Genomic DNA, 72,089 nt, shown 5'->3' with positions numbered 1-72,089 from the left:
TTTGAAAGGCACCTCATTTATATCTTTAGTCTATAAAGCTATTAGATCTAATTTTAGTTTTATGAATGCCTCTTTTTGGGAATACTCTACTAAAATAAATAAAGAAGAATTTATTACTAACAATAAAAAGCTCCCCCTAAAATCAATAGAAAAAACAACAATCTCACCCAACTGGAAGATATATACTTGGAAATTCCTCCACAGATGTTACTTCACACCACAAAAAATTGCAAACAGGTATAAAAAAAGATACAAAATGCTGGAGATGTAAAATAATAGATGCTGATTGGTATATGATTGTTACATGCACAATGTTATCTCAATTTTGGAATGAGTTTGAAAATTTCTGTAAAACCTTGTGGAATGATAATTGTATAATTTCTAACTCTCTCATTCTATTTAATGTACCAATACTGGAGGTTATAACCAAAACTCAAGTACATATATTATGGTCAAATCTTACAGTTGTAAGGAAAGTTGTAACAAAAAAATTGGAAAACCAATTCACCTCTCTCTCTCTTTTAAAAATGAATTTATTCATTTAGCCACAGCTCTATGTGAAAAAGAAATTTCTAGCATAAAGATTCAAATAAAAAACCTAACTCATAATTTAATTGCTTGGGAAACCTTATACTTATTATTATGGATATTTTAAATGATTTCCTGATGTATTTAAGTTTAATTTTGTTATGGACTTTGTATATAGTTATTTTCTGTTATGACTGTAAATATGTTAATACTGTTACTATTATAAAAAAATAAAAATTTGAAACAAAAAATACAGCTTAACTATTTTAAAAAAAACATTCTAAATCTATCTAAAATGTTTTTTAAGTTAAAACATCTGCTTTCTCTTTTAATACTGGTGCAATGGAAACTTGGTCACTGAGACCTGGCAAGAATGTGGCATTAAACCTTAGCTGCTACATTAATTCCATCTTCATAAGCAACCTTTGCCAGTCACCACCCCAGGAGTTAATTTTCACCTTTTCTAAGATCCAAAAAGAAAAATGTTTAAAGTTTTCACATATACAGGAATGTCTGTAAAGGGTATTTTTTTTTCTTTTTACTTATACAGATGTTCATATATTCTTACTTTTAATGCCATTTCAGTCTTCCCTATGTAGAAGGCTGTACAGGTTTCACATTTAGCTAAGTAAAACGTTTTACTCATAACACAATTTCCATAAGCAAAATCTACTTTATTTTGCAACATGTTGGACAATACTATACTTTTCTCTTTAAAAAATATAAGTACATTGTTTGCAACAGCAACAGGGAACCATACAAATAATTTACTCCTCCCTCAAACAATTGTTTAAAATTCTTCCCCATTTTATAAGCAAAAGCAGGTTTTTGTCCCACTAATTCATAAAGATGTTCCAATTTCTTTTTACAATTCCCTTAATATGGTTAGAATACTGATTATGTTCTAAAACTAGGGCTTTTTCATAATGAACATTCTGAGGCAATTCACTTGTCCTTACCATTTCATTACCTAACAAAGGATGATATTTTGTCTCCCATCCTTCGTAAACTTCTTTAATTTGAACATCAAGTATTTTTTCTGGGTACCATCTATCTACTAACATATCCGTTAACTTTAAAAGCTCATCTCAAAGATCCTCATATGCAGATGTCATTGTAGCTAGTTGAATAGCTTGTCCTTTGACCAAACTTCTTTTATGGCACTGTGGGTGGTTACTGCAGTAATGGAGATACACATTAAAAAAATGTGTCCTTCTTAAAGATGTTAGACTTAAAACTGCTAGCAGTTTGAGATACCCAGGTGTCCAAATAACTAATCCCTTCATAACTCCAAGTATAGATAAACAAAGTAATTGGAACAACCATTCAGGTAGTCCACAAACTTAGGTATCTCTTCACCTAAACCCATTCCACAAAATAAATATATCATCCAAAAATCTGATGTAAAGATATATATATCTGGCAAAAGGACTAGGAAACACAAATTCCTTTTCCCATCCTAGCATAACAATATTGGCAAAAGCTAGGGCACAAGATGCACCCATGGCTACTCTTGTAATTTGTTGGTAATATTCGCCTTCAAAATGGACAAAGTTGTTATCTAACACAATCTTTAACAATTCTCCTACAATAGAAATCTGTTCTTTTGGTACAGAGGAGCATTGCCATAAAATCTTTTGGAAATATTGCGCACCCTCATTTTTGGGTATTGTGGAAAAAAGATCAACCACATCAATTGTTAAAAATGAGCTCTTTTTCCCATAAGTTCTGCTTAAGTTTGCTTCAAAAATCCCACAAATCCTTCACCAAGAGGGGGTGGTGTTATTCACAACTTCTTTAACACAATTATCAATAATACAGCAATGGGATAGGTGTTAGAGCCTCCAGCTGATATGATTAGCCTAAATAGAGGGTTTGAAACACATTTATGGACCTGAGAAATCTCAAAAATGTTTGGGATTATAGGTTTGGGTTGTTGCAAGTATTGATAAATATCCATATCAATACACTTGTCCAAAAGATATTCCTCAAGGTAGGAATCTATCCTATGATGTACAATGTTAATTTCATTTATATAAATGTAACATTGCTATGTAATAGATTAGTCATCACATTTTTATAATCTTCCACTTTAACTATAACCACCCCACCCCTTTTGTCTGGTTTCTTCACCCTTAAATCATTATTCCTTCTCAAAGCACTTAGAATTTTTTTTCCTTTTTAGAAAGGCTCCAATACATTTTCTTTTCCTGAGAAACAATTTATATATATCCTCCATCATGGCCTTTTCAGATTTCTGTATCAAGGTATGCAAAGGTGGGTTAAAAGTACTATTTCTTTTTAAGTGGGGAGGGTTATCTATTATTTGTTCATTAGTTTGATTCTGGTCCTTAAAATATACTTCAAAGTTCAATTTCCTATTGAACATTTTCAATTCTGTCAATGAATTTGCTATATCTACTGATCATGTGGGAACAAATTTAAACCCTTTAGAAAATAACGAGAAATTATCCTTAGTCAGAGGAAGATTGGTATAATTATGTATTTTAAATCCTTTATAAGACCCTGTAATACCATCATTGCTCTAGCCAATAATTTCCTCCTCACTGCCCTATATCTGTGGCTGTCTTTCTTTGGAGAAAACTGTTGATTCTGCCTTGAGTCCATAGTCTGTCTTGATCTGCTGGCCAGTCTTTCTGACCGGCATACTGGTTGAAAAACCTGTGGTCTATTAGAAAAAGAGTCAAGCTCATCTAATTGTTTACTATGCCCCCTTTGAAAATTTCCTGGTGATGACCTGTCACCTTTCCTAATCACTATACCCTTTATACCAGCTGTAAAATCATGTAAATGTGGTGTAGAATATTCCTTCTTCTTTTTTAATACAAACTTCATTACACTTTTTCTCTACCTTATTCAATACTTTCTCATATAAAGACGTAGTACTCAAACAATAAATTTCTTACAATAGACAATAATATACACACGCCCGACAGGCCTATGTCTGTGCATTGGTCAATCATTTTATGGCCTTGTGACTAGTTTTCTCCACAACAGGGGCCTCCCTGTCAACAGCTGCTGATGTCATCCACCCAGAGAGCAGTGGCAGACACTCTCCAAACACATAAGCTCCATGGTGCATGCAATATGTACATAGCACTATACTCTATGCAACTAGATAGATAGGGGTTCTAATCTCAACAATTTTGTGTGTGTGTGTGTGTGTGTGTGTGTGTGTGTGTGTGTGTGTGTGTGCGTGTGTGCATGTATATCCCTTGCAGAAGTGTAACTGTGTTAGGGTTACCACCTGTCCCATTGTGCAAGTTGTAGTCTATGTTTGGCCAGGTGTGTCCTGTGGAAACAACTAAAACAATACAAATATCCCAAGAATGTAGGAAAACAAACATTTCCTACATTTTTCTAATAGTTGCAAAAAACAGTCATTTTACATCTGAAAGACCTAAATGTTATGAGAAATAGCTTAATCTAGACAAATGCTGCAAAAATAAGTTGTTATATTGGCAAAAACGTGAAGTTCTGTCCATTGCACTTGCAGTGGGTATGGTTTGTCCTGCCAACTCTCACATTACTACAAAACGTGTCCCACAATGGGCATTTGATAAGATGGCAACCCTAGTCTGTCTTGCCTATGTGTGTGCAATATGTATACATTTTGAGGCCCTGTGAGTAGCTGCTTCCCCTAAATAACCCACATGTATCTAGGCATGCTACCCACCACGACCTACATTTGTAGATTTGTGGACGACTGTAAGTTGGGTGCTGTTTGTCTGTGATTCACCAAATGATGTTAACATACTGCTAGAGGGTCTTACATCAACTACAGACTGGTCCCAAGGTCATGGCCTCAACCTAAATGCAAAAAATTGTATCATCATACCATTCGGCAAAGACTCAGCCCCACTGTTTACCACAGCAGCAGCAACCCCCTAAACACAAAACCTGTGTTGAGAGACCTGGGTACTCAGGTTTATAACAATTTCCCATTCAACCATCATGTAGCAGCAGTGGTCAGAAAAGCCATGTACATGGTTCATCTCATAGGTAAAGGGATTGCATTCAGAAAAAAGTGGTCATTACCTCTCTATAGTCCTCAATCCATAGACCAATATTTTACTACAACACCTCATTTGGTATGTACCTATCCAGACATCTGCACCAACTGGAAGGCCTACGGAAATACCTCACAAAGGTAATCTATGACCTCAAACACCTGGCCCATGCAGACTGGCTCAAATCACTATTGCTCCACTCAGAATTGGACAGGTTGCTCAGAGTTGGGCTGTGTCATACCTACAAGGCAATGTTGGACCCTGCCCTACTACAGATGTCCCATATCTGTAAGTCTAACTCCTCACTCATTACTTGCTTGACAGGCCTGAATCTGATATGTGACATCAACACAACCTGCTGGAGAGACAAGTTTGTCTCCCAGAGGCTACCCTGTCTCAGGAATACACTTCCCAAACATGCCAGAGTACCACACTGACCCTCTTCAAGCACAACCATGATGTGTGTATGGGAAACCATAAATCTGTCACAGGAGTCCCACCTGTGTCCTTCATTGACAGGGGCAACAGGTGCTGACTGATGTTTGTTTCTGGGGATTAACCAATGGCTAGGCTTGTAAGGGATCCAGGGCCATTACTGTAGTAACCTCCTAGGATCCTATGAACCTATGATCCTACTGAACTCCAAGGTGTTATGTACCAAGACTACAATGCTGTGTCACGGGGTATGCATGCAAGATTATGCTGTCTGCCCCCATTGTCCCTGACACACTGTTCTATATGTATGCACCTAGGTAACCATGCACACATACAGCCATACATTGGTGAAGTCATATTTCTGGGTTGCTACCATACCATCTTGCGATGCTGTATTGGTAACAGCTCTCCATGTTGTAGACACACCGACCCCTGCAACAGAAACAGAAAAAGGTGTGGGAGACAGTCAGTCAGCAATACTACCACCAATGCAGCATCATGGAACAAAGGTACATACACTTTGATGTGTACTCATGACACATGCCAGCAGACAGCATCTTACAGGTCATAACATTACTGCATAACAAACTCTCATTAAATGTACTATAGTCACCCTGTGCATCAGACAAATATTTGCATGTCCCTGCATCGATGGTATGGATGACAGGGATGTGGCACAGGTATCATCATATGCAAAGGGTGTGGTGTGGGGTTGCCAAAGGCCTAGTCTGTGCCACACATTTGACATTGTATGTGTGTGGAGCGGTGCTGGTCAGCTTGACCATGGAGAGGAGCTGTGTGTGTCTGTTGGAGACCTGCATGTGACAGTGATGTATGAGTGTGTGCACGTACATAGTCAAGCCATATTCTAGCCCTACACATGGGTATGTTGGACAGCTGTAGAACGTACATGGCAGAATGTACAATTCACCATCTCTGGCCATTAACATGGGAACTGGCTCTGCCAGGAGTAGCACTGGCACCACTATGCCCAGGGTCAGATGTGGTACTACTTGCTGATGGTGATTGATGTCTGCTGGATCAGTGTCCCTCATGGGACTGCCCAGGGCCACATGTTCATGGCCTGCCATGTTGTGGTATGGACAGCACCCTCCCTTCTGAAGCGCTGGTGGTACTGCCACTACAAGGGTGTGACTGTGCATGGCCATGTGGACCCCTAGCTGATGTTGGTGCTGACCTACGTCCATGTGTCCAACGCCCTACTCCCACCACATGTTCCAGCATAGACAATGCATGGTCAAAGACTGACAATATCTCACCCCACAGTCTGTCCACTACATTGATGAAATGATGCATGGTGTCACCAATGTTGTGGATGGAGTCATGGATGCCAGACAGTGATGCAGCCATGATTCTGAGCATCCATCTGGTGTTGTGTTCAGAATGTGCCTGTGCCTCCATGACAGACTGAAACATGTGTCGATTGACTCATGATGTGAGACCTGTGACAGGTGGTGGATGGACAATAGTCCTCCTTTGGGCACCCCTGTCAGTCTGCCTGTGTGAGACCTCAACACCACTCTGGATATGGCTAGTGTCTACAGTCACAGATGCCATAGTCACCGCACTCTCCTGTTCGCTGCCACCACCAACAGACTGTCCACTATCTGTGGCTGCAGTGGACTGGGTATGTGTGGGCATACTGACTGTGTGTGGAGACATTGGGGGAGGAAGTGGGATGTCAACCTATGGGACATATTCAGGCCCCAACAACCCCACCTGTGCCTCAATATGGTCACCATCATCATTAGAGTTTGATGAGACACTGACATTAGGTTGTGGGGGGACAGCCTCCAATCTCCATGGTCACCTGTGAGGAGGAAGACAACATGGCTACATTAATACATGCACTATTATGTCTGCTGATCCACACACACATGCACATACAGGTGAGGTGCCACAACCGCATTATACATACCACATTTTATTACTGACCCCATGCACAACACACAAGCAGACCATAACAGACACAGACAAGACAAGCCCTTAACAACATGCAGTGCAGCTACATCTGGTTAATGTTGCCAGTACTATACACCTGTGAGATAAGCGACATGTCACTGCATGTGATGGACCTTCACCTAAAACACAGCACACCCATCTCCACCATACTATTGCCCCCTGTATAGTAGACTACATACACCTTCACAAAAATATGTGCAAATATGCTACAGCTCCTGCAAATATGCTACTGTAATTACCAATTCAATGCACTGTAGTGAACCCCTCCACAACTGAACATGCAAGTATTGTACTATGGCTAAGCTTAACAGTTGTGTCCATGGCAAACTGGCAGCCCTTAACATTCCTAGGGTATAGATGAGCCATAATAAAACAGTTTCACACTCATTAGCTACAGGATATTGGACTCCGGCTACACCAGATGCACCTATGGAATTGTGGGGGAGAGGTATTGTTAAGCAAACACAAATGTGGCACTGGTGCAGGATAATATGTGCATATACCAACATGTACAGTACAAAATGTGATACTGCCCACATTGATGACATTCTGAGTATGTGTGACACTTGTGCATTATAAATCCCCCAATGCAGATTTCCTGACATCTGTGTATAGGTATGCAGAGGCTGCCACTATGACTGTTACAGTATTAAAGTGATGACCACAGGAGGCTTACCTGGATGCTCCTCTGCTGTGGAAGCTGTGACACCGATTTCCATGACATATGTGTTGATGGATGCTTGCGAGCTGGTGGCTAAACCCAGGTTTGCCAGGAACTTCTCTGTGGCTAAGAGTGGTTGTTGTGTTGCAGGCCCTCCACTGGTGCCAGCACATGCCTGGCTACAGCTGTTTCCCTTTGCCATGCAGCATTTATCATGTCTGTGGCCCAGTGTCCGACCTTCTCATAGCTTCATTCCTGTAGCCCAACATGATTTACTGATGCAACAAGGTCTGCCCACAGTGCAGCATGCTGTTCCTGATTCTGGTGACTCCTTGACAGCAGGCTGTTGTGATGCAGTCTGAGGCTGTTAACTATAACTTCATTCTCGGCTGCAGAAAAGGTGGGTTCGTTGGTCTGTACATCACTCCTGAAAGACAAGAATAGGGGAACACATCACAGGACCACATATATTCCTCTCCATTATTTACACACCCTACACATCCACATTTGCCAGCACTATCCTCCGCTAACTCCCACATCATACCCCGCCATATATCACCACATTATTAATGCAGCTATCAGCAACAAAGTGGCAATACATCAGGCATTTCTCTCCTCATCCTGCTGTTTCCTGCTACTCGCTGCATGTTATCTAAGGTGTTTAACTGCATTTTCTCTGTTACACCTATTACTGCTTTATAGCCTGTCTACATTGTATGCAGTAGTGTAAGCCTCCTACTTTTGTTTTAAGCACCTGGGCTGCAGGATCACCCCTTCAGTCTACCTGGCTTTCCTCCCTCAGATTCTGACAAATATGGCTGGACAATGTCCTACAGTTTCCCCTGCCAGTCTGGTTGATATGGGCATCCTGACACAGTACAGCAACTGCCTCATGTGCATGGAAAACCATCTGTAAACACCACCAAGGAACACAATTTGTGAGAGATGCAATAACATTAGGAACCTACAGTCCATGCTCCCTCCCTCTCAAGCCCACATATCTGGTACTGAACAGGTTGTCAACACAATCAGTACACCTCACACACCACACACACCTACACAACACACACCCACATATGTAGTGGTCCTCAACATAAACATCCCCAAACAAAGGAGACCTCTGAGGCAAAAACACATGAAAACTCCACAGCCCTCCACACCACATACCATGCATAGCCACACACCTGTGTCCCACAGCCACTAAGGCATCACCATAAATAAAACATATTAGTCATAAGAGATTCCATTGTGAGACACACAGTTGTGCCTCTCACCAGGCTGTGTATGGGGAAGGTCTCAGTTACTTGTCTATCAGGTGCCAGAATCTGCCATATCACATACGCACTGCTGTCTCTCAACAACAGGTACTGTTATGAGTCTGTCATAGTCCATGTTGGCATGCCTGATCTGAGACATACCTCCCTGGAGTATATGAAGTGAGACATGATTGAGGCTGCTGATTATGTGTCCCAGGCAGTTATGTCCCTAGCCTTAAGCAGCATTCTGCCGTCATCCAGAATGATGTTGCAAAACAATCATGAAATGATTGACCTTAACAATTGGCTTGGTTTCTGGTTCCATTCTAGGGGATCCAGTACTTGGCAGCCTAGGATGATATAATCAACAGACCACGGTGCTTTGCCAGAGATGGCCTCCATCTGTCTCACCTGGCCTTCAGGCTTCTGGCCCCATTTCGTGCCACCCTCATAGTGTCTTTATTAGGAAAAGTGGTGATGTTAACACTACAAACATAAAACTGTCAAAAAATCACAAATTGAAGGCCATGCTGCTAAATGTGCGGAGTATAAACATGCTAGGAGTATAAACATGAATCTGTACTCATTGCAAGCAGTCTTAATCCTGGAAAATGCTAACATCTGTGCAGTCACAGACACATGGTTCAAAGCTGCAGAGAGCACCCCAGCCTTACATGGTCACCCATCCTATCATACAGTCTGACCTGAAGGTGTGGGCAGTAAAGGCAAGGGACGTGGGGTTTCACTATATATGAAAGACATACACACCTCCAGGCTGGTCAAACAGTGAGATGCACAGGAGACACTTCAGGTGCAGTTAACCATTGCCAAGACCCCTATTCAAATCATAGCTAGCTACTGGCCCCCACATGTGACCAGGAAGCCCATTCTGCCTATATCGACCTGTTCAACTCTATTATGATTCAACTCTGTACTCTGATCCTGGGTGACTTTAACTACCCAAACATAAATTGGAAGAACTACTCATGCCAACACACAAATGCCCAGAAATTCATGGGATTTGTCAATGCAAACACCTTGGTACAGCTAGTTCCTAGTCCCACATGAGGAGAAGATCTCTTGGAGTTGATATTAAACAACATGGGTAACCACTGCAGCATCCTACTGTATCATCCTCCATGGTAACACCAACTATAAAGAGGTCACATTTACAGTCACCATCTCCCATAATACCCATCTAGCTAAGGTCAGGCATACAAACATCTCCAAAGTTGATTACAGCCTCCTGAGGGATGGTATAAACAGCTTCACATCCCCCTCTCCCTCTGTAGGAACTGACACCAATATTCACAAATACACCAAAGCACTATGCATGCATTTGTATAGATGCATGGAGTCAGGAATACCAGACAGGACTACATCATCCACTGCAAGGATAAGTAAACCTGTGTGGTGGACATCTGCAATAAATACACTCTATAAAAGGAGTGAAATATTGCTGTCCAAGACCAAGAAGGAGCAGGTGCCCAATTTGAAGCAATGTCTCCTTAGCCTGAACATGCAAATAAGCACTACAGAAATCCTGCAAAGCAAACTCTGAGCCCACATTGGTGATATCCACTACAGAAACTCATATCTCCTTCTTCACATATGTCTGCAACCTCAAAGGAAACCCCCAGATCTGCTCAGAAGTGGTGGTCAAGGTCAGCAGATATACAAGTTCTGTAAATATAGCAAACTTCCTGCCTGGCAGAGTCAGTGAAAGCTTCACCCCCTGTCCTCCCCTTCAGTACATCAGGACATCCCCAGTATCTGCTCCCATTCCCTTATATCTAGGGAACAGGTCATCACTGCCATCTCAAAGTCATGGAATACAGCCTCCATGGGACCCAAAAACATTACAGGATGACCACAAGCATGAAGCTGCAGCACCATTAGGCACTGTATTCAACCAAAGCCTGAATATCGCCTTTGTCCCAGCTGACTGAAGGGCACTCACTATCATCCCTTTACAGTAAGGTGGAGCGTCCACCAATCTGGAACATTATAAACCCATCAGCCTAACTAGACTAATCTGCAAGGCCATGGAACAGATTATCATGAACCTCATTAACAAGGACATTTGGCGACCTCCACACACTCGATCACACACAGTTTGGCTTTGTCAAGGGGAGATCATATCTGTTACATTTGGTTGACTTCTTTGACACAGTCACCAAAGCCATGGATGAGGGGGAGACAGTGCACACTGCCTACTTTGACCTGGCGAAAGACTTTGACAGTATTCCTCACTTGGCCATTATAGATATATGCTCTCAGCTAGGCATCAATCCATATGTTACCAGCTGGGTAGCACACTGTCAATACAGGGGAAGCCACCTCAAGTGGTAGACCCATAACTAGAGGCATAACCCAGTGTTATGTCTTGGGGCTCTGTTATGTGTGATTTACTCATCTGAAGTGAAGGGCATAACCAGTGGGCTATGGCTGACCACGTTTGCAGAATACTGGATGCTGAGTGCTGCCACCAAATCCCCTAGTGATGTGGACACCCACCAAGAGGGTCTCATGCAGAAACATGAGTGGTGCCAGACACATGGCCTCAGGCTGCATACCACAAAATGCAGCAACATGCCCACAAATTATCATATTACTAACAATGTTCTAAGCATACAATCAGTCATGAGGGATTTGGGCACACAAGTTGGTGGCACCATGACATCTGACCACCATGTTGCTTCTGTTGTAAAGAAACCCTTCTACATGGCCCACCTCATACATAAGGGTATCTCATCCAGAGACATCGAGGTCATAACACCCTGTGTTCCTACCTAATAAGGCCCATTATTGGTAGTATAATTCCCCTTTTATCATGTACCTCGCAAAGCACATGCAGCAGCTGAGGAGACCACAGAGGCTCCTCACCAGAGAATACCAGGGCCTCAAACATCTGCCATACACAGATAGGCTAAAAGTCCTATCCCTCTACCCAGTTTCATACAGGCTCCTCAGAAGTGACCTATATCTAGCATACAAGGTGATCACAGACTCCACCTTGATGGGACTGCTGCACATCTGCAAGTCAAGCTCCACTCGAGTAACCCACATACGCACCCTCAACCTGGTCTGTGACATCAACAGGACTTTTTGGTGGGTCAGATGTGTGTCCCAGACACTCACCTAGCTGTGGAATGGACACCCTGTACACATCAGGCAGAGTACCTCTTACCCCTATTTAAGCGAAACCTGGATAACTGGATGGTAAACAGGACATACACCCTTGGGATGCCACATGTGTCCCTGTTGGACTGGGGCATTGGATGTTGTCTTGCATAAACATGGGCTAAACTCTAGGCTACATTTATGAGGGCCTCAGGGCCAATAGCCTATAAACCTCCCATGATCCTAGGTATACCAGTTATGGCCCTGTGTGCAGTGACGGACTGTCATACAGCCACCATCTGACAAATAGATAAGTGGTACTATAAGTGTATGGGGACATTCCAGCAACATCTGTGTGACCCAATGTCAGACAGCACTGCAAACATGCTGTAGGGTATCCTCCCTGTAGGTGTCCAACATCCGCAGTACACAGATGTTTGCAGAATGTGTACATGTGCCTGATATATGTGGCACCTCTGCGAGACAAATATGGATGTCTGTCAAACAGTTGTACAATACATAATGGTTGTTCACAGACTGTGGGGAATCTGGCTGTCACATGCCAAACCCCTCAGAAAACAGTTACAGTACATTAATATCTGGTACTGTATTCATTCCCTTACATTGTATGCTCGATATGTACACTCTCTTGGTGAGAATGGGCCTGTCCCCCCCACTACTATTGGCTATAATCTACTATCCTGCTGTAGGGGGTCAACAGGTATGCTAGCCATAGCTCTCAAGCAATGACATACAGGTGTGGAGTACACAATGACCTAGCCAGAGTACATCAGAAACAGTCAGGGACACCTGGTCATTGTTTGAACTATGCCTGTGTGACATTCACAGAATGGGAGGAGCTGACTGACAGTACATCATGTGATATGCCAGCTGTATCCACCAGTACTTAATGTCACTATTGTCTAAAACACAATCCAGTAGCATTCATACATGAGCTGACCATTGTTGGAGGGACTCAGAGGGCCAGAGCTGTGATGTATGTCACAGCAGACAGAGCCAAAAGGGAAGCCCATAGGTGCTGGACAGCTGATTAACAGCAACATTTCATTCCAAGATATTTACTACAGATGTACTGTTGTAATCTCCATTCCCATAACTGCACCCTCCCATTTGCATTACATTGCATGTGGAGTTCTATTGCATACCTGTTGTAGTGCTGTACTCCTTTATGTTCAGAAATCCTGTAGTATAATGCTTATAATATCACAGTCTGTCTTCGTAAAAAAGTCACAGACTTGTTTACTATAGGCAGCAGCTTACCTTTTGTAGGTAATGCTCATGAACAGGTGATTGCATGTGCACCAATCTGTGGCTCACACTTGCTAATTGCATCCAGAACAGCTGGGTTGCATTTTCATTAGCCAATGGCATAGCACAACAGTGCTATATTTAAGGTCTTCATGTAGGCCTTGGCTCTTTTCCTGGCCTCTGAGATGGACATTATTGAGGTGTGGGGACTACAGCATCACAGAGGGAAGGTAAAATTACTGTCCACTGTCCAGATTTATGTGGTATGCCCACAGTTTGCATGTTATGTTTAGTCATTGTGAATAGCCTTTCTGATTATGTGGAAGTTTACTGTTTAACAATGTGGGTTGATGTCAGTAAGGGGACAGACAGATGTGAGTGTCATACTTCATTTGCATCAGAATATGCATCCATACTGCTGCAGTAGCTGCTGGTCTATCAGCTGTGTATGTTTGCAAGGGAAGACTGCGACACATGTCCCTGTCACTTAACCATTCCACCCCCATCACTTTATGTATGGGTGTTGTGTGAATCCCCTGTTCTAGCTGGTTGGGAGTTATGGTAGATCTGTAGCAGGTAGCTGAACATACTGCCACATATGTTACAGGCTGCAGCTGCTACATTCTGCCCCGGAGTCATACTGGGGATTGTTAACACACTGGGGGACAGCAAGCTGTATATGTCAGTGAGGAAGCAGTGTTGGCTCTGTTGTCACAGCATAGCCAGGGTGAGGGTACACCGAACATTCCAGGTGAGGCATGAGGTATGCCTCAGGTACATATGTTATGTAATAGTACCATTCAGAGAGTGGTAGGTGACATTTAGGATGCCTATACATATTTGTGAAGTGTATTCTAACCTACAGGCCTTTGATGTGCTAATATGAGTGACAGTGACTGCAGTAGCAGCAACCAGTTATGCTTAACATTGCATGGCTCAGTCATTTATTTGTTGTTTTTACAAGCATGTACTTGACATGGAAAAAACTGGAATGGAAGCCAGGACTGTGGGTGGCAAAATGTAAACCATGTTAGGAATGAAACAGATTGATCTACTGACTTGCCAGTACTTCAGCACACAAAATAGGTTTTGTGACAGCCATGCCAAAAGTAGGTGGCACAACTGTGGGCATTCTGCAACAGTCTCTGCATTTGTCAGCTCCTCCTGATACCCTGGGCCTCACGTATATCCATCAACATTTATTTGGCTGTGTACTGGTTTGGTGTCTGCATCAGAGTCCCAAGCACACTGTAATTTTTCCTGTTATATGTTCAAGCAGTGTGTCACTGGCAATCAGGATATATCTATGGAAGCACCTGTTATACTTCAGTGGGCTAATGCACTATGTTGTAGTTGACAGGGTAAGAAAAAAACACAAAATTAAACAACCAAATAAAACCAAAGCTGTCCAAGTTACAAGAACAAAACTGCAACAAAATATGCTAAGCTGTTTTTATTCCCACAAACACTTTTCGTTTGATACTATGATCAAACTTCTTCAGACAACAGAAAAGAGTAAGAAAGCATTCCATTTAAAATATCCTTTGAAAATCATATGTTATTCACTTCCCTATCACAGTCTGTGTATTTGAACCCTGCACCTACTGCACATGAGGCTGTCATTCTAACCATTTGGCTACATATCTGTCTGAAATACTCATACTTTTACATATATCTCTCCACAAAGTTTAAGCACCACTGAGCAACACAGCATGCCATGTAAACACACTCAGATATGCTTAAGCTTGACCTTTGCTTTCATAATTAAATGTACCCAGTTTCTATTTTTAGATGTCTGGCATGTGTCCACATGCACCTCGCAAAAAAAACATTCACTTTTTTATTACATTGCCATACACTGAATATCCGGTGGTTTCACAGTGCAGTGGGTGTGTTATTCATCTCCAGACACTGTAACACACCCTCTACACTGATTCTGTAACCGTGTTACACATCTCCCCCTCAGTAGCGCACCTTTATTAATACGCAAGGCGCTCTGGAAAGGGGGAGCTGCAGATACGGCCATGCTACCTTCCGTGTAGGACTTCCACTATTCCTACATGGATTTTATTAAGTCCTCAGGAAAGCCTTCCCACAAAAATGTAGGGCAATAAAGGAAAGAAAGGGAATAAATCAAATGCCATCATGGAAGTATCGAATAGGGAAAACTACAAAGCAATTAAGATGAGAAATGTCACTGTTAGAAGAGTATAGAAGAGGGAACAGATCAACAAAAATACTTAGAAAGATAGACATGCTAAAAGCAAAGAACAGTACTGGAACAGACTGGATCTATTGTGCACTATTGCAAAATAGTAAACTGAAGATAATAGCACAGGCAGAAAAACTTACAAGAAATGCAAATAAATCTAAATGAAAAGTACAAAATAAGCAATTTATTGATGGGCCAAAAAAGATGTATAGAGAATTGGGAAATAAAACAAAAGGAACAGAAACCTCACCAAAAAAAGAAGAAACAGACACATGTTGGAGAAATATCTGTGAAGATCCTGTGGAATGTAATAATGATGCTGACTGTATAGAAGAAGTAAAAGAAATGGTAACAAGTTCAAATTTACAGAATATAAAATGGGATGAAGTAACAGTCAGAGAAACTGAAACAAAATAAAGAAAAGCTCCTAATTATAAAACCCCAAGCCCAGATGCATACATAACTTCTGGCTAAAAGTATTACTATCTTTACACAAAGATTTTGCCCTGAGTAAGAACTGCTTATATGCACACCCTAAACAGACACCAACCTGGTTAACAAAGAATATAAGGAGAAAGATCAGATGACAAGGCAAGAAACGTGGAAAAGACATAAATATAGTTGCAAGTACAAAAAACTCCTGGAACAACCTCATGTCAATCAGAATCTGATGCAGGAATGATGAAGGAGAGGTGAATTTAAACTAAAAGATGAACGGTTAAGACTGCCGACCCAGGATAGAGGACTATGCACATGTTGGTTTACAAAGTACATTAAGGATGTGGGAGAAGCAGAAAAATGAAGGTTCTGTAAAACAGAAGCTGAAACAGTCACACATCTTGTTACTGGGTGCAATATACTAATGGCAGTGAGCCCATATACTGAAAGGCATAATAATTTGGCAAGACTTTTGCACCGGGGATTGTGCAGTCATTACAATACTGAAGTAGCTGAGAAGCATTGCAAACATAAGCCATAAAGCATAATAGAGAATGATGAAGTTTATATCACACGGGATCACCCATTGCCAACAGTTCACAAAATAGATGAGAGAAAACCAGTTATAGTAGTCCATGAAAAGAAGACAAAAGTAGCATTTATCATTGAAATTGTTACACCTAGTGATTACAGCATCTTTTGTAGAGAGAGACATAAAGTCATAAAATACCAAGATTTGCAGGCAGAAATGAGGGCAGTGTGGAAAAAGGATAACCAGACAGTTCCCATAGTAGTAATAGTAATGGGTCTTATAAAAAAGAATTTACAGTTGCATTTAAATATGATACTGATGTATGTAACTTCATATGAAATGCAGAAGGAGACAGTTCTGGATGGTTTACTATTGTTTATTAGAACGGAAAAACATTTTCTATTCAAATAAATGAATAGTAATACCAAAAGTAAAAAAAACTACCGTTCACAATGTCAAACCAAATGCTCGACGCATTGTTGTCAAAACCACCACATGATAGCCGTAGAGGAGTGATGTAAATCAAGCAAGCCCCCCTGCACCCCCCACACACCCCTACTTATATAGTCTAACTCTGAAATTGCACTACAGTGTGGATGTGGATGAATTTCCACTCCCCACTGTACTGCAATCTCCATGCAGATAATTGATTTCCACTTATGCAAATGCAGTTGTGCATTTGCATAAGTGGAGTTGACTTTCTGGTGCAAAACCACTTGTGCGTTCGACATTCTGTTTTTCGGCACATTGCAGCCGATAGAATGTCGTTCGCACAAACAATAGTAAACCGTTCTGGACATATTACAGGTGCTGCAAATAGCACTTTTGGCTCACATCAAAGACAGATACTAATTTTATGAACTTTAATTGTACCTTGACTTAGGAATGGGGGTCCATTCCCATCATGGTATTAGAAACCCAAAAGTATTGGAGAAATGAAAAAGAGAACCTTATTAAACCACACTTATTCTACTCTTGTTCATTTTGTTTCGACTCTTCTTCCCTTTCTTGCTTCCTATAAACAGTTTATTGCATAGAGTCTCACAGATTAATAATGCCTACATCCTCTCTTGCTTCATTAAGTTGTCACTGTCTCTTCAGTTGTGTGATTTTAACTTTATGAAGCAAGAATCCCTTTGTGGTCCATTGAGACTATAACTGAGGCCCAGAACTAAAGACTACTTTTTGTACAGTTTCACGTGTTCTAATCCAGAACTATTGCCAAACTGTTATTGATTATTTTTATGACTATTTTATGTGTATATTTTGCCTATATATTGCATTGAGTCATCATTATCCTTCTTCTGTCATAATCTTCCTGCTCCCTGCCTCACTGTCCTCACTTCCATCTCCCTGTCTCTACCCCCTTCTGTGCTATCAGTCTGAATCCTCAGCATTTGCATGATGCTTGGCACAGAAGAGCAATACTAACTGACAGTAAATGGCAGGTCATCTCTTATGGCAAAAGCTTGTTTTTGCCTAAGTAGTTTTTGCCTAAGACCACATTAGTACATATGCTTAATTCCACTACTCTACAGAAAAAAACAGACTAAAATAATGAAGTGTTATACAGTTACTCTTTCCTTATCTATAAGTCTGCTGGATGTCATGAACAGTCTAAGGAATGCTGCAACTGATATAACTGGGATCTCTTTTACAGGCTGCATAGTGCAATGTGCACCATATAGGATTTTTCAATTGCATGTAGTGTTATAAAGAAGGATGCCCAGAAACTTCCTTGCTTCATAGCATTTCCACTACCCATTTTTCTACCAGCATTAAAATGCTGGTCCCTCATGTGATTCATATTCATTCACAAAATCCTCATAACTTCCCAGAAATTACTGCAGAACATTAGATACAATCAAGGCTGTGTTAACAAGCATAATAAAATAGGCACATTTGAACAAAATTACTGATATGCACACATAAAGTGATAGCATCACTGTCATTTCATTTCTGTCCATGATTACTTATGACATATAAATGTCTGTTATTGACATATTGACTTTTTATTACCTAATCATGTCAAACACATACAGTTGCATGACAACAATTGCAACACACTTCAAATACATGTACATTCACCAGCTATGAGGGCTGTGTAAATATAGCACCTGTATCATCTATATAATCAGTAATGTACTGCAAGTGTCCTGAATAATGTGGATATCATGTCACATAAAACATTAACATAACACATATCTGTTCTGAATAATGTGGACATCATGTCACATAAAACAACATAACACGTATCTGTTCTGAATAATGTGGACACCATGTCACATAAAACATTAACATAACACGTATCTGTTCTGAATAATGTGGACATCATGTCACATAAAACATTAACATAACACGTATCTGTTCTGAATAATGTGGACACCATGTCACATAAAACATTAACATAACACGTAATTGTCCTGAATAATGTGGACATCATGTCACATAAAACATTAACATAACACGTATCTGTTCTGAATAATGTGGACATCATGTCACATAAAACATTAACATAACACGTATCTGTTCTGAATAATGTGGACATCATGTGACATAAAACATTAACATAACACGTATCTGTTCTGAATTTCATCACAGTCAGACTAGTTTATCTGTCTATACTCTTTATTTGTATGAATGCTGGCATGGAGCAGCATTGACTACTTCATATTCTAAGTTTAAAACCTCATTATGTAAGCACTACTACATTGTCATTAGCCAAGCAAATGAGCTTGACAGTGGTTCGCTTCAGGAACAGATTTTGAATTAAAAATAAAGGTATTGTTAGTGGTTTGTATTAATTCTGTATGTGGTAATGGACTGTTGTACTCAAGATATGTGGATTTAACTGTGATGTTAACTAAACATTCTGTAAAGTTAGAGCTGAACTCCAACACATACACTTGGAAATGATGCACAATGGTATGGGACCTTTTCATGCATACGTCATCAATGGTTTCAGTAATGCAGTGTTATATTTTTGACCTTTCTCTCTGTATATGCATTTCACATTGTCCAAGCATGAGCAAATACCACTGATGATGGCACAACAAATGATTACTGTTTGCATACAATCATCCTAAGCTGAACAGTCATGAGTGTAGCACTTGAGGTTAATAGTGTGCTCTCCAGAATGTATAACCAGATAGGTGGTTTGAATCCAGTACTGGCTGACTACTGTGTGTGTTTCTGTCTCATACTGAGCAGAAAAGGCTTTGCATACATATAGGATGTGTTACTGTACAGTGTTATTGAGCTCCTCCACCATTTTATATGCTTTTTAGCAGAAACATTACCGTATTAAACAATAGTGATTTCATCCTTTCAAATGTGTACTTTGACAGCTGTAATACAGCATCTTGTGTGGCATGTGTGATTCATACAATGTTCTCTGTCTTGTGACCTTAATTACGTACCAAATCCAGGCATTACTCCATAGTCTCAGTTATGTCTTTATGACTGTGAATGCACATTTAGGTAAAATTGTTGTCACTCACCTAGCTGTGATATGCCTCTATGAAGGCTGGGTATTCCTATTATAAGAACTTCTGTTCATTTTTCATTTTTCACAGAGAAATGCTTTGTTTAATACTAGTGATGCCATTTAATGAAAATGCCTTTTCTAATAGTAGTACTTAATCTTCTCCCTGGCATGGTGAAATTAGGCAAAGTTCTGTATGTTGTTACCTTAGTAAGCCATGGGTTTATATCTGTGATTACCTACACATTGTATAAGATTGCAAGTCTACTGTCACAGTGATGACTTTGGTATACCTAGCAACATGCAATATTTTGTGATAAAGAGACATATCATGGCACCCTTTTAACCAAATTTTAGGCACGCATACACCTTCAAATTCTCAAATATTTCACAATTGCAGTAAGACTTCTATTGTGGCACATTCGTTCTTCACAATATCATGTAGCTTCTGTGGCCACATTGGTAGATGTTCAATAATCATTGTGAGTCAGTATAATGCTGTGCATGAACGACACCCACCACAGTTATAATGTGCACAATTACAGTGAGAGAGGCCGCCACACCTCTTCTACCTCAAACAACTGGTTTGCAACACAGTCATAGGATGCAATGATTTCACAAAGCTGGAGTCTCACGGTTCCATTTTGGTGCACATAATTCATACATGTTTCATTAACCTGTGAACTTGCATAGGTAGCTGTTCAATTTCAACTAAGGACAACATTATGTGAGTACTGATGTGACACAAGCATAATTTCATCAAATTATTTGTATCCATTTTTATGATGGATGAACAACTTTCAAAATATTTGGGGATTTCATGGCAATGAAACAGGTGTTCTGGGGTTCTTTTGGTGTGACTGCTCCTGTGGCACATGCAGTGAGTACTGACTTGTATAGCATATCTACATAGTTAGAGTGTGGTTTGAATCTAAGACTGCGTGGGTACACAACAATGTCAACAGAAAACACTGACTTGGCCAAGCAACAATGATATTGGACAAATCACAGTTGTTTGAACATGGATGTAAGTGCCTCCTTTACATCAGACTGACAAATTAATATTGTAAAAATTACCATCAAAACTCCTTTCTTACTTCACAGCTTGAATTCTGTTTTTTGTGACAAGTTCTATTACTATCTCTTGTGGCAGACGCAGACAATACACAGCTCTATAGGGTATGTAGTATGATCAGCAGGGGGTTGCAGCTGGTAACATCTGTCTGTCAGATAACTATATCAGAAAGGTTTGCCTATGCAAAAAAATGTAACGTCACAGTCAGAGGGCCATATTTTTAAGGTCTCAAACTCCAAGTTAGGAGATCCCTTCCAATTGCAATAGGAGACTGAAATAATCCTTCCAAGGGTGTTCTTCATGGTGCAACTGATAACCATATTTCTGTGATTCCAGTGGTTGATATGCAGCTCTTCAAAATATGCCCTGACATTTATTCAAGTCTGGCAAGATGCAAATGCTGAATATGTCAGTGTTTGCTCACAGACGATATTTTTTTCCAAATACTAATGCTCAGTATTGCATGTCTTTAAGAAAACATGTATGTATTACTGTAATGTTGTTGTTCACACTTTAGAGCTTTATAGGACGTAAAGGCTTATATAACATTTGTTACTGTATGGCATGCTGCAAAATCATCAGCCTGTATTATGAGATTTTCTTGTGTGTTTGTGTTGTTCACTTGACGTTATGGTAGTGTTTTCTGTAATTCATTGTGAGCATACCCAGTATAATGATGTCGTTTAGTAAGGAGACCTTTAAGTAATGAATTACATGAAATATTTGTTGCCATTTATTGTTCTTTGTTAAGACTTCCTTGAATTAGCATCTGTAATGCTGGCTTTCGAATGTCAGTGCAATGGATTTAGTGACATTAGGGTAGATAATAACAACATTTGTTACAAGCCTGTGTACATTTGCTGTATGTGCAATAACATCTAACAGGTCAATTATAAATACACTTTAGTGATTCACCTGGGTCGGTTGTATGTTACTGTAGTGTTATAAAGTTATTACTATTGTTTTTAACAGGGCTCATTTCAGGACTAGATATACATGGCAATATGCTACATTCACATGTGTAATTTAATGCACTTAATCAAGTCAGCATGTCAGGTGTGGCAGTAACACAAATGCATCATAGTCACAAATAATAATAGTCATACATTTGCTAAAATTTCCCACTAGCTGATGTATTAATGGCACAGTGCTGGCATGCACTTTCATTTTGTCCATTTCTTGTTTGAGCTAACTGCCATTTGTAATATATATAAAACTACAGCCTTTTTGTCAGTGGACTAACTGCGTACAGTTAATTTGTTAATTTATACTTTGCCCTATATATATATATATATATATATATATATATATATCTATATATATATATATATATATATATATATATATATATATGTATATATATATATATATATGTTCAGATATGCTAATTTAGCATAACTTATTTTGCAAGTATGTATGTCACAACTGCTACAGCTAGACAAATGGTACTATGTATAGCATATCATTATTCTGTTTATATCCTGATCAATGTAACACATCTGTGTTATGTTTCAGGTCCTTCTGTATTTTGTACATACACAGCATGCACGTATAGTCAGTAACTTTCTAACATTCATGACACGCAGGTTGTTTAACAAACATTTTTGTTCATAAAATCTATATGATTGCACAGGTGACCATAATTCCTCGCAAAATGTCCGCATTGTCAAACGTGTTTACACTGCCCTAAAACTGTCACTATTGTTACCTTCATACACATATGGCAGTGACAGCCTTGCAATTCTTTAACCTGTATGTGTGTTCTAACGTCAGTCATGTGGATATAATTTATTACCTTCAGTCCTTCCTACAGTATATCTTCCAGTGGTAGAGTACTTTAGTACACCTGCCACATATGTATAGCTAGGCATTCTCAGTACAATCATATGAGTAACCCAAATATTACTGAGTGTGCCACTGAACATGTATAGTGAGAACTGTATCTTGTTTTTTGACTGCATCCAAAAGCCAGCAAGAAGAAAAACAAATCCAAATGAGGCAACCAGTTTATTCGAGTTGAGCGCTTTCCTCTCCACTAAAGAGACTTCATCAGTACAATGTGCACACAACACCTAGCTTTTTATATACCCTCCCCAATTAATCAATCAAAACCTTAATGAGAATCAATTAAAAGCAGAAAACTCACATTGGTAAGAAAAAAAAAAAATTCAACACTGTTACAATTAATTACCATAATCAAGTTTCATATACAAACTTAAAATTCCTTGTTAAAAATAACATTAAAACCATCTTAAAACTGTATAAAAATATATATATAAACATTGAATTTTACACAGTAACAAATTAGTTCAGTTAGCCTAAAATGTGGCCCATTTTCAAAATACTGGATAAACTTATCATTTCATTGATGCCTGGATACTGAGAGGCATTAAAATGCAATTGCCACCACAGTTCCAGTACATCCAAATGAACATCCAATATACATCCCTGCTCATCTTTGACCAATTGTTGAATTACCAAAAATTTAAATTGATGGCCCTGATGTTCTTGTACATGCCTGTACAGGGCACTGGTGATTCTACAATGCCTAATGTTACCAAGGTGCTCACCGATCATAACTTTAAATTTCCTAGATGTTTTACCTATATAAAATATAGGACAATTTTCACACTTAGCCATGCAAATGAAGTTACAGCTGTTACAGTTGTAGTGCCCATGGATGTTAATAATCCTCCCATTAACTCTGAACTTTTCCTTTGTCTCGAGTATAAAGGAACAATATACACAAGCATTACACCTGTAATTCCCAATTTTTCTATTAATTTTTCCATCCTTTTTCCTTCCTTCCAATATGTTTTTTAGGGATCTGTCCTTTCTAAACACAAACCTAGGGGTCTTTCCAACACTGTGTGCAATATTACCATCAAACTCCAAAATACCCCAGTGTGCTTTAATAACCTCAATGATGGTGCTAGCCACCCCATTGTAGGTTATGTTCAGGGTTGAACTAGGGTTAATTATGTTATCTACCCTTCTATTAGGTCCCAAAAATCTATTGCCTATAATAGGCCTATATATCCCTTGCTCACGTTTGTTCAACACTTCAACCTTGACCTGATTTAAAAGACTCTCAGGGTACCCCCTTTGTCTAAACATCTGCATAATGAATTCTATTTCCACCAGGAAATCATCATGCAAACTAACCATTCTGGCAGCCCGCACCAGCTGACCTTTGACAACAGATTTCTTTTGATGGTGCAGGTGCCAGCTACCATAATCCAAATAGGAATTGGAAAAAGTCTTCTTTCTGTGAATTCTGGTAATAAACTTCTTATCTAACTGGTCAATTTCCAATTCCACATCTAGGTTATTAATCTTTTCCTTGTTATATTCATGTCTGAATTTCAAAAATTGCACAGTTCCATTAATCCACACAAGGAACTCATTCAAATTTTCCTCCATCCCCTTCCAAACAAGCAAAGGATCATCCAGAAATACAGTGTAATGCATAATATGTGACATAAAGGAGGTTTTCATCAAATATTCCTGTTCCCAATAGGACATAATCAGGTTGGCAAATATGGGAGTGCAAGCCACCCCCCCCCATTGCCACACGTTTTATTTGTTTCTAATATTGCCCTTCAAAACATATATAGTTGTTCTTTAATACAACCTCCATTAATACCAAAAATGTATTCACCTCATCCTGATGGAAAATGTTAGTTTTGTTAAGCTACTGTTCAAGCCAGCTTAAACCTTCCTCATGTGGGATCACAGAAAAAAGGTTAACAACATTGATGGTTACCAAAATTAACTCAGGTACCACATAGATCCCATTTAATTTGTTCAGAAACTCCCATGAGTCCTTACTAATATACTTAAAAATGCCCAGACCTTTTTACATATTTTGGTCTAAATATTTACTAATGAATTAGGTCTTTGACCTTTTACCATCCACTATGGGCCTAAATTTTGGATTTCTTAGGCCCTTGTGGATTTTTGGTATCCCAAAAGTACTGGATACCCTGGGATGCTCATTCTTCATGTAATAATATTCATTTTCATCAATCTGGGCTTGATACAACATGTCATCCAACAATAAGTCTATCTTTCTATAGGACAATTTAATTTCACTTAATGAACTTTATTCGTATGCATCGTCCAGCAATAGTGAATTCATCCCATCTAAGTAATCAACCTTGTCCATTATGACCACTCCACTGCCTTTGTAAGGTTTCATGAACCTAACCGTAGGGTCATTAACCAGATCAAAAAGCAGTTGTTGCTCTTCATCAGTCATATTAGATCCAAAGTTGCCCTGGCCTCTTTGGTTATTACCATAAATCCTCCATATATCCTTCTCACAAATTTTTTTCGAATAAATCAATCATTTTATTTAAGGGAGGGTTAAAAGTATTTGGCCTTTTACAACTATCTCTGGGACAATACCCTGATTCATTCCCTTCATTAACCAAAACCTTTAGGTTCAGTTTTCTGGTATAACACTTCAAGTCAATAATAGACTCCACCATATTGCCTACTCTATATGGTACAAAAGTAAAATCTTTGGCCATTAAATCAGCATGTCTATCATTGTACTTTGACTGGGAATAATTATAAATCTTAAAATCACCCTTCTTATTAAAAATAACAATAGGCTCTAATACAGGTTCAGCGATTTGCTGTTCATCCAAACATTGAATCAAAATTTCCAAATCAATCCCCCCATTGGTGTCACAAATACTTGAATTGCTTCCTTGGTTAACAATGCAATCACTTGACCAACCATCATTCACTTCAAGTGCTTTATCCATACCTGGTAAATACTTTTCCATATCTAGGTGAACATTATTAGCTAAACAAACATTGTTTATATTGCCACAATTGTTTAGCCTAGACTGTGAATTAATATCAATGTTGTGAGCATTAATATCACTTGATTTCATCACTCCAAAAGCAACCTCACTATAAGAATAAACGGATAAGTCAGCTGATGTAAGCAAAAATGATTTTCCTCCATTCACAAAATTGGAAAGTTCACCATACTCAACATTCAGGCTGGAACAGCCCAAATCACCATCACTGCAATAAAACAAACTTGACATGCTGCTGGCATTAATATTACTAACCTCGCCATCACATATTTGCCTTGCCCTCACAACAACGTCATTTTGGCAGTCACAGTCATGAGAGGTTGAAAAATGCTTTTCAGCAGTACTTTTTGGAATACCAGACACATATTCACTTACTGGTAATAGGGGCGGCCCGTCTAGGTGTTCCGAGATCTGAAACTCTTCGGTCTCGCCTCCTGCCCTCCAAAATCCTGTCGATCTTTCCCAGAAAAAGAATAACCTGATGTTGAAGTGGCCGCCTTGCCTTTAAGGCTATCAGACCGCCTGACTGCATCATCCACATTAGCCTCCGATTGCGATTGCTGATGCCGCTCCCTTTTATAACTTCTGGCGTTTTGCGTCACTTACTTTTCCTGATTTACCGCTTTGTCAGAACATTGTTTGCCATTGTCATGGTGACCCAAAGAAAGCAGATATACAACATCCTTGCTGTATTCATCCATGTCCCTTTTTATTTTGTTTGTTTTTGCAAATAGATGGTATTACATATACTGTTAACTTGAAAATACAGGTTATTGTATGCACCTTGATTCCGATTGGACTCAACATCATTTTTAATAGACTTATCCAGTTCGTCTAGGTCTTTAACCATGTGCTCCAACTTGATTTGATTATACTTCACCATTAATTTCATTAGATCAATTACAGCTTTGTCAAATAGAAGGTGCACCTCTTTAAGAAAGTCACTGTTATCACTCACCCCATTGGGTTACCTCCACAGCCTCAAACCTTGAGGTACTTGCTGCATTTCAATGTTCCTAGTTAAATAGGCATTCTCCAGTTGCAATTTTTTAAAAGCTGTCAAATCCTTTTCAAAACACTTGAGTCTCTCATGCACATTAGAGACCCCTGGACCACGCAAATTCACCATGTTGCTGCCCACAGAGAACCGGAACCTATTTTATTTCCATAATTTGTCATTAACATCAAGGCATAAATGGGAACCACCATGTCTTACCTCATTATTGTCATTTTCACTGTTCATTATTCCATCAACTTGAGTGTTAATTTGTTCAGGAAATACTGAGTTAACATTTTCCACAAACACAGGAGTTGACTGGGTCAGGGGGAGACCAAAACTTCCAAATATACCACCGACATTAGGTTGCTTGTCCATCAAAGTTTTGATTTGAGTTGTATGAACCGCTAACTGTTCATTAATTTGTTGCAGTAGTTTAACAATGTTACCATTTGAAGTAGATTCCTCCATCTTGCTGCCAAAAATCACAAAACCACAAAGGTAGAGAAAAAACAATGAATTCAAAAGCCAGCAAAAAGAAAAACAAATCCAAATGAGATGACCCCTTTATTCGAGTAGAGCGCTTTCCTCTCCACTAAAGCGACTTCCCCACATGAGGAAGGTTTAAGCTGGCTTGAACAGCTGCTTAAAAAAACTAACATTTTCCATCAGGATGAGAGGAATAAATGTGTGGTATTAATGGAGGTCATATTAAAGAACAACTATATATGTTTCAAAGGGCAATATTACAAACAAATAAAAGGTGTGGCAATGGGGGCGGTTTACACCCCCATATTTGCCAACTTGATTATGTCCTATTGAGAAAAGGAATATTTGATGAAAACATCCTTTATGTCACATATTAAGCATTACACTAGATTTCTGGATGATCTTTTCTTTGTTTGGAAGGGGACAGATGAAGATTTGAATGAGTTCCTTGTGTGGATTAATGGAACTGTGCAATTTTTGAAATTCACACATGAATATAACAAGGAAAAGATTAATTACCTAGATGTGGAATTAGAAATTGACCAGTTAGATAAGAAGTTTATTACCAGAATTCACAGAAAGAAGACTTTTTCCAATTCCTATTTGGATAATGGTAGCTGCCACCCACACCATCAAAAGAAATCTGTTGTCAAAGGTCAGCTGGTGCGGGCTGCCAGAATGGTTAGTTTGCATGATGATTTCCTGGTGGGAATATAATTCATTATGCAGATGTTTAGACAAAGGGGGTACCCTGAGAGTCTTTTAAATCAGGTCAGGGTTGAAGTGTTGAACAAACGTGAGCACAGTATATATAGGCCTATTATAGGCAATGGATTTTTGGGACCTAATAGAAGGGTAGATAACATAGTTAGCCCTAGTTCAACCCTGATCATAACCTACAATGGGGTGGCTAGCACTATCATTGAGGTTATTAAAGCAAACTGGGAGATTTTTCAGTTTGATGGTAATATTGCATACAGGGTTGGAAAGACCCCTAGGTTTGTGTTTAGAAAGGACAGATCCCTAAAGAACATATTGGAAGGAAGGAAAAAGGATGGAAAAATTAATAGAAAAATTGGGAATTACATATGTAATGCTTGTGTATATTGTTCCTTTATACTTGAGACAAAGGAAAAGTTCAAAGTTAATGGGAGGATTATTAACATCCATGGGCACTACAATTGTAACAGCTGTAATGCCATTTACATGGCTAAGTGTGAAAATTGTCCAATATTTTATATAAGTAAAACATCTAGGAAATTTAAAGTTATGATCGGTGAGCACCTTGGTGACATTAGGCATTGTAGAATCACCAGTGCCCTGTACAGGCATGTACAAGAACATTAGGGCCATCAATTTAAATTTTTGGTAGTTCAACAATTGGTCAAAGATGAGCAGGGATGGATATTGGATGTTCATTTGGATGTACTGGAACTGAAGTGGCAATTGTATTTTAATGCCTCTCAGTATCCAAGCATCAAGGAAATGATAAGTATATCCAATATTTTGAAAATGGACCACATTTTAGGCTAACTGAACTATTTTGTTACTGTGTAGAATTCAATGTTTACATATATATATATATATATATATATATATATATATATGGGTCTACTACTAACGACCGAAATGACGATTCCCCGACAGAAAACTCACCGACGCCAGATGACGGACAGGTAAGTGTACCGACAGGGTGATTTGCCGACAGCGGAAAGACCGACAAGGGAATGTGCGATTGCGACCCGGTAAGTGTGCGATAGTGACGGAGTTAGGAGCGGTCAGGTAAGTGCTCGAGATTGTGGGATGTCGGGTTAGGCTGTGGGAAAAATGAGTGTGTGTTCGTGTCAGAGGTATGGTTCGGGTAAGGTAAGTGTGTGCTAGTGAGGGACTGTAGTTTAGGGACGGGTTAAGTGAGTTAGGGTTAGGGTGCAGGTAGGTGATGTGTGCGTTAGTGTCGGAGCTTGGGCTAGGGGTGGGTTAAGTGAGTTAGGGTTAGGGTGCAGGTAGGTGATGTGTGCGTTAGTGTCGGAGCTTGGGCTAGGGGTGGGTTAAGTGAGTTAGGGTTAGGGTGCAGGTAGGTGATGTGTGCGTTAGTGTCGGAGCTTGGGCTAGGGTGGGTTAAGTGAGTTAGGGTTAGGGTGCAGGTAGGTGAAGTGTGCGATAGTGTCGGACCTTAGGGTTAGGGTTTGGGTCAGGGCTTGTGTGTATGCTATGTAGTGTCGCGTGTTGTTTACGTTCCGTGTGTCGGTGTAATGGTGTTCGGTGTTTTGCGTTGTCGGGTTTGTGTCGGGTTTGTGTGTTGTCGGTTATTTGGCGTCGGTGAGTTTTGTGTCGGGGAATCGTCGTGTCGGTGTTTAGTAGTAGACCCATATATATATATATATATATATATATATATATATATATATATATATATATATATATACAGTTTTAAGATGGTTTTAATGTTATTTTTAATAAGGAATTTTAAGTCTGTATATGAAACTTGATTATGGTAATTGTAACAGTGTTGAATGGGTTTTTATTACTAATGTGGGTTTTCTGCTTTTAATTGATTCTCATTAAAGTTTTGATTGATTAATTGGGGAGGGTATATAAAAGGCTGGGTGTTGTGTGCACATTATTTTGATAAAGTCTCTTTATGGAGAGGAAAGCGCTCAACTCGAATAAAGTGGTTGTCTCATTTGGATTTGTTTTTCTTCTTGCTGGCTTTTGGATTCTTTGGTTTTTCTCTACCTTTGTGTTTTTTGATTGTAATTATATTACTGCTGGCACTTACATTAAAACACAACACATGGTTGGGCGCCCACATTTTTGATATACCAAAAATACATAAAAGTGTGACTGATCCCCCACTGAGGCCTATTGTGGATGCAAAGGCCTCAGAAACATTGCCCCTGGGCAAATATGTAGATGTGAATATCAAGGCACTTTTGTCAGAACATTGATGTATGTGATCTGTATTTTGCAATACCACACACGGAAGGTCTTGAAATGTTTTATGAATTTTTGTGCAACCATCCAAGTGCGGATCATGACAAGTCATTGACAATTATGATCTTAATGGAACTTGTCTTGAGTATTAATTTTATTGTATTTGCAAACCAATTGTTCTGTCAGCTGAAAAGAGTGGCAATGAATGCAATCTGTGCACCAACCTTTGCTAATATTATTTTAGCTTACTGGGAAAGTCAGTACGTCCTTAACTCTGAACTTAACAGTTGGCGGACACTATATGGGTGATTTTTGGGTGACATAGTCATCTTTTGGACAAGTGGCAGGAAAAGGTTAAATTAATTTTTTGAATATTTGAATACCAGTACATCTTTTCTTAAGTTTACCATGGAAGTAGGGGAAGATAATCTAAATTATTTAGATGTTACTATTTCAAAAAATAGGGTAGAAAGGAGGTTTGAATCTAACTTATACAGAAAACTACCTATTCTAATTCGCTACTTCACTTTGATAGTTATCACCCAATGCATCAAAAGACATCCTAGTTTAAAGGTCAAATGGTGAGGCTTGCCCATATGTTTAGTAATGACAATACTTTTGGTGAGCAAAGTTTGTATTTGAAGGACATGCTAATAAATAGAGGGTACCATATTACCTTTTTAAAGAGACTTTTTAGTGAAGTTATCAGGAAAAGACAAGAAGGTATTTATGTTCCACTGCTAGGGAGAAATGGTAACTTGTTGAATGGTAGTGGTAAAAAAGAGACCATCAAGTTCCAAAGAGCTGTAGTCATGCCATATAACTTACATTTTGAAGGTATTAAGAACATTATCCATCATAATTGGAATATTTTTAGGGGAGAGAGGCATCATTTGGAAAAGGCAGGACAGACCCCCATGATAGTATATAAAAAGGATTTATGTTTTAAATCTATGCTTGAAAAAATTAGGACGAGAACACAGGCAGGCCGCATGAGTAAGTGTGGCCATTGTAATCAATGTAGGTTCATTAAGGAAGGGGGTAAAATTTTGATCCCTAGGTGGGGAACTATTAATATTGGGCAAATGTTAAATTGGCAGAGCACAAACATAGTATATTTAGTTGAGTGTCAACAATGTGCTTCCTTTTATATAGGAAAAACTAAGAACAAATTTAAAAATAGGATTTACCAACATCAATAAGACATACAAAAAATGATGATAGAAATGCACTGGCTAAGCACATTATTAAGAATCCAACACATGGGTTTTAAATATACATGTATTGAAAATGTTTATTCTGACCAAAGAGGAGGGCCTCAGGAATTACTGTTAGAATATAAAGAGCTGATATGGCAGCTCAGGAGTAATGATACAGAACCCCCTAGTTTGAACAAATCAATTTCAATCAGTAATGTTCTTAGACTTAAGGCTGAATTTATTTTTCCTTAAACTTGTTTGTATTTATACATGCAATTAAGAGTTTTATGTCAATAGATTTATTTTATCCCCACATTTTACAAATTATTTGATGTTTAATTTATACCTCAAGTTGAGCAAGGCAAGCTTTTATATGGAGATGTATTTTTCCTGTACTTGTTTTTTAAATACTGATTGGGGGGTATTTTCTTATGTCATGTGATTTCTTTGTGCTTATTTAAATGATTGCTTTTTGGAAGAAATGTGTTCTGAAGAAGTTGGAAACTATTCTGACGAAAGCACTAAAATTAAGCTGGTGCTTGTGCTGGACGTGTGCCATTCGTTTTTTTTTGTTTTTTGTTAGTTGATGTTTGGCTAATACATGCTTTAGAGTGCAATATCCCCTTTCTATGATTACAAGTGACAATAAATGTCAAAGACATGTCCCTATCTGATGTGCATGTCACAACAGCTGTAGGGTTCATTTATTCTTGTTTATTTATGATGAACTGGAGAATATAGCAGAACTGGCAGATATCACAGATAAATTCTGCTATACATATCTGATATGTAATAGCTTCATTATATGCAAATATCCCTTCATGTATGTACTCTTTCTGCTAACTGTTATTGGAACTCAGCATTTTATTAAAATTTATCACATTTTCACCCCTTTGTGACACTGTTACTTTGTGCCCCATTTTTCATCCTTTATCAACATGTCCATTGTCAATAAAGTGAACAGGGATATTTTTTAAAATAATATAAATCATTTATGGCAAAAATGCACTTTGTGAACTAATCACATTTTAATTTTCGGAGTACACTTTCCCTGTTTAGCTTCTGCTGCTTCGTGTTTAGGCACTAATTCCACTACATATCCGAGTACATTTTCCCCATTTAGCTTCCCCTGCTACGTCTTTGAGGAATAATATAATCATATCTTGAGTACACTTTCCCTGTTTACCTTCCCCTGCATTTTAATTCTTTCATGAAATTTGCCCTTGACTTGTAGTATCCTCTCTATATGTGATCACTCACAAGGTTTGTCTACAGGCAACATCTGTTGTTCACATTGCACACTCAAGCCTCCATGCACCTTTTCTTGGATGCTAACACTTCCACTGGCCATGAAAATGTGCTGAGAAATGTGTAGGCTTACTTAGCAGCATGTGTATTTAATGAGGACTGCTGCTAATCATGCTAGCATGCTTACATCATGTAGGTGCTTGTTAGTGAATCCTATGGTTAGATTTATTTATATGCACATCCTGAACAGACACCAGCATGGTTAAGAAAAACAAGAGTGCTGTGTTTAAAGTGTATCCACAGTGTGCTCTACTGGAAGAGAACAGAAATGTACATGCACTGTTTTAACTGTTTAAATGTATATATTTTAACAGTGGAAACTGGAATACAGGAGGTTAACCTCAGTCTAACTTTAGCAAAATATTGGAAATAACATTACTTTATAGGCTAGGCCATAAAAGATGATATCTTTCAGTTCTCAGTGCAACAAGAGACATAAAGTCTGTACTAGGAAACTTTCTGCATTATCTTTAGAGTGAACTAATTACTAGTCTTGAAAGCATGAAGGAATGCAATTGTTTTATGACTTCCAGCATCTGCTAGAGATCCGAGAAGAAGCCATTGAATGTATATTTTAACAGGCAGATGCTGAATACTGCCATCTTCTAGCAATGGGGGGTTTGGCATGGGGATTTGAAGTCAGATGACAAGAGGTGATGTCATTCTGCAAGCTATTCCAGCAGTAATTTTTTAGATATTAATTTGTGAAGTGTCTTAGTGAGGCAGAACCCCCTAGTTTGAACAAATCAATTTCAATCAGTAATGTTCTTAGACTTAAGGCTGAATTTATTTTTCCTTAAACTTGTTTGTATTTATACATGCAATTAAGAGTTTTATGTCAATAGATTTATTTTATCCCCACATTTTACAAATTATTTGATGTTTAATTTATACCTCAAGTTGAGCAAGGCAAGCTTTTATATGGAGATGTATTTTTCTTGTACTTGTTTTTTAAATACTGATTGGGGGGTATTTTCTTATGTCATGTGATTTCTTTGTGCGTATTTAAATGATTGCTTTTTGGAAGAAATGTGTTCTGAAGAAGTTGGAAACTATTCTGACGAAAGCACTAAAATTAAGCTGGTGCTTGTGCTGGACGTGTGCCATTCGTTTTTTTTTTTTTGTTTTTTATTAGTTGATGTTTGGCTAATACATGCTTTAGAGTGCAATATCCCCTTTCTATGATTACAAGTGACAATAAATGTCAAAGACATGTCCCTATCTGATGTGCATGTCACAACAGCTGTAGGGTTCATTTATTCTTGTTTATTTATGATGAACTGGAGAATATAGCAGAACTGGCAGATATCACAGATAAATTCTGCTATACATATCTGATATGTAATAGCTTCATTATATGCAAATATCCCTTCATGTATGTACTCTTTCTGCTAACTGTTATTGGAACTCAGCATTTTATTAAAATTTATCACATTTTCACCCCTTTGTGACACTGTTACTTTGTGCCCCATTTTTCATCCTTTATCAACATGTCCATTGTCAATAAAGTGAACAGGGATATTTTTTAAAATAATATAAATCATTTATGGCAAAAATGCACTTTGTGAACTAATCACATTTTAATTTTTGGAGTACACTTTCCCTGTTTAGCTTCTGCTGCTTCATGTTTAGGCACTAATTCCACTACATATCTGAGTACATTTTCCCCATTTAGCTTCCCCTGCTACGTCTTTGAGGAATAATATAATCATATCTTGAGTACACTTTCCCTGTTTACCTTCCCCTGCATTTTAATTCTTTCATGAAATTTGCCCTTGACTTGTAGTATCCTCTCTATATGTGATCACTCACAAGGTTTGTCTACAGGCAACATATGTTGTTCACATTGCACACTCAAGCCTCCATGCACCTTTTCTTGGATGCTAACACTTCCACTGGCCATGAAAATGTGCTGAGAAATGTGTAGGCTTACTTAGCAGCATGTGTATTTAATGAGGACTGCTGCTAATCATGCTAACATGCTTACATCATGTAGTTGCTTGTTAGTGAATCCTATGGTTAGATTTATTTATATGCACATCCTGAACAGACACCAGCATGGTTAAGAAAAACAAGAGTGCTGTGTTTAAAGTGTATCCACAGTGTGCTCTACTGGAAGAGAACAGAAATGTACATGCACTGTTTTAACTGTTTAAATGTATATATTTTAACAGTGGAAACTGGAATACAGGAGGTTAACCTCAGTCTAACTTTAGCAAAATATTGGAAATAACATTACTTTATAGGCTAGGCCATAAAAGATGATATCTTTCAGTTCTCAGTGCAACAAGAGACATAAAGTCTGTACTAGGAAACTTTCTGCATTATCTTTAGAGTGAACTAATTACTAGTCTTGAAAGCATGAAGGAATGCAATTGTTTTATGACTTCCAGCATCTGCTAGAGATCCGAGAAGAAGCCATTGAATGTATATTTTAACAGGCAGATGCTGAATATTGCCATCTTCTAGCAATGGGGGGTTTGGCATGGGGATTTGAAGTCAGATGACAAGAGGTGATGTCATTCTGCAAGCTATTCCAGCAGTAATTTTTTAGATATTAATTTGTGAAGTGTCTTAGTGAGGCAGAGCATTCTATATTTGGTCTTGGACCTGGCAAGAAGACCCATTCACCACACATCTACCTTGTTCTAATGAAGTAAATTTCTAGGGAACAGTTTAACTCTGTTAGATAAAGTCAGGCATATAGTAAAGCTTAGTTTAGATGTTTTTCTTTATTTATTTGAGACTGTCCTGCAATGTTGTTTTAAATATTTCCTGTGGTTTTAAACTTTGATGTCACTGTGAATATGTATTTGGTATTGTCTTGTTCTTTTATTATTTATTATTAAATATATTTAAACCTTTCATTGTGGCTGATCTGTGTAGAGATATTTAAGTTTTGAGAGTACTTGCATATTTATTTGGTGACACTGTGTGGACCACTCCTAATACCTTTGCTCTTGGTCAAACTACCATTTGTGTTAATATTAATATTACACAGTAAGATTGGACACCCTTTGTTAAGGGCCTTAAGGTAACTGGCAGGAGTGACCGATGGCAATAAAAACTACCTTATAGTCTAGGCAGAAGGTGACATAGCTAGTAAACCTGTGCCATCCTTCTTTCTCAGGTGTGTGTGTGTGTGTGTGTGTGTGTGTGTGTGTGTGTGTGTGTGTGTGTGTGTGTGTAAATCAAACCTCAAAGAGTGTATGTGTCAGATACTTGGGCAAGGACATGAAGCACTGGTTGGACAAAGAGAGTGCTGGAGGTCTTGGCTTGGTCACTCAGCTCAGATGTCAACTCTATAGCTGTGCCAGTGGATAGTCTTATTGGGGATATGGAGGAAGAGGGAGAAACCAGCCCCGGACTGACTGTGGTCTTTATGTGCTCTTAAGAAAAATTGCAACTGATGCAGAGAGAAGCATCTGGAAATACTGTGTGTGTACTTGTCATCCTCTCGATAATTGCCCCCCACTGTTACCAATGGTGAGGATTGAGGTTCCTTGATTACTGGTCTAGTGGTGGGTCATCACAAGCATAAAAAAGAACAAGAACAAGCAAGAACAGCAGAGTATCTACTAACAATGAAGAATCTCAAAAAAAGTCCTATACATTACAATTGATATGAGTATAGCTATTTTTGTTTATCAAGCAGTTCCTTGAAAGTTGTCCACATATTATAGTAGGAGATGATTCTAGTAGATTTTGCTTCACTGTGATAATTTCCAGATGACATATTTCAGTTGCAATATTTGTGAATTCTTTGAAAGAGTATAGCTTCATTCTTCAAATTCTTTGTTATAACTTTCCTCGCAATTGATAAAACGGACCATATAAGAGGGTATTTAATTCTTTTAAAACTAACAGGAATAGGGTTATTAAGAAGAATTAGTGACTTAGATAAAACAAAATTGTCCCCAAATAAAGACTCTAAAAAGATTAATGTTATTCTAATAAGGTATAATTACAGCATAATCAAAAAAAACATGTGCTGCTAATCTGCATTAAGCTTCTGTTCATATCTCCAACAAATGTGCTTCTTTTTAAACATTAATTAAATTTTATGAGGTGTGAAAAAAGATCTATGCAAGAATGTCCAAGTAAAAAGTTTCAATCCAAGAGGAATTGCAACTTTTTGTTTCTTTCCTCACCACTCTATATAATGTGGGTAAGAGACCCTCTCCCAGTATGTTTTGTTGTATTAATAATATTAAAAAATTAAATTAATTTTGGATAAGATCTCTTGCCATTGGTTGCATTAGCTTAATTTTGCCTTCACATCTTGTCTGCAAGACTGTATATCCAGCCATATATGTTTGCTTAAATCATATTTACTTATGATATAATCAACAGAATGCAGGTTTTCGTTATTCATTAGTTGAAAATGATATATCAGATTTTTTTCTTTCAATGTAATAATTCTGCCTAACTTTGAATTGAAAATATTATTTTGAGTGTATGCTACTGGGAAAAGAAGAAAAATACATGCCTTATATGCTGGATTTCTATAAATTAAATTTCTAAAGGTATTTAATATAGTAAAAATAAAAGTCAGTTGTCTGGTGGCTCCTTTCTGAAAAGTAATATTTTATCAACCAATGTAAACTATTGTGTAGTATAAGATTATGATTGCAGTTTATGTTATGTTTAAATTTTATGAAAAGGCATCCCAGAAACTCTTTCCACCTGGCTGTGTTAATATTATTTATCCAAAGAGATGTTCTTTTTTTATAACTGATGATAAAGAATATAATTGTAGATCTGGTAGTCCAATCCATCCTGCTGTCCAATCCCTTATATGATGATTTAAGGGAATTCCTGGGTTGTTGGGGAGCCAAAAAAATTAAAATGAATGTATTATATTCTTTAATACATATTTTAGATGGAGTTAAAGATAATGGGCAGGATTCACGAAGCCTACGTGTAAGAGTTACAAGGCTTACATGGAGGCTGCAGTTAAACGGTGTGACGTCAGCATGTCATGCATATGCATGAGGGCATGCTGAATCACACCTAAGGTTTACACAGTCCATGGAAGACAGTAGGGGGCGTGTCCGTAGGCCGAGCCCTGCAAATGGACACGCCCCCAGAAGAGTAAAAGTCCCGAATGTAAACCCCCATGACAGAATCCATGGAAATGTGAATAAACACAACACAACACATGCCCCCACAGACTATGAACATAAAATATATAAATGAACATGTTATATTTTTTTTAAATTGTAAAGATGTTTGCCCGTGAGTGCGCTCGTTTGCGCGGGCGTGCCCGTAGCTTAGCCACAGTTAGCAGTCAGTGAAAAAGCATATAAGAACTAAATATGCAAAGTAAGCCAAAAAGCAATAGCGTAGCGGTAGAGACATCGGCTGAAGAGCAGGCAGTCATGGTTCGAGCCCCCACAACATCAATTTTTATTTTTAGTGAAATAAGCATGAAACAAGTCCCTGACATATATGTACACATATAAAATTATATTTTATGTAAAATGTAATGAAATGGGCCATTTATTTTGAAGAAATGTGAGATAACAAAATAATAAAAAATGCCAGATGTGCCTATAGCTGAGCTACAGTTTAACAAGTTGAGTGCATCTGCCCGTAGGTGAGCAGTGGTTTAACAGGTGTAAAATGAGTGCCCGAAGGTGAGCAGTGGTTTAACAGGTGCAAAATGAGTGCCCGTAGGTGAGCAGTGGTTCAACAGGTGCAAAATGAGTGCCTGTAGGTGAGCAGTGGTTTAACACGCTGAAACCTGTGTGCCCCTAGCTGAGCTGAGCGTAATATGCGTGCTGACAGCCAAATGAAGTGTAAACCAGCATAACCCATTTGCGCGGAGCTGCGCACAGCGCCAACAAGCTAACCGAAGGGCAACGTTGAGCAAGCTGTAACAAAACTGCCTTTACACAGACACACCTCCTAGCCTGTGTAGACAGTCATAAAATATCAAAAGCAGTGGCCAGGTTCGAACCCAGGATACCATGCACCATAGTCAAGGTACTGAACCACTAAGCCATGACAGCTGCACTTAGAAATGCAGTAAGAGCAAATATATAGGAATGAATAGAAAGAGGAGCATGACAAAGCAGGTTTTGTGAAGCTGATACAATTCCAAAATGGCCAATCACAGATAAGTGTGGGAAAAACGGCATATATAAGCCCCATAGGTGGGAATACACAGCATAACCGATTGTAGAACCAACTTGCAGCCAGAATGTCAGGTGTAGGTGAGGGTAGTTGCTTTTGAGCACAGAGGTGGGGCATTGAGGAGTCCAAATAAATGGTTTGGCTCCTTGTCCACAATTATGAGACCCAACTCATGCAGGGCCAGGTCCTGTGGGGAGCATATAGGGCTGAGGCATGGGACCGGTTGGCTCATGATCTTACCAGTGCCACAGGGATACCAAGGACTGGTGAGCAGGTCCGTCACCACCATGTGGACCTGAAGAGATGGAAGCAGGACCAACTGAACTGTTGGATCCAGGAGGCCCGGCAAATGCCCAACGCCCCACTACTGAGTAAGTTACATCTAATTATTTATATAAGAAATTAACCTAGATGATATTATGGAGATGTGAATTCCAATATTACTTTATATTACAGCTGCAGGTGTCCGTTCTGCGAACCGTAGAGCCTATGGCGATAGGCTGGTGCAGTTGCGCCACCAGGTAGGTCAGTAATCCTCTCCCTGTAACTGTAAATAAATATAAAAGTATGACAGTTAGCAAAAGAGTGCAGTGTAGTCACTAAGTAATAAAATGTGCAAGTAACAGTGTAAGGGGGTTTGCAAGTATTGCTTGATTACAAAAGTGTGATGCAGTCTGTAATCCAAACAGAGAAATGAAAAAGTCTGAAATAAAGTCTGAAATAAAGATGTCCCACCTGTAATATAATAGTACAAAACCTGCAGCAGTCTGAAAAGTACAGCTGCAGAAGCTGAGTAAAACACGTGTGAAATATATCCCTGTTGAAATACAGAAACATGACAGAAGTGAGACTGTTGGAAAGGATTGTAATAAATACAGGTAAAACATGTCAATAAAGCCTAGAATTAAGTACCATCCTGAATTGTAAAAATAAAACAAGTGAGACAGTGTGAGAAAGAGTTATGAATCCACTAATAAAGTAGTAATAACTCCTGAATAAAGTATACTGCAGTCAGTACAGAATGAAATGAATGTGACAAGCAGAACCAAACTGCGAAATGTGTTCAAAATGTTCCTGCAGCTGGAATGTGTATCCCAAAATCTGGATATGTTGCTCTCAGTCTGCAATATGCAGATAGTATGGTTGTCTGAAATACCAAACATCCACAGTTGTCTATAGCTATATAAAGCAAATGTAGCAGGATGATGTAGCCGAACAGAGCCAGATATGAATGTGTATGAATAAAAATGAAAATGTATATTGATGTAGCACTAACATTCCTATCACCAACTTGAAGTAGTTATCACATAGGAAACTGTAGGTAGAACTGTAGTGTGTATATATCTGCAGCTATTAGAAATGTACAGCATATGTATTGGTATTTGAAGGTGTTAATTAAATTTTCTTCACCCTACCCTATAACCACATATAATCCATTCCACATGAAATTGGTATGTGCAATCACAATTAACACCCCTGGACATTTGTCCTGTTGGGTCATACATATTTGCATGTACGTTGATGCATCTGCCCTGTTCATACATCCAAACCTGATGGCCTGTTGCCATAAATCAACCCTGCATGTTGTTGGACTGTGTATTGCTGTTCAAATTATGCATGTGTTATGCTTGCTGTTCAATGGTTTGAATATCTGGGTGTTTGGTTAATGGGAATACTAATGCATGCTGTTACAACTAATTGTGAATGGTATTGTATGTTACTAACCCAAACAGTCATGACATAATGCAAAACATAGGATGACAGGGAAGGCGGGTTCCAGCGGACCCACCTCTCCCACCTCAGCTGGCGAGTGCACCTGGCATTAGTGCCCAGTCCGGTCCCTCCTCCGGTGGCCCTGTGCCACCTGCAGGTGGAAGCGCTGCAGGGGATGGGGCTCATCCCCCCCCCTGCAAGTGTGGCCGGAGGAGAACAACCACTCACCCTCCGTAGCGTCCGGACTGTGGTGCGTAGGGAGATCCAGGAAGCTGTTCTTGGGCCCCTACACCAGCTTGAGGCACAGTTGGCACAACTAACAGGCATGCCTGCTGCCCTGTCTACACAGCCCCCAGCACAGCCCCGTCCTGGGCAGTGAATGCACAGTGGCAACTGCCCATGGGTGGGGATATCAGTTCCACTGTTGCCATCTGTGGGCTCATGGGCTCTGGATATCCAAACATCCGTCCCCGTCAATTGTGTAACCCCCCCCACACGTGTCATACACCGCCCCTATATGCGTCTTGTTTGTTTTGTCTGTTGACCTACCCAATCTACTTCCCCAGCTATACCGACTTCCTTTACCTGACATACCACTCTCACCTGAAAAAAAAAAAAAAAAAGGGCACTCTGTACCCACAAAAATATTACGCCCCATACATAGCAGCCCACTACACACACATGTCTGCTGGACATGGAAACTGTCAATTACAATTGGCTGTACAAGTATTATTTTTGTCCTTACACCTCTCTCAGGGGTGGAAGGTATCAAATGTCACACCAAATTACAAACATATGCACAGCTGTTGCTGATGAAGAAATGGGCAGCTATGGGCCTTACCTACATCCCTCCTGCAAAACCCAAGCTTGTTTCCCTACTGTCTTACACTCTTTGTGACCCCTTTTTCACAACTTTCCTGTCTCCCCATTTTCATTTCTTTCAAAGAAAATAGTGCGGGTGTGCGCAAGAGTAAGCACTTTTAAGCGGTTGTAAGCGGGTGTGCGCAGAGCTGAACGCCAGTGCGCATGCGGGAGCTCAGCGCAAACCAGCGCTAACCCGATTACAACGGCTTAAAAGTGTCTTAGTCACTCTGAATGACAAGTCCTGTAGTCTGCTCAAAAGCAAAATAAAATCCCACTGTCAGTCCCGAACCCAGGACCTTGGAAACAGTAGTCTGCATGACTTACCACTAAGCCATGACTGTTACATAAGAACATTGTGCTACAATAAATATATCATGTAATAGTAGGAATGAATGTAAAGGGAATATAGGATGTGTAGTACACAAAGCATGTCATGTATATTTACTGTCAAATCTAGTGGATTTCTAGAATAGTAGTGTGTGAACAGAAACAGCTATGCTAGTTGGAAGCTAGTAGGCAATAATGTCACTGTAGCACCTTGCAAGCCACACACATACTCACAGCAGGATAATCACTGCCCATACCCCACAACCTCTTACAGGAACACATCCGGACCAAGTAATAAAATATGTGGAGCAAAGGGCCAAAAACAGGGACACATTCCAAATAATGCTACAACAAACTTAGACAGTTCAGAGAGTAACAGGTTCTGCATTTTGTTAGAAGTTTGGAAGGGTATGAAGTCTGAAATTTAAATGTTTGTCACTATAGTCTGACTTGAGCCCAGAGTGATTTGCCAGAAAGAACTGTTCATGAGATATTGACCAAAATATGAGGCAGAAATGTGTACAACCTGCAAATATCTGTACACTTGAGAGGTCTGACACTGCCATATTTGAATAGTTAAGAGCCTAGACATAGCAACAGTGACTGAGTTACAGAGATGCCCCACAGACTCCATGTGAAATGTACAAACAGTAGGCAGAAAGGTGTTACAACACATGCAATGGTAACTATGAAGTACTGAAAGTATGCACCACTTGCACGGCAGAAATAGTGTAGTAATACATATGCTCATGCTATCCCACAGTCACAACTGCAGAATACCAGACAATTTAATGGGTGTACCCCACTGATATGTACCATTCCATGAGGCAGATAAAAGATGCACCTGAGAGTCTCTGGGGCCTGCTCAGCAGCATACTCAAATACCCTAATAGATGTCAAGGCCCACACCATGGCCAGACCACACTGCATGCAGTAACACCCTAGCAGATATAGCAAGCATTCCAAGGTGTGAATGTACATGGAAAATAGGAAAGCCACAGCAACACACTACAGTCAAGGCACCTAGCAGGCATACAATAAGTGAATGTAAAGGGCAAATATTGAAGCTATAGCAACAAAGTGCAAGAGCCACTGCTACACACCAGTTACACCACATGTCCCACAGGAAAGCACACACACCCACATTAACAGTAATAGTAGTCTTAGGTGTCAGTGTACATACACACTTAGTACAGGAAACTGGAGAAATGAATGGAGAAATGTTAATCTACAACACAGCCGGAAATATGAGAGAGATACTAACCTTTACACTCACAGAACAGTGTCCACAGCATACCAGCATGGTCCCTGCCCTTAAAATCTGAAAGGGCTACTCCTATCTCACATACCTTTTTATAGCACTGTCCTGAAATCATAGTGAGAACTGCAATCAGTCCACAACTGGCTGCATGCAATTAGCAAATGCTGGCTAACAACTGGTGCAGAGGCTATCACATGAACATATGCAGATACCTACAAAAGCATGCTGTACTCCCAGTCCACACATGCAATACTTTCATTGCACCCTGTGGAGGTAGGGAGGGACAGAGAGAGAGAGAGAGAGAGAGAGAGAGAAAATTAAACATACACAAACAAAACCGGTCAGCAACAACCACTTGAAAGCTGACAACTGGCAAGTGGAGCAGCAGGACACGAAACCAGATGGCAACACAAGCAGCTGTGACAAACACAGGTAATGTAAAGTAATACTATAAAAGTCTACATACTGTGAACCCTCCATATGTGTCATTGGTCTGTATCCATATGTATATGAAGATGTGCAAAAGGCAGGGGACATACAGCAACTATCAGTGAAGGCTGTACATACATATGTATGCGAGAGCATCTATGTGCACATATCAATGTAGGTTGAATGTAGGTTGTAGTGCAATGTACAAAGTAGGTTTCACAGTTATGTATGTTTAGCAGTATGTTAGTGTGTGTATACAGTTTTGTAAAAAAACATGTTGATATACCTATCTATCATATGGATACGTATGTTTGTCAATATATGTATGTATGTATATATATATATAATATGCATATATGTATACATACATAGAGAGGGATGTAGGAGTACATAGACAGATGTAGATAGATAGAATATGTACAAACATATATATGTAATACACACATACAGATATAGATATATGTAGATACATATACATAGACATACAGATCTGACTATCTACAGTTATGACTGTATATGATGATCTCACACTCCCCCTGTCCCACCCCCTCTGTCACACTCACCCCCTCTCTGTCACACACACCCCTCTCTCCTTATCTATAGCAATATATGTACATCAATATATATATGTGTATATGTATACAGACATATATATATATATATATATATATATATATATATATATATATATATATATATATATATATATATATATATATATATATATATATAGAGAGAGAGAGAGATGTATATATATTCTGAGTGAGGCACATGTGTACAGATGTATTGCAACAGGTGCCTGGTGACAAAGGCATGGAGTGAACACCAGTGTCAAAACTGGAGTACCATACCCCATTTCAAATCACCTACACCAGTAACCACCAGATATGTGATTGGCTGCCCACCACTGCATGTGTCAGGGTGAACAGGGTCATAAATGTGTACAATAGTCCCCCCAATGATATTCACAGTGGCACACTATTCCTGGAATACCTGCACATGGTATGTGTCAGCAGACATGGTGTGTCAGCTATGGACATGTAGGTCAGTGTACCCCTCCACACCACACAATGGCTGCCATGGTATGTACCTCACATGACAGCTACAGATATGGAGAAGAACACAGTGACATGTACAACACTGTCACAATGCACTCAAACACATTACCAATGCACAGTGACTGACAACACCACAGAGTACACACATACTACCCACATAGAGGTTACCACTCCTGGATTTACATACTTAAGTCACACCCATGACAGATGTCCAAAAACCATAGTAACACCTCACACCATCCACAACCTAAATGACTGCTGTGTGTCATCCGTGACACTGCATCAGAGAGCACATGGTGGAAGTACAGGTTCCTACCCACAGATAAGACATACCCTGCAATAAACCACACAGCGTTAAGAAGCAAGACTCCCCCTGAGTACATGTCACACATACCCCTGCTGAATGTTAGTCAGATAGGTAATATGCCATATGAGTCACCCTGTGTAACTGTTTGACAGCAGCAGGTACCATCACATCACATGTGTCACAATGGTCAGGGTAGCAGAACAGTATGCTGCTGTAGTCCCAGGGGCAATAGCATATTGTATTGTATTGTATTGTAATGTATTGTATTGTGTTGTATTGTATTGGTATGTAGAGGTGCCTCCTTTGTGGAGTGGAACCATTGCTGCTGTGCGCCAGTGTACAGGTACATATCCTGTAGTCAGGCTAGTGTTACATAGCACTTCTATATGTGTGTTTAGCACCTCTTGGAGTTCATGTAGCATGCAACTGGGGATACCATCAGGTCCCATTCATGTTGTGTATTCTGCTTTTCTGAGGGCAGCTCTCACCTGGACATCTGTGATGACAGGGAGGTTACAGTCAGCTGGGATAAGTATGTCTTATTTTGGGGGAGAGGGAGGGGGAAACCTGCACTGAACCTGTCTGCCACAGTGTTGCCAATATCTGTGGGTTTAGTGAATTATTTGTTGTTGTGTACTAACTATGAGCATATTGGAAGGTTTCTGACCAGGTTGCTAACATAACTGAAGAAGGCCTTGTGGTTATCTGTAGTGTCCCTGTTGATTTCCCTCTCAAAGTTGCCCATGGATGTTTGTATGAGAGAAAATAGCTCCTTACTAGTGCTGATCAGACATGCCTTCCCTTTATGGAATTATGCTCTGTCTTGCAGTAGCTTCCATCTTTTGTTATACAATCTGTCTATGGCTGGGGTCCAGCAGACAGGATGCTGTCCCTTTGTGGAGAGTGTCCTGGTCTTATATGGGATTGCATGATCCATGCATTCTCGGAGATGTCCGCAGAAATAATTTGTGAACGGGTCAGCATTGTGGGTTGTGTCTTCCACTGGCCCAGTGGGCTGAAAGGATACCATGTCTCTGTTACAAAGTGTAAAGTTTGCATTTGAAATGTTATTCACTGTAGTCATTTGTGCTGGTAGTGGAGGTGGGATATGTATATCCAGAGCAATTAGTTTGTGGTCAGCTCACAGTAGTTGATGATGTATCCCATACAATACCTCAATATAAACCCCCAGAGTGAGGAGGTGCTTTGGACCTGAATCAGTGTTCTGACTGCTGGGGTTTGGTAGTATGTCATATGGAGTGTGCCAGGTAGTGTTGCACAGTTGTTGGCTGAGCACTGATACCTGACCATTTACATGTGTATCCACCAATAGACAGACAGATGCTATATATGTGAGATATGTTGTATCACAACAGTCGAGTAGCATGTGTAGTATGTGTGCCAAATTCTGCTGACATATTTTGCTGATATCATGTTATTTCCTTTTTCAGGACCATGGCTCACCAGCGCAACCCAGCTTACTCTGCAGCTGAGGATGAGGAGATACACCAGAGCCTGGTGCGGGATTATGCAATACTCTTTTCCCACACCAGCCAGAATCAGCAGGAGAGGGCTGCACTGTGGCAAGACCTGGTCTGTCGGGTAAATGACATAGGCATGCATAATAGGACATATGAGCAGGTACGACATCACTGCAGTGATTTAATCAGAAATGTCCATCAGCGTGCATCGGATATCCACAGGCAACAGGTTGCCACAGGTGGTGGGGTGGCTACACATCCCCCACTCACCAGACTGGAGGGACTACTCATAAGTGTTGTGGCTCCAGCCTGCCAAAAACAACAACTGCAGCAGACATGCATTATGATGGAGGCTGGAGCCACGCAGCAGCAAGACTACGAGCATGCAGGTAATATGCCATATGTATAGTTGACTGTTGTGTACACTGGTAGTTAATGCATGTGTGAGGTGTGTCCTTGGTTTGTAGCTGTCATCATAGTATTTAATGTGCAAGTGTGATATTCGCAATATCAGCAGGTGACCTGTGAAAGGCGACTGTTGTACTACTGACCTGTATCATACTCAGTAACAATGGCACAGTTGTGCCCACTGACATTAATTTCCTCACTTCTGCAGGGCCCTCCGGTGTAACAGCAATGCAGCCTATCCATGCTGGTGAGTGTGTATTAACAATACCTTTAATAGTCTTGATAGTAATAGTAATATTAGGCTCACTGAGTAGTGCTCTGTGTATGCATGCAGGTGTGTCTGTGTCTGTGTGTTGATATCTCGCATACTGAGTAGTGTGCAAGTGTGCAACTGTGTGCAACTGTGTGCATGTGTGCATGTGTGCATGTGTGCACCTGTGCATGTGTGCATGTGTGCATGTGTGGATGTGTGCATCTGTGCATGTGTACATGTATGCATCACTGGTAATATTGTGTAGACATTGTAAACTGTGTTTCCTGTTTTCCTCCCACAGGTTCTGGTGCTGCTCTGGTGTCATGCAGCAGGGAACCTGAATCAGGTGCCATGGGTACTGATAATTATGATATCTGTGTAATGGCACAGGAAGGTATGCCAGGGTCCGTCATTGGTCAGCCAATTGACAGTACACAGCTGTCAACCCCATCAATGCGCACAGTTATCCTGCCAATACACCCTTTGTCACCAATGTCCCTAGGTGATGGACAGGATACAGTGGGCATTTACCAGGGTAATGTGGTATCTGTGGCACATGCTTCCCCACACAGCAGCCATGGGCATGGCCCTAAGATGGTACCACACAGACAGATGTCCAGGGGTTCTCGTGGGAGCATTCGTGGGCGTACTGCCCCTGTCAGATGTGCCCACAGAGGTCTTACAACCTCAGCTATGTTTCGGGCTGTCATGCAGGCACAGTCACGTATGGAATGGTACACCAGACAGGGTCTGAGGGAGCTGACAGCATGTCGCACAGCCATGACTGACAGTATGCGTGACATTGTGGCTGCCATCTGTAATTTCACCGATGTCATAGACAGACGTCGTGGGGACATATTAGACTGGTTCCACAACTACATGTCCATGAGCCAGGGTGATGGTGGACGGTTGAGGCATCGACGTGGGCATATGCCAGCAACAGCAGCAGCTGGCAGTCGTCGCGGATGACAACAGGGCCGCGGCCGCCCCCATAGTGCCAGCAGCAGCCCCAGCAATGCTGGGTCTGTGCTGCCATCAGACCGCCCCAGGAGACCACGTGCACGTGCTCTGGACAGGCCCGACAGGGATCTGTGTCCAGTCAATGAACACCTGCTTCTGATGACAGTACCCAGTCTGGATTGGTACCGGATACGGTCCGTAACACCCCTGCAAGGCACAGGTACCGTGTCCGTGGCCACAGACACTGATCTGTATGACCTGGCAGGTACAGTCTGTGGCTGTCCACAAACACCAGTATATGGCAGCCATGAGGTGGAACTGTGTGCATCCATACACACATGCGAATTGACAACACCTAGGGCTACCGCATACACGCACACACTGCATCAACATTGCCCCACCTTGTACTGCTGTCCCTCACCAACACACATACACATATATGTCAATTGGTGGTATCAGTGGCTGACTCAGGCATACCAAGTTCACACCCTGTGCATATGATGAAACTGTGCCACCTCCTGCAATCTGTAACATCAGTGCAGGTACAGGTTAACATGTTGCTGATGCCCAGGGTGACTACATAGACGTGTAGTAATAGTATCATGTTGTTAACAGTACTGTGTACTGATATAATTGTGGGTATATCCCAGCATGCCTGATGCAGTAAGGGTATGATTGTCTTGTACTGTTGTCTACACCCATGGTAAGTACCATAGTGTATCATCTGCACATGTTGGCATACTGGTGGTAAGGATGTCAACAGAAGGCTACATACATAGGTAGCACAGGGGATAAGGTAATGAAAGTATTGATACGCAATAATGGACATGTAAACTGCAAGTGGCATGTTGCCCACACTGGACTCTGCAATGCGGATGTTTGAGGATGTTGATATGTGTGCAGTACTACACGACTGGTAAAGGACACACAGGAGCACCCTAGCACTGCAAGCTCACACCTCATACGATGCTAGACAGCCCCAACACACAAAACTAACTATCACAGGAGGGAGAGTCCCCATACATGTCAGAGATACTGTGGTGGCAGGCCAGGTAGCATGCATCCTACTAAGTATGGAACCACTGAGTGAAAGCTCAGTGTCTGTTATTTGACATGTGTATTACTGCAGGTATGAGCACCTGGGTTTCCATCCAGTTATTGTACATCCTGATGGTACATGGTCTGTACACTTGTGTGCGCTGAGACTGAACCCTAGCCATCTGACCTGTGTATTTCCATGTACATGTGTATAGTGCCTGCATATTTGCACTGTTACCTACTGGAAGTGGTACAGCTTGTTTGTTGTACAATGGACTACATGCAGACCTGCTTACTGTAGCTTTGTTTGCATGCATGTTTGCTTGCAGTTACCCTGGAACACTGATCCCACCTGCAATGCAGAGTTACAGAGCTTCTGTGGACTCCTAGTGACATCTGCATAGCTTAATATATGTATGTCCATGTCTCACTTGACAGAACGTCACTGTTTGTCCTGTTCACATGTACGTTGCCTGTGACACATTGCATATGACTTACCTGGCATTTGTCCATGTGAGCAGTCATATATGCCAGTGCTAACTAATCACAGGCACTACACCCTCACATACTCACCTTCTGTTGAACCACCTGCTTCGCTAGGGACGGCTTGCACCTGTCTCCCCTGGGCTTTCGGATATTGGCAAAGGCTCTTCTTACCCCCATAGTGCCTTTTTTAGGCAAGGCTCTAAAGACAAACCCACCTCCATAGGTATCACAAGGGATAAGAAACTAAGAGTAATGCTACTCAACGCCAGAAGTCTAAACCTTAAGATGCACACACTCGAAACTCTCCTTAGCATGGAGAACATCGATATCTGTGCAGTAACAGAGACCTGGTTCAGGGCTCCCGAGAGCACACCAGCACTACCAGGTTATACCTCATACCATGATTTTCGGCCCCAAAACGTGGACCGAACCACAAAAGGAGGGTGAGTATCGATATTCATCAAAGATACCCACACCTCCAGGTTGGTGGCAAAGCACGAAGCATCAGAGACTATCCATGTGCAACTAACAGTGGGTAAAACTGCCTTCCATTTAATAGCCTTCTACAGACCACCCCTCCAAACCCAGGAACCCCACACGACCTTCCTGAGAACACTGGAAAATATGAAGGTCTCTCCAAACACCATTATATTGGGTGACTTCAACTACACAAACATAGACTGGGAGCATTACTCTAGCTCCAACACCCTAGCCCAAATGTTCCTAGAATTTATAAACTCAAATGTTATGAAACAACTTGTTACCACTCCCACAAGAGGGGAATACAAACTGGACCTGATCATCACCAACATGGGGGCTCTATGCTCCAGACAGACGTGTATCCCTCACTGGTAAGATCAGACCATAAACTAATCTAACTGGATATTCACATCCTGACCCCACCCCCTGCACAACAAACCACAGTGAAAAACTTATCTAAAGCAAATTTCACACTCCTCAAAACTGAGGTGGAATCCTTCAAAGCCCCCGGGCCTGTGGAAAATATGGTCCAGACCGTAGAATCCTTTATAAACGCATTCTATGAACACCTTCAGGAATGCATGGATCATGCGATCCCAAATAAAACCAGGACCCAATCCTCCATAGGCAGACGTCCTGTCTGGTGGACCCCAGCCATAAACAAACTATACAATAGAAGGAGGAAGCTACTAAATGATAGAGCAAAATCCCAAAAAGGGAAGGCATCACTGATCAGTATTAGCAAAAAACTACGGGCACTCATAAAATTGTCTAAGGCCAGCTTCAAGAGAAACATTGCACAGGACACTAAGGATAACCACAATGCTTTCTTTAGTTATGTTAGGAACCTGGGTGGTAATTCCCAGATATGCTTAGAATTAGTCCAAAATGACAAAAAATACACCGAACCCACAGACATTGCCAACAACCTAGCTGACAGGTTCAGTGCACACTTCTCCCCCTCCCCTCCACACCAAAAGGGCAAATATCTATCCCAGCAGAGTGCTGCCCCCCTGACATCTCAGATGCTCAGGTAAGATCCGCCCTCTCCAAAGCAGAAGACACAGCATCAATGGGACCAGACGGTGTCCCGGGCTGTGTCCTACATGAACTCCAAGAAGAGCTTAACACAAACATAACACTACTGTTCAATCTCAGCCTTACTACAGGATATGTGCCCAAAGAGTGGCATACAGCAACAGTGGTCCCTCTCCATAAAGGTGGTGCCTCAATGGATCCTGGAAACTATCGCCCCATAAGCCTGACTAGCTTGGTCTGCAAAGCTATGGAAAGGATCATCATGGACCTCATAAATAAAGATATTGGGGACCTACAGACACTGGATCCTACCCAGTTCGGCTTTGTTAAGGGCAGATTCTGCCTCTTAAACCTGGTTGATTTCTTTGAAACAGTCACCAAGTTCATTGACGAGGGGAAGGTGGTCCACACAGCCTACCTGGACCTTGCAAAAGCCTTCGATAAAATACCCCACTCGGGCATTATAGATAAGCTCACCAGCTTAAATATAAACCCCTATGTCACTAGATGGATTGCAAACTGGCTCAAGGACAGAACCCACATGGTTAAAATTGCTGGAGCCATGTCAGACTCCAAACCAGTTACACATGGTGTCCAACAGGGCTCAGTCCTGGGACCTCTCTTGTTTGGTATATATTTCTCGGAGGTACAGGCCAACATGGAAGGACTGTGGCTGACCAAGTTTGCAGATGACTGAAAACTGGGTGCCATAATCGACTCTCCAACCAACACAAGCATCCTCCAAAAGGGCCTCATAGAAACAGACAACTGGTGCCAGAGCCATGGCCTCAAGCTAAATGCCAAAAAGTGTATAGTCATCCCCTTTGGCAAAAACAAAGTGCCCACAAATTACCACATAGGTGGTAATCCATTAAGTACAGAAGTAGTAATTAGGGACCTGGGGACCCAAGTTGATATCAATGTCTCATTTGACAACCACATGGCCAAAGTGGTTAGAAAAACATTTTATATAGCCCACCTAATCATGAAGGGATGCACATCTAGATCAGGGGAGGTCATTGTGCCTCTTTACTCATCCCTCATCAGGCCCATAATTGAGTACAATGCCCCTTTTGGGATGTACCTTACCACACACCTGCAGCAACTGGAAAGACCCCAAAAGTACCTCACCAAGAGGATCAAAGGACTCAAACAGATGCCATATGCTGCCCGGTTAAAGACACTCCAGCTCTACTCAGTGGCATACCGCCTGTTCAGAGGCGATCTGTGCCTGACGTATAAAGCCATGTCCAACCCGGAATTAATGGACATGCTGCACCTCAGAAAATCCAAATCCCATCGAGCTACGCTCAAGAGACTTGAACCTCAGCACTGAAATAAATAGGACATGCTGGAGGGACAGATTCGTAACCCAGAGGCTCCCTTCACTCTGGAGTACAATCCCAGTCCATGTTAGGCAGAGTCCCTCATTGACTCTCTTCAAGAGGAATCTTGATGAGTGGATGGGAGATCATAGGTTTACCCCAGGTATCACTTCTGTGTCACTGTTAGACAGAGGCACAGTATACTAATCTCGAAAAAGGGCATAGCAAAATAAATTTAAAATGGGTGGCGAAAGCCAAACACATTCTGGCTAGGCTTATAAATGCCCTAGGGCAGATAGCCTAGTATGAACCTATGAACCTATGAACCTATGTACCTTGTTCCCCATTGGCCCTATGTGCTGTTAATCACCATGGCAATCACAATACTATGGTAGCATGTGCAAAGGTCACTTGTCAGTCACCTCTATGGTACAGTTGTGGAATATGTGGGTCATGTGGCAATGTCACAGCTGCCACATGTACACAGTCAACCCTCTCCCCTACACATGGACGTACAACACATGTCTGAGATGCAACCACATAGCCAAACTGGGGACTAAGCACTCTGAACCCAGTACTGGCATAACCTGTCAGGTGGCATGACATACTACAGTGACTACAATACCAGTCTGATGTAGACCTACACTGACAGCAATCCAAACACGTGAACACAGTGCCTCAGAATAGCATCCTGCCTGAGCAGCAGACACCTCTGCAGCTGGCACACAGGCATACGTTAAGCCGGAACACAGCACATGCAACACATAGCACACAAATCCTGTGTGCCAAACAGTCGCAGCCTGTATGGCTAGACAACACACCTGCTACAGTTGTGTTAGGTACCTTTATTGTCCGGTACAGTGAGGTCCCGCTCACCAGGCTGGACAAGGGGAAGGTCACAGTGATATGCCCATGGGGCACTATGGTCCACCACATAACACAAGCATACAGGTCAGTGAGAGGCATGGACACATATGACTCAGTCATGCATTATTGTGAACAACAACCCACACACATGGGCATTATGTATGACAAAAACACACGTGGCATGTATGGAATTCAAAGTCATAACTAACTGTGCTATGACAGTAGTGAGAGACGCAGTAGCAGAGCGTGCTATTTGCATTACTGGGGGATTTGCCCTCTTCCGCTGTACTTGTAGGGTGCTGACATCATCTCTGTGTAGAGATTGGAATATGCAGCAGCTGGTGTGTTGTACTGGTTGGCAAAAGGGTCAGTTGTCTTGCACATGTAATTGCACACACCCTACTTCCACCACCCCACACACACTTGTAGGATTCAAACCCCTACCTAACTATGTTATGACACTCAAGATGGACACATTAGCAGAGCGTGCTATTCACATTACTGAGAGGTTTTCCTTCTCCTGCTATACTTATAGGGTGCTGACATCATCAGTGTTTAGAAAGGGGAATGTGCATCCTGTAGTGTGTTCTCCTAGTTGCCTAAAGGGAGATTTCCCTCACACAGACTTGCACACACACTAACCCCCCTCATCCAAACTTGCCATTTGCAGTATTCAAACCCACTACCTAACTATGTTATGACACTCAAGATGGATGCCTTAGCGGAGCACGCTATTCACATTATTGGGAGGTTTCCCTTCTCCTGCTGTACTTATAGGGTGCTGACATCATCAGTGTTTAGAAAGGGGAATGTGCATCCTGTAGTGTGTTCTCCTAGTTGCCAAAAGGGACATTTCCCTCACACAGACTTGCACACACACTAACCCCCCTCATCCAAACACACACAGTTGCCATTTGCAGGATTCAAACCTCTACCTAACTATATTATGACATTCAAAACGGACGCATTAGCAGAACATGCTATTTGCATTACTGGGAGGTTTCCCTTCTCCTGTTGTACTTATAGGGTGCTGACATCATCAGTGTTTAGAAAGGGGAATGTGCATCCTGTAGTGTGTTTTCCCAGTTGCCAAAAGGGACATTTCTTCACACAGACTCGCACACACACCAACCCCGCTCACCCACACACACAGAGCATTTGCAGGATTCAAACCACTACCTAACTATATTATGACATTTGAGGGAGACGCATTAGCAGAGTGCACTATCCGAATTACTGGGCATCTATTCTGCACCTGCAGTATTTATAGGGTACTGACATCATTATTTCTACAGAGGTATGTACATCTAGTACTACCTGTCCGGTGGGGGATAGCATATATATATGCATTTGCAGCCACCTACTTCAGGGTCAGATATGCACATCGCACTGGCAGGTTATGTTCTATACCATGCTTCGTGACCACAGGACCTGTAACACACAACACAACCAGTTTGGACCACCCCTCCCACATCCAGGACACACACTTTGCTTCCCTGGGAACAGTACCAAGGTATGCAGATGTTCACATACACCATTCCAGTTGTTAACATCAGGTACAGGTATATTGTGTGTGGGAACTACTCAGGCCTCTACAACATTACCCTACAGCCGCTACCATTTGTGAGTCCATGTGCTATGGCAGAACCACTCACCACAGCCACAAGGTGGAATACATATTGCACCTGACCATCTGCAACATGGGTACTCACTGTTCCACACCAGAGGTAGACCACCATTGTTGATATCTGACCATACCCACCTTTCCCTGGACATCCATATCCCATCCCCACCCCCAGGCAAGGTTGTCACTGCAAACAAAGTGTATTTATCAAAAGCAGACTTTACACTTGTGAAGACTGGGGTGGAAGACTTCAAAGGACCCATGCTGGGGGAGTATACAGGCCACTCTAAATATTCCTTGACAATTGCATTCTATGAGCATGTGGAAGGTGTGCATTGATCATGCTATCCCAAATATACCCATGACTACTCCACAACAGGACACCTGTCAGGTGTACACCAGCCATATATGGGCTGTCCAACAGACAGAGTGAGCTAATACATTGCAGATCAGTAGCCCACAGAGGGTGGACATCTCTGAACAGTACTGGCATGACACTTCAATCCCTCATAATCATCACGATAAAGTGCATCACGATAAAGTGTTGGCAGTGAAATTGTCCAGACAATGAAGATAAGGCTCCCCTCAGTCTGTTATTGATGCCCACTTACTGTTAGAGGTCCTCACCAACCCTCTTCCAGCACACACCAACAACATGGATGTGGCTTAGCAAATTCAACCCCTGGGATCTCCACTGTGTCCCTGCTTGACAGAGGCACAGCACACTAGCCTCACACGGTGCCTTATGTGACCTACTTTACAGTGGCACAGTAGCCTACTGTACTGGGGTGGCAGACGCCAAGCACACTCTGGCTAAGCTGTCATTCCCTAGGGCAAACAGCCTAGTGTTGACCTCTACACCCATATGCTTAATTGTCAGATGCACACTATTTGTTGCTGATAGACTGTTTGCAGGTCTTTATTGCCATAGCATTCCCTGTTTCTATGAACAACTTGTGTATCTGTGGAAGATGTTTGAATATGAGATGGATCCACTATATCACGTATGTCTCTGTAGTCATTTAACTGTGTGCACTGGGCAGATTGCTGTAATGTGGTTGGTTCCTGGAATAACACGTACAAATACCAGATATGTGTGGCCAACTGCTAAACTGAGATTTGGCCTAAGTGTGTGAGCATGCCCAGTTCAGGCTTTCCATGGCATGTTGTCTGACATATGTCTCATTTATCAAAGTGTGCGAGCATGCCCAGTGTGAGCTTTCCATATGTTGAACTCTGCAGCCCACCACATTTGTGGATGAGTGTGAACTTCAACAATATCTCACGTTTATGGTTGTGTGTTGTGTGTCATGTTGTGTAGTTACTGTCCAACTGCTTTGTGTCTGAATACAACAGGGATTATACTGTGCCTGCAGGGTTTGCATGGGATACTTTGCATACAGTTGTCAACATCCTTTCATACTGACCTAACACTGTACTACCGTATAGTGTACTGGTTCAGTACTTTCACTGTGGTGGACAGTATCCTGGGCTTTAGTCCTATCACTGCTTTACATTGTCATAGTGAGCACAACAGCCTGGTTAGGGGCCAGTTGTGCACATCTGACCATGTTGCATTATGTTCAGATATGAACTACTTAAACCCGGCTTGTCCAACATTGGTAGTGTATTCCACAACATAGTTGTACATTGGCAAACACTAGCGATGTGCCCTAGGCCATTTCTAATGCTAGTCAGAGAGTGTGTTTGTCCTTCGACACACATTGTAAGTGGAGTTTGCCATGACATATGTCATGGTTAGTATACTGTGCCTCCGTCTACCCATGACATAACAGTGATACCCAGGGTAAACCTACCATCTCACATCCAGTCATCAAGATTGCTCTTGAGGAGAGTTGATGAGTGACTCTCTGGCTAACCTGTACTGGGAGTTTACTCAAGAGTGGGGGTGGCTTCTGTGTTATGGATCATTCAGTACAGCTTGTCCTATGTATGTCAGTGCTGGGGTTCAGGTCTCTCATGTGCATAGCTCACTGCCATTCAGATTGTACAAGGTGCAGCATGTTCATTGATTCCAGCTTGGACATGGCTTTATACATCAGGCACAGCTTGCCTGTGGGTGGGCAGTATGGCAGTGTGTGGAGCTGCAGTTTATGTAATCAGGCAACACATGGCATCTGTTCAAGCTCGTTGATACTCCTGGTGAGGTACATTTGGGGACTTTACAGTTGATGGAGGTGTCTGCTGAGGTATATCCCACAGGGGCTATTGTAGTCAATTGTAACGCTGATGAAGGATGACTGCAGAGCCACAATGACCTCCCCTTATCTATATCTGACAACCTTCATGATTAGGTGGGTATATGGTATGTTTCTGTAACCACTACAGCCACATGCTTGTCCAATGCAGGATATCTATCAACTTGTGTCCCCAGGTCTCTCATTACATGTTAAGTACTTAATGGGTTAACACCTATGTGGTAACTGGTGGGCACTTACTGTATATCCACAGGGGTTGACTATACACTTTTCTGCAATTAGCTTGCTAACATGGCTATGGCACCAGTTGTCTGTTTCTATGTGTTCCTTTTGATGGCTGCAGCATGTCTGATCATGTCAGTTCTGTCCTTGGTCTGGTTTGCAACCCCTCTACTGACATAGGGGTTTATATTTAAGCTGGTGAGCTTATCTATAATGAACACGTGGGGTATTGTATGGAAGCCTTTGCAAGGTCCAGCTACGCTGTGTGGACCACATTGCTCTCATCAATGACCTTAATGACTGTTTCAAATGAGTCAAACATGTTTAAGGGTCAGGATCTGCACTTAAGAAAGCCACACTGGGTAGGGTCCAGTGTCAGTAGGTCCCCAATATCTTTATGTCTGCGGTACATGCTGATCCTTTCCATAGCTGTGCAGACCAAGCTTGTCAGGATTATGGGGTGGTAGTTTGCAGTATCCATTCAGGCAACACCTTTGTTGAGAAGGACCACTGTTGTTGTACACTGCTCTTTGAGTACATATCCTGTGGTAAGGCTGACATTGAGCAGTAGTGTGATTTGGCATTCCAATCTTCTTGGAGTCCATGCTGGACTCAGCCCAGGACACCATCTCATACCATTGCTGGTGTGTGTTTTGCTTTGTCGATGCTGGCTGTTACCTCAGCATCTGCAATGTTAGGGGGCCAGCACTCTGCTGGGATAGATATTTTGCATTTGGGGGGGGGGGGGGGAGTGGGGTTTGCACTGCACCTGTCAGGTTGGATGTTGGCAATATGTGTGTGTGTTTGGTATGTTGTTTGTAATATTTGAGTGATTCAGAGCATATCTCTGAATTCCCAACAAGGTTCCTACCATCAGTTAAGAAAGCCTTTTGATTATCCTTAGTGTCCTGTACAATTTGTATCTTCATAGGTTCATAGGTTCATGCTAGGCTATCCACCCTAGGGCATTTCTAAGCCTAGCCAGAGTGTTGCGGCTTTTGCCACCCCTTGCTATGTGAATATTATGGCCATTTATGATTTACTTTACTGTGCCTCTGTCTGGACGTGACACAGTGAAGACCCCAGTGTACATCTACAATCATCCATCCACTTGGCAAGATTCCTGTTGAAGAGTGTCAGTGAGGGGCTCTGCCTAACATGGAGTGGGATTCTGTTCCAGGGTGTAGGGAGCCTCAGGGTTATGTATCTGTCCCTCCAGCACATCCTATTTCATTATGTGTTGAGGTTGACATCTCTCACTCTCACAGCTCCAATGGCTTTGGGTTTTCTGGGGTGGAGCATGTCCATTACTCCTGTGTTGGACGTTGCCTTGTACAACAGGCATACAACACCTCTGTGTAGGCAGTATGTGACTGCATTCAGCTGGGGTGTCTAAAGCCAGGCAGCATATGACATATATTTGAGACCCTTTATCCTCTTGGTGAGGTACCTTTGAGGTCTTTCTAACTGCTGCAGGTGTCAGGTAAGGTACATCCCAAATGAGGCATTGTACTAGCTTATGGGTCTGATAAGAGAACAGTATAGGGGCACAATGACCTCTGTTGACGTACATGTGAATCCTTTCATGATACGGTGTCCAATATAGACAGTCTTCCTAGCCACGTTGGCAATGTGAGTGTCACATAACAGGTTACTGTCCACATGTGTCCCTAGGTCCCTGATTACTCCTTCTATACATAATGGTTTACAACCTATGTGGTAATTTGAGTACCTTGTTTGGTATTTAGTGGGACATTCATACTGTCCAGTGTCTTCAGGAAGGCTGGGTGGGGTTCCTGTGTGTGAGAGTGTGGTCTGTAGCATGCTACAGACTGTACAGCAGTTTTGCCTACGGTTAGTTGAACATGGGAGGTCTCTGATGCTTCGTGCATTGTCAGTTACCTGGACGTATAGGTGTCTGTGCTGAATATGGATACTCCCCCTATTTTCATGTTTTGGTCCAGGTTTTGGGGCCATAACGCATGATATGAGGTATAACCTGGTAGTGCTGGTGTGCTGTCAGGAGGCTTGCTGCAGGTTTCTAACACTGCACGGACATTGATGTTCTCCATACTGAGGAGGGCCTCGGGAGCATACATATTGAGGTTTACACGTCTGGCATTGGTCAGCATTACCCTTCTGTTTCTTTCCACTTATGTTTTCTAGGGTGGTGGGTTAGTCTTTTCAGCCTTGCCTATGAAAGGCTCTATGGAGGTAGCAAAAGCCTTATCCAATATCCAGATGCCCAGGGGTAACAGGTGCAAGCCATCCCTGGAACAGCAGCATGGCTTGTGAAGCATGACATCCCAAGCAGACAGACATTGGATCCCCTTGGAATGACACCAGTACTTGTGCCACTTGTTAAAGCTGATCATTCTGTATTTGTACTGTGGTATTATTCTTGGTGAGGGTAGGATGCTGCAAATGGTCAGTGTCATACCGGCCTGGACTACATAATCGGAGAGCTCATCTATGTCTCTTTTCATGTAGTCCAGGGAGGTACATCTCAGGTCATTCACGCCAGCATGGACAATGACTGCATCATATTTCTACTTGCTTTGGGGTGACCTGCGTACTTGTGTTATGTGGCGTATTGTAGCAGCCTACAGGCAGCTTACTGTACCCTTTTCCTTGTTCAGTCTGGTGAGCGGGACAGCAGTGTGTCTGTCTATGGAGTCACCTATTACAACTGTATCAGGCATGTTGTTTCTCCTTCTGGCCTGTGACTGTTTGGCACACCAGCTTTGTGTACTATGTGTTGCATGTGCTATGTTTGGAGGTTGTGGTTGCTTGGGTGTCTGCTTTGGAGGCCTCTGTTGGTGTGGTGTGTTTGTAATTAGGGCCTCTGGGAATGTTTTTCTGTGTTTGTCTTTGGCTTGCAGTTGTGATAGGTCTATGTGGGACTGGGTTTGTGGTGTGTGTGCTTACCTTCTCCTCCTGACTAGTTTTGACAGTACTGAGTTGAGTGAGCTCAGCATCCAGTTTGGATAAATGGTTGCATCTCTCACATATATTTGTATTTCTTGGGGGGAGTTCAGGGTTGTCTGTGTACTTGGGGAAGGTGTAACCTTGCCTCAAGATTCACAGATTCAACTTGTTGTAGCTGGCCTTAGTGAATTGTATGTGTGGACATATTTTATTGCCATACTACTGATCAGTGATTACTTCCCTTTTTATGTTTGCTGTATCATGTAGTAGCTTCCTCATTCTCTTGCATGCTTTGGTAATGGCTGGAGTCCACCATGCCAGATGCCTGCATGTATGGCATTGTGTCTTGGTTTTGTTTAGGATTGCATAATCCAAGCATTCCTGGCAGTGTTCATGGAATGCCTGTATAACAGGTTCTGAGGTATTTTGCACCTGCACAGGGCCTTTAATGGATTCCACATCAGTTTGGAGGAGTGCAACTTTTGCTTTACAAAAGTGGTTTTCTGGCCAGGGACTGTGGTCAGGATGTGTATATCCAGTGTGATTACTCTATGGTCTGGTCTTACCAATGAGGGATACACTTTTCATCTTGCCATCCAGTACCCATGTTGCTGATTATCACATCCAGTATGCTTACCCCTCTTGTGGGAGTGGTACGTTGTTCCTGGGCATTTTGGTTTATGGATTCTAGGAACTTTTGTCCTACTGTGTTGGAGCTAGTATAATTCTCCCAGTCTATGTCTGGGTATTTTCAGTCACACAATATAATGTGGTTTGGAGGGCTTGATATATTCATGTATTCCAACATAGGCCAGGTGCAGTTCCTGGTGTTAGGACGGTAGTCTGTAGCAGGCTATAAACTGGGAGGCAGTTTTAGCCACTGTTACTTGACCATGGCTAGTCCATGCTGCTTCTTGTTGTGGTACCAACATGGGGGTGTGGTTATCCTTGACAATTATTGCTAGTCACCCTCCTTTTGTAGCTTGTTCCATGTTTTGAGGCTGTACAGCACAGTATGAGGTGCAACCTGGTAGTGTTACGGTGCTGTTGTGAGCCTTGACCCAGTTTTCTATTACAGGACAGATATCAACATTCTCCATACTGGGGGAGTTTAGACTGCATGCCTCTTGCTGTTTAGACTTCTGGCATTGGGTAGCATTACATCTAGATTCCTATCCCTTGTGAAACCTATGGAGGTGGGTTTGTGTTTTGAGCCTTACCTATTCAGGGCATGCTGTGGGTAACAGCAGCCTTTGTCAGTATCCATAAGGCCTGGACTGATAGGTGCATGCCACCCCTACCAGGTGGAGCATCATGTCATGCTCAGAATGTCATCCCAGGCTGGCACACATTGGATCCCCTTTGACTAACTGCAATACTTCAGCCAATTATTGCACTTGATCATCTCATCGTCATATTGTGGCATCATGCTTGGTGAGGGTAGGATGTTAGTCAGGGTCATCAAGTGTGCATATACTACATGGTGTTACATTGCTTAACACATGGCATTCATGCCTCAGGTGGTGCTGGAGGGCTGCCTCTGTCGGATGCACATACTACACTCCCTGTACATGTTTGAGAGCAGGTATGTCATTTTAGGCATCCCTGTTATTATATGAGTGAGTCAGAGAGGGGTATCATTCCCAGGGTTCCTACTGAGCCAGTGTATGTGCTATGCGTTGCCTCTTTGCAAAGGCCAGGGCATACTGGGCATGCCTCCTTCTGCCTACTGGGGTAGGCTCAGGTTGTTCTTCCTCTGAGTCACACTCTGCCTGTGATGGCCTTGGCAATGGTGGGGGGTTGTTTGGCCCGGCCCTATGCTGGTCTTGCTGCAGCTGTTTTCGCAAGATCATATTATGTAGCATAGCACATACCATGACAATTTGGGTACATGTAGTTGGTGAGTACTGCAAGGCTCCACCAGATGTGTCCAGACACCGGAACCATGACTTGAGCAGCCCAAACACACGCTCTATTACATTACGTGTTTGTGCGTGTGCCTCATTATGGCGTTCCTGTTCAGGTGTGTGTGCGTTTCTGATGGGTGTCATCAGCCACGGCTCCAGTGCATAACCTGCATCCCCCACTAGGTGTCCATGTGAGATGTCCCCATTGGCAAATGTCTGGTACAGCTGCGTCAAATGCCAGATATGGGAATCATGGTAGTTCCCAGGGCAGCCAGCACACACATTCATTATTATGCCCTGGGCATCACACACGACCTGGCAGTTGATGGAGGGGAAGCCCTTGCAGTTAATGTAGGCCCTACCCCGCTCACCGGCTGGTGCTTTGATGCGTATGTGCATGCAGTCTATTGCACCCACTACCTCAGGGTATTCCGCTATTTGCTGGAAGAGACGCATATTGCTGGCCAATACCTCACGGGCATTGGGGAAGTATACATGATCACCGACATGTGCTGACATGGCAACCAGGAACTGGTGCAGTACCCTGGAGGCTGATGCCTGTGATATCCCCATCATATCACCAGTTGGTCTCTGGAAGGTACCTGTTGCTAGTATTCTTATGCCAACACATACCTTGGTTTCCACTGCAATGGGTTCCCCCCTGTTGTTTCTGTGTGTGAGGTGTGGCCCGCACAGCTCGACAATTTGCTGCAGGAGGTCTCTGTCCACTCTATAGAGCTCTACTATCTTCAGCTCATGTAACCCATGGTAGGTGACCCTGGGCCTGAACACTCTTCTCTGTCTCCTCACTGTGGGTTGTCTGGCACCATCTGCATTGTCACCACCCTCAGCAAGTAGCCTATGTCTCCTTATGACAGCTATGGCAGCCCCTAGCATTTCTACTCTGAGTTCAGCTTTTTCAGTTTTCACTTCTAATAGCTTACTCCTGTCTTGCAGTGTCTCTTGAGAGAAACATCCTGCACTGCTGTTTGCAGAGTTTTAAGTGCTTGGCTGAGCTACTATTCTGCCTGTGTAATTGTCTGCTTCTAATTGTTTTCACCTGCTAGCTCCAGCAGTATTCCCTGCTAGCTTCCTACTAATTCTGTTGCTTCCTTATTCCTCTCCGTTTCCTCAGGGGGGAGCAACGTGCATACCAGCAGAAACATGCTCACAGTGGCTTACACGCATGCACACATGCTTACATGGTTCAGAATCTGCTTATTCGGGTTAAAACGCGCGCACACCAGCGCAAACAGTGTTACAAGTCTGCCAACAGGCTCCCACATGCTCAGTCTGCCTTACATGTGCACACACTGCCCTACTCTCGCTTCATGGCGTGCACACGTGCGCATGCACGCCCAGCAAGAAACTTTATTGTAAGCAACAGTGTACACCTTCCATTTCTTGACTTTCCCATGCTTATGTTGTGGCACTCCTCTTTCCATGATATGTGTCTGACATCTGTCATGTAACACTGACCTCCAATGAACTGCATTTCTTTCTACCATTCCCCCCTGTGATGTCACTTATCTCCTACTCTATTCCTCCCCATTATGTATCTCTTACACTACTCAGAATGTGCTCATTTGCTATGTGACAGTGGAATTCAGTATCCTTACGCTCATTTACATCAGATTGCCTACTAATGCTTAGTTACATGTCTTAGACTCAGCTTCCCCCCTTAGCAACAACTAAACGGTGGCCATGTTGTTTTTGGTCTGCTGGTCCCTGCATTGTAAATCCATGTATTGCATAAAACCCACATTTGTGGGTTTATAACCTTCATTTTTATGTTTTATACAGCGCAGCCCATTGCCGAAAAAAAAAATATTTATTTTTCATATTTGCATCGGGGTACCTTGCCAATGGCCACATATTTGGCCATTGGCGTGCTGCCTGACACATATGCACCCTTTATTTGGAGCTGACATGGTTCCATTGTGGTTTTTGCAGAAATGTACTCGGTTGTCAACTGAGTACATTTCTGCAGCTAAAACGGCTCTTACACGGGCTGCTTTGGGCTTCCTGGATCGCTAATCTACCTCATTTGCATGCCTTTGGGCTGCAAGTGAGGTGATTAGCATATCCACGCCCACTCTGTATAAGAGACGTTTTTAGCTGGTCTCTTACACGGAATTTAGGGCTGTTCCTGGATCGCGAAGGCTGCATGGAGTCTTACACTATTCTTAGACTCCGTGCAAGCCTTCGTGAATCCTGCCCAATAACATATACAATTTTTGGTAAAATAATCATTTTAATTTTAGATAATCTGTCTTCCAATGTGAAGAGAAATTTGTTCCATTTATTTATTAGATTCTTTATATGGATTATGCTGTTAGTATAATTTTAATTTATTATATTATTAATGTTATCTGCAATAATTATCCCTAAATACTTAATTTTTCTCTCTTTGATAATGTATTTAGTAAATCTATAATTTAACCTATCAATATTAGCATTTATGGGTAGTATTTTTGTTTTGTTATCATTAAAGTCGAAAACAGATTTTTTTGAACACATCCTTTGCCTTAAAAAACAGCACAAAGAGAGTTATTACTGTCACTCAATGTCAGAAGAATGTTATCAGCAAATAACTGGATTTTAGAAACTAAATTTGCATTTATGCTAATGTGTTCATGTCTAAATTTGACCTAATAAAATTAGCAAAAGGTTCCATAATTAAAGTGAAAATCAGGGGTAAAGAGGACATCCTTGTTTAGATCCCTTCAACATGTGTGTTGAATCAGAAGTAAAAGTACCTATTTTAATGTACACAAAACAATTGTCATAAAAAGATTTGCAAGATGTGTAAAATTATTTGAAAAATTACACTCCTCTAAGACTAACAAAAGATATTTCCAGTTCACAGAGTCAAAATTATTATTATTGTCTAATGTCATTAATGTTAGGTTATCTTTTGTTTTGTTTACATAGTAAATTACTGTGATTATTTTTTTGTTAATGTCATAAGTATTTCTATTTAGAATAAAATCAGTTTGATCCTTATTAATCATGGAAGGTAGAATATATTTTAATCTATTAGCATGAATTGCCATGAATCATTTATAGTCTACTTTTAAAAGAGAAAATGGTCTGCACAAAGAGCATTCAGTTGGATCTTTATTAATTTTTAAAATTGGGAGGATATAAGTATATTTCCAGGAAGAAGGAACTTTTGTTAAATCCTAAACTATAGAAAAAAAGTTATGTAATATGTTTAAGGCTTCTTTAGGTAGTAACTTGTACAGTTCTGGTATAATTCCATAATTACCTGGTGGTTTGTTAGGTTTTAATTTGTTAAGGTGAGTATGAATTTCAGACATTGAGTCAGGTTTATCAATTAATTTCACTTGGTCATCAGATAATTTATTTCTTATATATTTTTTTTATAAAAGTTTTGATTATCCCTTCTGAGTTTGTTATTACATTATATTGACTGATTTTGTTGTAATAATTTCTAAATTCTTGTAAAATATCTTCTATTTCCATCACTTTTCCTTTTCTCTTATGTGAAAAAATCTCCTTTATATGGCTAGACTTATTAAGTAGTTTTGTTCTGTTAGCTAACTCATGCATAGATTTTGGGTTAATAAAGAAATGATTACCTTAAACTTTTCTAGATTAATCCTAGTTTTATGATTTCAAATTTCCAAATATTTATTATGTCGATTAATCTCTTCCATGTTATTATTATTACCTACCATGCTATGATATACAAACAAAAAAGAAGACTAATGTATTGTTTAAGCACCAACAGGAATGTAAAAAAAGCTTACTGTTTGTTTTTTGTATTGGAAACTGTAAAGAAAGACATATGAGGAGGTTTATAGGAAGAAAGGATAGACTATAGGGAGCTATGGTGGCAAGTCACTTTGCAAGCAAATATTCCACCAGAGCTAAACGATAATATTTCTATAGTTCCCTTAATGAAAATAAGATCCGCTAAATTATAAACAATGTTTGGAGTTCATTGGGTATTGTTTATATCATAATAATACATTCTTACTTCTAAAAATTGTCATAATTTATGTTTTTAAACATTTTAAGGCATTTTATATGGAACATTTTAAGCAAGGATTTATATATTTCTTAACTGTCATGGTATTTAAATGCTTTGTTTTAAATTGGTTGTATACCAAGAAAAGACACTAGATGGAGCTCATTATTATAGTAAACAGAAATATTTATTTTAACCATTTCTCAAACCAGTTTATATGTTTTGATAAAATTCCATTGCATTTAACACAGAACATATTCATATATTTATATATTTTTTATGATGAAATGAAGGTTTTATTTTATTTTCTAATATTGGTCTAATTGCAATGCATAGCATTTTTAGAATGGTCTTTTAAATGTTTTATTAAATGGTATTTAAGTTAATCGGCAATTTAGTATGCAAATGAAATGTATATAAGGGTCCTTGAGAGAAGTAGTCCACATCTGATGAAGGTTGAAACGAAAACATATTGTTCATAGAGAGCATTTATGTTTTGTCTTATTTTGACTGAATAAGGTTGTGAATTGGATTTATCATTGGCTGGCTATATTTCCTGGGTGCCTTGGATTACTTAGTGGATATTCGGTACCTTTGGAAATTTTATTTCTATTACCTGTCCTATTTTTCCAGTTTTAATTTGTCAGTTTTTTCTTGTATATAGTACAGTTCTTTGTCCCATTGTTTTTTACTTTGTTGATAGCCACTTGGTGACTCTACCAAAAAGATATGCTTTTAATGCATTCCATATATAGATTTTGGAAATATCTCCGGTATTGTTAATTTCTATGAAAGAAATAATTTCTTTGATAAAGAAGTCCTTAAAATCATTTAAGCAAGTTATATATGCTGGTATCCTCCTGATCTTAATGTTATTGTTAGATTTTAAAAACAGCATTGTGATCAGAAAGTGGGCAAGATACCTCTTTAACGTTGCCTAGTTTATTTATCAACTCATTAGAGACATATATTCTATTAATTCTGGATTGTGTTCTATGTCTTTATGAGTAGTGAGTAAGAAAAAGTGATTCTGGATCTGAGAAATCATTTAAGTCCCTAAGGTGAAATAGTGTGGTGAACCTATAAGTCATTCTTAAGACTATAGGCCAAAAGTTTGTTTTCCAACAATATATAAATTATATACTGAAACTGATGCAGACAGAGTTAATATCCATTTAGAAAAGAAAGCAATCATGGCAATAGAATGAAAAGGTAATAGAAAATCATGTGAAACAAAGAATCATCTATTGTTAAATAAATCAATAACAGAGAGTTGTAGAAAGGAGTGGAATCTAAGTATAGTATGAATAGAGTATAAAAAATATTTGACATCTCACATTTATTGATTACGGAATGCTTACAGCTGTATAAGATAAGTTCTACATTGACTAATTACTTTGTAATAATTAGGAAAGAGTGGCAAACCACTTTATAACTGAGTCATGAGAAAAAACAAATTATTATCCCTGGGATAAAACCTACAAAGGGGAAAATTCCAGGGTGATTCCTTGTCAACACTACTGTTGTACCCTTTACCCATTAAGCTGCTTACTTAATAGTCTAGGCTATGGTTATAGCTTAACTTCGAGAAGCCAGCCTGTTCAAAGACAAGTCATGTACATTTGTTGATGATTTAAAATTGTATAGTTCATCAGATGAGGATCTGGAAACATAATAACAACTGGTTAAAATTTGTCAAATGTGATAAGAATGGGATCCCTATCATATGATAGAAACCTCATTTGACTGAAACGCATTTGACTGAAACCATGAGACTGAAATTTCAAAAGACTGAAAAATCACTTGACTGAAACCCATAAGAATGAAGCCCATAATACTGAATTTTAACATACTAAATTGTAAACTGGACCATATAAAACCGGAGTAGGTGAGGGGCTATGCCCCCACACCCCCAGTGTGGGGGGCTGCATCCACCACACCCCCCTAACTATATATACTAACTCCAGGATTGCACTAAAGTAGGGAAAAGGGCATATACCTTTCACGTATCTTACAGTAGTCTACATGCTGCTATTACTATGCCCTTTTCGCCACTGTAGTGTGATCCTAGAGTTAGTATATATAGTTAGGGGGGGGTGGAAGGCACAGCACCCCCCACCTAGACTGGTTTTATATGTTCAGTTTAAAATTTAGTATGTTGAAATTAAGTATTATGGGTTTCAGTCAAGTGATTTTTCAGTCTTTTGAAATTTTTTGAAATTTCAGTCTTATGGTCTCAGTCAAATGAGCTTTCTATCATATGATAGGGATCCGATAAAAATGACATATCTTGATAAATGGGCAAAATAATTATTTTTAGCAGGAAAGCTGCAGCACCAAGAAAATATCATCCTGGGAGAGGAACATAATGTAAAGGAGCTTGAAAATTATGGTGTGTATAAATATTTGGAAAAGATGAAGGGTCAGTAATAAAACATGAACAAATGAAAATAAAGCTCAGTAAGGAATGTTCAGATGGCTAAAGCTAATACTGAAAACTGCTTTGACATTAAGGAATAAAGTCTGAGCTATAAATCAATTAGCTCTTCCAGTTGTAACTTAAAGATTTGATGTGATTGACTGGCCCTAAACAACATCAAATCAATGGGTCAAGAATAGAAGAAAAATGTTTCATGTGTGCTAAATGATATATGTAGATATATATATATATATATATATATATATATATATATATATATATATATATATATATATATATATACAGAGAGAGAGAGATTCACTATGCAATCTCAAAATACTGAAATGTCGAATTTCAGTATTTTGAGACTGAATAGCCGAAAACCCACATACCCGAAAACCCAAAACCACGAACAGCACAATTGAGACCACACACACACACACACACACACACACACACACACACACACACACATATACACAAACAAACCAGCACATAAACACACACACACACACACACACACACACACACACACACACACACACACACACACACACACACACACACACACACACACACACACACCACATACACACACACACCACATACACACACACACACATACACCTACCTAACTATACTAAAACAAACAAAATAACACACACAAACACAACATAACACAAAAACACACCTACCCTACCTATAAGCAGGGGAGGCAAGCCCCCCTGCACCCCCCTACCTAATATATATATACTAACTCCGAAGTCGCACTAAACGCACAAAAAACACCACTACACACACTCACACACACTAAAATGCCTACCCAATACCCTTACACATACACCACTTGCCTGAAACCCCAGATAAATCCACAAACCGCACCACACATCACTAACGTGACACCACGATAGCAGATTCGACATTTCCGCATTCGACATAGTGCCGTTTCTCTTAACTGCACTTTCAACTATTCAGTCTCGAAATACTGAAATTCAACATTTCAGTATTTAGAGATTGTCTAGTGTGTATATATATATATATATATATATATATATATATATATAAAAAACAGTGCATATCAATATTATAAATTCCTCACTCTAAAGGGGATATAGGCCTCCTCAAAATTGACTACGTGCATAGATCTGCAATCATGGGACTATATACATATTTGTTGACATCATTAGATCCCAACATAGTGTTAGGTTCTAATACATGAAGAGAAGAAGCTTAAGATGACATATTTACCTAGTACCTGGGAGTATTTGGGGAAAAATGAAAAAAGAGATCAAACTAGAAGTAGGCATGAATCAGACGGCAACTGAAAGTGCAAACGAAAAAAAAAAGAACAGGCCCATAAGAAAAGGAAAGAAAACCTGAAAGCCTAGAAAGTGCCACATATAAAGAACTCCAAGCAACCACGTTTATCAAGATTTAATACATAAATGGTTAAGTACAGGTGAATTTAAACCAAAACATGAAGAGCTAATAATAGCTCAAGACTGTGGCTACATAAATTTTGGTTCACAAAACATCTATAGAAAAATTGGGAGAAACAGACAAATGTGAGTTCTGTAACATAGAACTTGAAACAGTTTACAGAAAGGCAAATAATATGGCAAGTTTGTTCAACTGGGGATTGTGCAAATACTACAATATACAAGTGACTGAGAAGCATTACTGAAAATGAAAATGTTCCAAACACATGGGACCACTCAGTGCCAACAGTTAAGAAAAGAGAAGCAAGAAAAAACATAGCAGTTAAAGAAAGTTAGCATTAATCCTTGAAATAGCTTCACCCAATGATTATAATGCCCTATATACCAAGAGCCTCAAAGTCATAAAATATCAGGATATGCTAGCAGAAGTTAGAGGAATGTGGGTTAAAAACAGCCAGGCAACTCCAATAGCCATAGAAACAACAGGACTAATAAAAATGATTTTCAAATACACTTAAATAACCTACCAGTATAGGTAACTCTGTGTGAACTGCAGAAGGAGGCAATTGTGGGTGCGCTGTGGGGGCTGAGAAGGGGACTCTTGGCTAACATCAAAGACTGAAGCAATACTTATTTAATGGGTCCATTCCTGTCATATTACTAGAAACTGGAAACATGTGGAGAAATTTAAAAAAGTGAATCTAAATGGTCATGAGTATGTCTAGTACAGCAGCTCCAACTGCAGGGCAGATGGACAATGGGTTCTAGCTATGTATGATAGCATAAAATGCTATGCTGAGATATATATCCTGGCATGTCATCATTCTGCCAGTGTAAGGCAAAGCAAGGGATTGGTATGTAGGGCACTAGCAACCACCATGGAATTCAGTCTATTTTTTCTTATGGTTTAGTGAGTCATCCCTGCTGAAATAAGAGTAAAGCTTATATACCACCTAACCATGCATTTGTGTGGTCCACTGCCTCCCAGGCTATACAGTATAGGTCCACCTTTTTGTGCGACTTGGTATTGCAGGCAGTCTGGCTTCTCACAATAGCTAGCCACACATACTTCACTAACTCTTCTGATTCAGTTCGTTAACTATTCCTTTGCTTCGGTCTTGTACACTGATGAAATTGAAGTTTTTCTTAAATAAAGCAAGCTTGACTCCCTTTTTGGAATCAGACATAGGATTTTGGCAGTCTTCATTATCACATGCTGAATGGGGAATGGCACAGCCATAGGTTTTTGGACTCACATTTAGATTATATATTTGGCACAGCATGTCATAGCATGCCTAAGCCTGCTTTTAGAATCTTGACCTTACAGTACAATTCTCCAAATTTTAGGAGTAGCTAAAGGGGTGACGTAACAGTATTTATGCTTCAAAAACCTATGAATTCTAGGACTGAGGATGCAGATTTTTATCTGATGCAGTAATGCTGAGCTTGTTTGCTTTAGGATTATAGATTCATAGATAATAACTAGATGGTCAGTCTAAAGATCATTACAAGCTGAGCCAAAACCCCATATTCAAATCTCCCCTCAAGCCTCAAGGAGTCCAGGACAAGACAGACATAGGGGAAATATGTGACTGCAAATCCAATTACTTAGGTTTATTTTAAAAGTGCAAGGGTTCAACTCTGCTTGACATGTAGTGGAAATTTGTTCCAGAGGCAGGAGATATATTGGGATATGAATCTATCCCACCAGTTTTCTATCTATCTGGTGATGAAGTTTAATTCCTTTAAACATTATTAAGGAATAAGTGGTCAAAGACAGTTGGATCTTTCATGGCTTGAAAGGCTACACACACAGATATTCACTGGGGAGACTATAAGAGAATGAACATAGAGAGATGGGTGCCAGTCTGTCCTTATAACTAAGAACATAGAGACCACTGATCATTTTAGTGATACAGCTCTGAATTCTCTCAAGTACACTGATACGTTTAGGCAAATATATGCCAAAAGGTATTTTGCCTTTATAAACTAGATGTGACAAAGTGAAGGCTTTCCAAACTACTGCAAAGATATGTTGGTCAAACAGTAAGGAATCATAAACAAGAATGGTTAGTTCCCTTACAACAGCATCTGATTATAGGGGTGTGTCAT

This window comes from Protopterus annectens, chromosome 11.part0 (genome assembly GCF_019279795.1).
Source record: "Protopterus annectens isolate FY-2018-M chromosome 11.part0, PAN1.0, whole genome shotgun sequence".
Taxonomy (NCBI): domain Eukaryota; kingdom Metazoa; phylum Chordata; order Ceratodontiformes; family Protopteridae; genus Protopterus; species Protopterus annectens.
The sequence above is the reverse complement of the archived record's forward strand: the minus strand, read 5'-3'. Positions refer to the sequence as shown.